Genomic DNA, 72,089 nt, shown 5'->3' with positions numbered 1-72,089 from the left:
CAAAATCATTCTTAAAAAAATTCAGTATGTGATCATTATTTAGCCAAATTCACGCTATATATTTTGCTCTGTCATTTTTCCTTGTGAGTGTAAACTGTTTTGCATGTCTATGCTTCTTCCATGAATATGTATATCATCATGGATTGATGCTCAAATTTTATACAAGTGTATGGCTTCAGTGGATAACTGACATTGTGATTGTTATATGTGACTGCAATGACAGGGTGTAGGTGATGACATTGTACACTTCAGAGTGTAATGGATGCATGGTTATGAATGGAGATGTTTTATGTAATGAGATATATTCCAAAGTCTTCATCTTCTTTCTGCATTTGTTTTTTCTTCTTCAGATTACCTTGAAGTGAATGATGACATGTTGAGGAGCATCATGGACAGGCATCGGACTCTGAGTTTCACCAACCAGTCACTGGTGGACAGGGTCCAGTCCATGTACGATGAGGTGGAGGACAGAAACTTGCAACTGGACGAGCTCAAGTATGGTCACAACCAGAGCAAACTGGTGAGTTGGTCATTTCAGTCAGCGTCTCAATATTGTTTAACCAGTCGTTCCATCAATACAATATTTTCTGCACACACATAAACACACAGGGTCACACAGGTACAAATGCCTATTTTCTGAATGTCCCATTAATAGAGACACTCTTCAGAAAGATGTATACATATATACACAAAATGTAATATAATAATATATGATTGAAAATGACTTGATTAGGGATATTCATATCACAAATTATACTAAGTGAATGTGTGACTTCCACATTGATTGCATTTATAGATATATTCAAATAAAAAAAAAACGGTTTTTATTTCGAAAAAAAGAAAGAGAAATGTGCAACCAGTGTATAGAATTGGATACCTATGAATGTGAAATGTTTAAAGATTCATTAGAACGCTGTGACACCTTCCATAACACGACCAGAAATTGTGATATATTTTGATTGATTGTGCAGCTAAATTTAGTGCATCAACAATTTGATTACATTCATTACAAAGCAATGTTTTATCAAAATGCTAACCTTTAAAATGAAATCCATGAATTACTAACCCAGTGTACAGTGTCATATTTTTCTTTTTTTTCTCTCTTTTTTTTTTTTGTTAGTCGCTACTGTAAGAAAAAAAAAAAACTCACTCGTGGCAAAGTTTCCTGCCTTTTGACACTCTTTAGTCAACCTAGACACACTGACTGTCACATTGCCATTTCTAGTGGCAATTCAGGCACCAAATCAATAAAATGGCACCCTGAAATCAATTTTCTGATGGCTCTCAGCTCCTTCCAAAATCACTGGCACATTGAATGCAAAAACACCTGTCATATTTCCTGTCAATCATCACTCTGCAGTCAGTGGAATGCAATCAATAAATTATCACCTGTTCACAGCCACTGATGCACCTGTTCGTGGCTTTCAATGAATTACACAGGAATTTCATGAAAGGGAGCATGGGTAGCTACAGTGTATTTCACCAGACATTTAGTTTGTGTGAATTTGCCATTTGACATTTGCCTTGATTTATGGCATAATGTCAAAACAGTATGTCCTACAATGTGGAGGTACGGCAAGTCACTACAGTGTTCATGATCGATGACGAGGAAAGGAATGTATATTTACATTTCTTTTGTATGATGGTGGAAGTAGCAGATATGACCTGAGCCTCAAGGGACAGTAGTGGTGCTTCAGACAAAAAACAAAACAAAACCAAAAAAAGCAAAAAAACAACAACAACACAACAACAACAACAAATGAAATCAAAGGGATAAACATGAAACAACCGAACAAATAACCTATTTTAGAAGTCTTAGAGGTTTTCTAGTGAGGTGTGACCTGTCTTTGACCAAGTAAGATGCTTATGCCACACATTTCATTGTTGAAAAAGTGCACAAGCACATGCACATGCACACACACACAAACACATGGTACCAAGTGCTAGTCTATTATTTCAGTCCTCAAAGACACCACTTTGACACCTAAACATTTAAAGCACCATCCTGCTAATCTTTGACTATCCCCAGGTGATCAACAAAGACCTTGCCGAACTGCAACATCTTCAGGAGGAGAGGGTGGACATGAACGCACAGCTGGAGGAGATGCTCTTTAATGATATCTTCTCTTACCGAGAACAGGTGAGAAACATGAGGCTGCAAAAGCTGATAAATTCATTGGTTGAGAAAGATAAGGGTGTTAAGGTTACACTAACCCTCTGGTGTTTATGCCCTTCTCTTTCTGAACCAACGAATTGACATAAGTGGTTGCAAAAGAGACTATCTGTATAGTATGTATTAACAGCATTTTAGAGCATTGAGGATATCATTCTCGTAGACACATTTCTTTCTTCCTTTTGCAAATCTATACACATCAACATGGATGATTTCCATGGCAACATGGAAGTGTGCATGATTTTTTGGTGAGGCTTGTCTTGTGTATATAAGAGCAACAAGTTTTGAACACTTGTACTCTGAATCCTGTCTATGTAAATTGTTTAGTACGTGATATATGTTTGCAATATGTTTGTGCATTATATGCAGGGCCTACAGCTGTAGTGTTTCATGCAAGTTTCATGCAAGTGCAAATTGAATCCTAAAAAAACTTAGAACTTGTAAGCAGATCAAATATCTAGCAGAGGCAAATGTCCCCAGTCTGACAAATTTCATCTCAATGCAGTATACTCTATGTGCAGATTATAAATGTCAGGTATCAAAATCACCACTTTGTAGATCTTAGTAGTTTCTCTTGTATGACTGATGTCTTTCCATCATTTTTCAGAGTGAAGTACTGGGAAGGATAAAGATGGCCATCGACAACCTGGTGGAGAAATGTCACAAAAAGCATGATGAGCCACTGGAGATGCTATCCTACACCGACAAACTCACTCTCATCATGGTGAGTACTGGAAACATGAAATATATATTGCCTTGTGCATATACCTTGAGAATTTCATGTTCTGTAGAACTACCATGACAGAACATCACCTTGCAAATATTTTTCAGTCAATGACTTATGTACGCAGGCACTTTCATTCATGAAATCATAAACAAGCAAAATTCACCACAATCAGCCTAAAGTGGATCCTCAATGTGGAGACAGTTTCCATTTTTACAATACATTCCTAAGCAGGCAGAGTTTCTGGTCTGAATCCTCAAAGAGTGAATGCATGGAATTTAAAAGAACGTTTCACTGAGTTGTTTAATTTACAAAATGTCAAATGAAGGGAGAGGGAATGCAAAATGTGCTTCTGTCACTACTTTTCTCACTACCTATCTCTTTTCTTATTTTTTTTTTTATTTGAAGGCAGGAGACCTGAGTTTTTATCAAACAAAGTTCTTGTTCTTAGTTCTCAGTTCCTGCTAGACAAAGATTGTTGGAAATAAGGGTCGACAAACCATTCTTCATTGTGAAACTCTCAGAGATCTAAGCAGAGGATTGTTGTAGTTATAAGAGTATCATTCTGTGTGTATTGCAGTTGTGATTTCCTCTGCAACCATATTTCACATTTTCAAATGCAGAACTGCGTGGTCGACACCGTTCACATCGAGAGGATGGCGAGACAGGGCCACGACATTTCGTCAGCTACGTCGTCAGCCGGGAAACGGGAGAGATCGAGAGCAAAACAGTCCAGCGTTGCCAAGTGAGAGGTCAATGTGCTGATGCAGACGTGATTAATATCATGCACCGTAGATGCACACGAGTAAGCTACCCGCGTTTTAAGGATGTGCTTGTTCGTGCCTCTGCCAGTTACACGTAGAGGCAAGTACGTAATCGTGATAAACGTGGTGACACTGGCCAAAAGCGAGGAGATCGTCTGCTCTCATCATTCACAGGAGAGGAGAAGACTTCTTCATGTAGTCACATGTGTGGATTTCATCATGATGGCCCAGCAAGGCAGCATCTGCCCACAAAAAAGGGATGCAGATTATCTGCATAATGTCCTGGAAGAAACTGTTCCAAGATATTTCCTCTTGTGAAGGTATTAGATCTCAAACTCTCCCTTCCGTCAGTCTCCACTCTCTTTCTGAGCAACCTTCTCTTGACTAAAATGATTATTCTGTGCCTTAACTTTCAATTCTGTGCTGTCTGCAACAGTTTCTACTCCCTCATTGTAACATTGTGTTTTTTTTTTTTCAACCATACCTTTATGATACACATCTCTGCCTTATTATAGCATTATATTCAGTGTATGTATTTCATAAGCTGTTTTGTGACTGGCACAAGGGCAGAAGCTCAGCTACAAAATTGGATGCACAAACAGTTCACTAGGTCACACATCGTCCAACCAACAGGAAACATCTCAATTCTTTGTCTTGCTGGATGGACTGATGGATTGTACCCAATCTGAGTGACCCCCTGATGTATTCCTGCAGTATATTTTGTTGTTATCTGCTGCAATGTGACACTATGCTTTAAATATCATCATTGGTGTCATTGTTCTGGATGTACTCTCTGCTACATGAACAAAAGAGATGACATATATGTGATATTTCAAGCAGCTAAGACAGCGACTAATCAATCATGTATCATAAAAGTTTTCATATCACCCTATGAATGTGTATGCCTAATCACAAAGATGCCTCTCAGATTGTAACTCCAAACAATCACATTCTGCTAATGTGTGTTTGTGTTCTTTGAAATCTGCTAGCACCATGAAGATTTGGACAATTTGTAATGTATTACTGTATCATGTTGGACAATGATTTTTATCATTATCATGCCCTAACCCTGAGACAAAAGTTGTGAATCATGGTAGAACTAAGATTTGAGTATTATGAGACATTGGACTCCAAGGAAAAAATATATGTTTCTTGGCTGATTTATATAGCAACATATTTAGGGCATATGTCAAAAGCATAGGAACCTACCACAAATTAATAATTCAGTCAAGTACAACAGGTATAGCGATGATACATGTACCTCTCAAATCACCTTTAAGTCTCTGTAATGTAAATTTGAATGTGAATGTGTACTGGACTAAGTGCCAAGCAGGAAAAACTTTCATTGTCAGTCAAATGTTTGATGCGTTTGATAGTGTTTCCTTGATGTTAGGATTATGAGTTTCCTCAAGCTCGGACTACTACAGTGTTGGATCCGTCAATATTTTGCAAATGTGATCTCGATGATGGGGATAGCTTAGTGAACATTTTCTGGCAAAGTTCTCTTGTTTGACTGCTACCTTATATGCCAGATGCATAGAGGAATAGACATTCTACGCATTGCCATCTTTAGATGCATTATCAAATACAAAGAAATCAAGAGAACAAATATAAAGTGTACCACGATCAAGAGGGAGAATGTAACCCATTAATGATGAAATGTCCAAAGTAGAGGAATATGGATGTAGATGGCTATCATATTCCTCTGTGAAGTATGAATCAAATTTCTGCCACTATGGCTTTGTGATCAGAAAAAATATAAAGACCATGTAGCACACACGCACAAAGAGGTGATGAAGTTCTTCTAAAATGGCAGGGATTTGCATTTATGCAAAACTTCACTTCACCTACCTACAATGGTTGTGAAACTACGTGCTCACTTTCAACTACCTGTTTACCAAACTGCCACCATCACTGGCGATGTTGCGATAAATAGATTTGAAAACAGTTCAGCTTAACAGAACATCAGTGCCCATGAAACCTTGATATGTGGAAAAGGATGTAACATTATGTAACCCATCCACCCAAGCACCCAAGGCGATCATAATCAACTATGCATTACAGATGTTTGATGAGGCAAGGGACACTGCAGGGAGTTAGTGATAAAGGATTTGTGTGTGCCAAGGTGCAAGTTTATGCCAAAACTGGCATCTGCACACATGCCATATGGCCTGCCTTAAAAAGAGAAGAAAAATGGCCATTAATGCTCCTTTAAAAAACAGACTAAAGATCTATCAGACAGAAGTATGTCTTAAATATGCCATGAATTTGGTGTGTATTATAGCTTGTGGATAACAAGAATGGTGCCATTAATGCATTTTTTTTTGTCTTTGCATGTATCACATTGCATGCTGTAGCAAAAGGCAATTATGCAGTCATCAATGTATAAGTGATTTGGCAATTTAGAGTGGGCACAAGTCTTCTAGACTACTTTTACAGCTGTGAGTAGCAAACTTTTCAGAGAATGAGAAAGGGAGAGAGAGAGAGAGAAAGTGAGAGAAAGTGAGAGAGAGGGAGAGTTGGAGAGAGAGAGAGTAGATACTCTGTAAAAATGATTTGATGATTTGTGATCAGTGAGTAACGAGTGTCATTTTTTTGTTGCTTGACGTGGAATAATGTACCACAGACAGTGAAAGCTTAGCCTCATGGTGCAGGCTGTAATGATCTCAAGGTTTAAGATGTGCTGTACACAAGCTTTGCCCCTGAATTTGGGGGTTTTTGTGTGTGGGTGTGTAGATGTTGTTTTAGTGCATATATAGAACTGGATTAGGCTGTTGAGGACATATTTGTTGCTTACACGGACTACTTTCTCTATGTCAATGTGTATACTTTCTCAGACAAGCATTGAATTGAGGAAAAAAAATTCTGCACTCGTCTTGGACATTTTGGTATGTTGTACTATAAAAATATCACTGTATCTACTCATGTGTGAAATACGGGCAAAGTAGGCCATTCTATGCAAAATATAAAATTATTTTAAAGGTGTTTGAAATTCTTGCCAGATATGCACTGCTCACGATGATGTCATGCAAATAAAATGCTTCATTATGATATGTGTGTATGTTTGTGTAATGTGCCAGTGTGAAAGCCTTTGATACAATGTGGAAACAATTTTCATGTTTTTGTCTTATTTTGGTTTATAAATATTGTACAATGTATGCATGTATTTGCACAATAGAGAAAGTGTGAAAATATCAGGAACAGTTTATTATCATTATTATTATTCTTATTATTGTTATTTTTTGTTTGGGGGGGGGGGGTTGTTTTGTTTTACTATTTGTGCCTTCTTAAACCCGAGCTGTAAATATTGTTACATTTATGAGGCAGAGATACACAAACTGGACAGTGATATTAGTGGCCAATGTCCACAAACTTGATCCCCGAAATTTGGTCATAGCCGAACAGTAAAGTGTACTTAGATGTATAGATGATAATTTTAGGGCATTTTTGCTTCATTTTTAAAGAGAATTTCAATATAACCCCATTAGTTATAACACAGGTGCAATGTATCAAATGGCTTTTCTGAATCTAATTTTGCATTGTAATAGGTTTGCATTCTATTTAAAAAATATGTCATGAGTGAACCCTCCACCCAAATGAAGGACAGTATATGAAAGACCTTTCAGTCCGTCCAGAATGTCTATAAAGGAACAAAACTTTGCAAGGTCCATTTCTTGAATGATATCGTAATCACCATTTTGCAGTTTGGATATCATAATGACATGTACTTGTCGTGTATTTGTTGTGGACATTACCTATTTGTATATCAGAAATATTTAACGAGTGGAATGTCTATGCACAATAAAGACTATGATGAATATGACTATGATATATTTGATGCTCAGTATGTTTCAATGAATTGTTATTGAATGCTTTTCATGCGTGATTGATTACACTTTCGATTTTGCTTGACTTCACTTGGAATGAATGTCTTATACCACGTTGATCTTGACAGAACTGAAGAAAACCTGATGACTTGGCTGAAATTTGACTTCTGTGTAATTCTTATACAGAGGAATAACACAAATGTCTATGTCTGTAAATCTGGACATTTCATATTCATTAACTTAGCTGATTACCATATGAACTGTCAACTTGCACAGAATAGACTGTACACTGTACTGAATGTCATAAAGTAAATTTCAGATTTTCAACCTTTTTTTTTGTGAGATAATGAGAAACCTCTTATGAAATGTGAAACAACATGTAATTCTAAGAGCCAATTTAAGTTTCTTTGATGAACATTGGTTTTGAAATGGCCGAGATATCCAAAACAAAGGGATCCTAATAAAACGTGGAATCCACCTTTTACATGTATTAGGATCGCTTTGTTTTTAATACTTTGTTTACAGATCTCTCAGCCATTTCAGAACTGATTTTCATCAAATAAACTTTTAATTCCTCTTAGTATGCTCTTTAGCATTTCATACATGGTTTCTTAGTACATGTATCTTGCAGAAAGTTAAAAGTTTAATCCTCATCTCAATCAATACTATATTATACTATACTATCCCTCTAAAGGGGATGGCTAGTAACTGATCAGTGGGAATCAGTGGGAATGCTGGAGGATGATTGTTCCAATCCTTGTGGGATTCATTTAAGAGTACATTATATATCTATTGTTGTGTGAAAATTATTTGCTTCAGAACCGTCTCATGCTAACCTGGAAACAGTCATAGTTACTAGCCATCCTCTTTAAGCATTAGTATGTATCACACACATTTAGGTCTGTACAGTGTAGAAGACAAATGACTGATGGCAACAATTTACTGAAGGTTAAAGGTAGGGGATACCTTTTACACACCTCCCAAAATGCAGCAAAACATTAAATATGAACCTCAGGGGACTTGTTTAGGCCACTGCTGAGAAATTTGGAAGTCAACAGTTATCTACAATTTGAATAATGCACAAAACTCAACTACTCAGTAGTTCTGTGTGTCAGCCATCGCACTTAAGCCTTTTTGTTGCAGTCTTCTGTATCTTTTATCTATAAACACAAATCTAAAAGTATAAGAGCTGATCTAATAACATATAGAGTGTGTGGCAAGAATGTATATAGAAATGTAAGTTTTGATGAACTTTCTTCACAAAATATACATGATGGACACACATGCAGTGCATGGGTCTGCAAAGGTAGCCTAGTAATGTACTGGAATTTACGGTGAGCCCCGAAAAAAATTCGATTCAAAATCTAACGGTCAATAAAAAATGTACTAAATGTTACCTTCCACTTTCAATACTTTATGGGAGTTTCTAAAATGATACTCTCTTCAACATACCACTGTATTTATACAACTCTTCATTTAAGGCATGCAAATGGGATTCCCTACCTTTAAGGCACACAGAACAATATATACATATGTGTATATATATATATATATATATATATATATATATATATATATATATATATATATATATATACATATATGTATATATATTTTTGTTTGTTTGTTTGTTTGTTTGTTTTTTGCATTGAGGAAATGATGACATCTACAATGTACATCAAACACTAATGCGAGACACACATCATCAAAAAACATAATCAAGAAACCCAACGAATGTGCATGAACCTTTTTTGGTTTTATTCAGTTGGCATGTATATGGAAAGATATATCTTTATGTATTTATAATATATATGTATCAGTACTAGTATTTACAGTTAATAATGAGGTTTATTGCCTCACAGTCACCTTCCAACACAGGTGCAATGAATAAGGTGACAAACATCTTACCCTACGTTCCAGCATGAATCTTGAATGAGAGTCGCACATCATGACTGCTCATGTTGATCCATCAGGCACAAACAAATGCTCAGCAAGGCAGTAATAACACAAGCTGCTTCAATTTTCATACTTCTAAAAAAATCCTTGAAAAAAACAACAACATTTAACACGGAGATATTGGAAAGCCTCACACTCAACTCTGTTGTCATGGGTGAATAACATTGAAGCAGCATCAAAATCCATCTTTAAAACACCACGGTTCTCTGCGATAGCTACTAACAAATTTGATACCATGTGCAGCATTCCACATGCAAATATTTCTCTGTTTAAAGAGTGGAATTCGCTCTGAGACATTTATAACATTTCTTCAAGTCATGCTGTGTGAATTTTCTGTCTTTTTTCCTACAGATTCTTTTCATCTTATTCGCTCAACAATACACATTGTATTTTGTTACAAGGTAATCTATAAATTTGTTACCTACAGTAGCTCCATGCTTGTGCAATCCAAATGTGGAACCTATTATTCTAGTTGACGGAGATACTGTTATCCTTCACAGTAATGTTTGTCTCATACATAAATTGATAAATCTTGCATTGCAACAGCTAAAAATCTGAACTTCAAACTTTCTGATAATATCACATATATGCCTAAGAAGAAATCTCTTGTCAGGGATGGTGGGGGTGGGGGGCAGTAAAACAGGACAGTTTCCTCAAAACATTGACAACATAAATACATGATGATGATTTGTGAAATTCACATGAATGTTGCAGATTTGTTTGAATTGATTTAAAAAATAGATTCAAAAGCACTTCAAGATTGCAATCTCAATGACTTCCAAGGACATATGAATTCTTCCTTCTCCAAGTCATTAGAAATGCTAACAATCGCTTTTGAAGGATAAGCCACTTTCATCTCAGAGGCAGGGCTGCGATATTTGTACAAAGCTATGCTTTGGGTTGACATGAATACGGTTGAAAATGCAATACAAACAACAGCTACTTGAATGCGTTTGGAGGAAAGCCCTTTTCAATGAAAGCCCACATGAATTGGTAGACAACTGCAAATACAGAAACATACGAATTGCAAAAGGAAAGGTTAGGCAAGTGTAACCATATGTTCACATGGCACTTTAAAGCTATACAAGATATTAATAAGCTTGATTTTGCTCCACAATTCTTTGATGAAGCTAATTGCAAATGTGCACTACACAGTCTAAAAGCAAGGTGTATATTTCTCAGGCATTACTGTTGGTTGTTGGCATTGGTTTGGTTGATGCAAGAGTTATTATTTCACTGAGGAAAGCTGTTCTGTTTTTGTTTTTCAAGCAGACGGGTTTAGGATACAAGATATACAGAATATAAATCCTACTGAAAAGTTGCTTTTTTTTTGCTTTCATTCTGAGCAGCTGCACAAACAATCTGTTCATAAAACAAAAGGTATTAAAATTTCTTCCTTGTTTCACGTAACATTACTCTGAGTGGCTGTTATTCCTCTAAGTTTTGTTTGTTTGTTTTTTTAAAATTAATGTCTGGTGGGTGAAAACAACATGTGTTTTAAATATGGAAAGGGGCTTGGATCAAAAGAAAGAGAGAGAGAGAGAGAGATGGGGCTTATCACTGCATGTTAGCTTTCCTTTCTCTCTCTCTCTCTCTTTAAATTTAAACCAAAACAATACAACTATATAGCTGTCAACATGTCTCTTTACAATTTACTAATCATTCTTACAAAAATTACAAATAGTGGGCTGTTTTGCATAGAAGCACACAATACATTAATTATCTAAAAAAAATCACTTATTTGCAGAATTTTACAAGGTCAAAAACAGTATAGTCACATGCTGAAATTCCTTATGATTACTAAATTTCACTAATAGTTGGCAGGTAGGCAACAAAGCTGCCTTTTAAATCTGACATCTGCCATGCATGTATACAGCATAATGTAATTTAATTAGATAACCAAAGTAATATTTTTGCAGAACCATTAACAAAAAAAAAACCAAAAAAAATGGATTATGCAGTCCCACAGCACCATATTTTGGGGGGTCATTCTTTGATAAATATGGTCTTCAGTAAGCTTTTTCATTCCTTTTTTTTTTTTCCAACCGGCCCAATTTGACTATCAAAATGATCTTGAATATCATAAAAGAATGTATCTACAAAATGTACACGCTGAATAAACATTGCTAATTATGAGCTAAAATGAATTGAAACAGATCTGACACAATATCTTTTATTTCTCAAAAGACCACCCCCCCCCCCAAAAAAAAAAAAAAAAAAAAAATGATGAAACAGAATTGGACAGTTTGTACATGAAAGACTAATTTCATCATCAAACTGCATACTTAGGGCTTCAGGTGAAGTGCTATGAAGGTCGAGATAAATGAAAAATCAGAAATGTTGTCAACTCCATCATCCTGGAATACGTGTGACTATCAATACATACCAACTATGGTGTTGATAGAAATTTTGATGCCCATCACCTCATCTGAACCTTGTGAAATCGGTCAAAAAAGTGCAAAAAAGCTCTCCTCATTGCATGCATAAATTGCAGTGTAAGGCAACCCCATGTAAACCTTACCAGAGTTGATTTTCAATACAGAAAAAAGAGAGTACAGAAGCATTGTGTCAATACAAATATAAATATGGAAGAAGTATATACATCTTTGGCACTGAACATTGTATGACGTGTCGAGCTATTTACATATTGAAGGGCACATAAATATGATAAGCTAGAACCGAATTAAGAGGCTGCCTGTACATAATCACTGAAAGTCGATCCCTCAGTGAAACCATTTGGAGGTGGTACGACGAAAAACACAAACCACAAACATTACATCAGATATTTCTGCTTTCTAACAACCAACGCCATTGCATCATATTCCTACTTAAATGGTTCTACCCAGTAACTGAAGTCATACTGAAGCAATTATCCCCAAGTTGAATTATCCTTCGGGTTTAAGCCAGGTTTAAGTGTGTGCGTGTGTGTCACACACAAACACACTCCTATAGCTTCTGACCACCCGAGCATTGAGAATTAAGGGTTTCTGGGACGAACACTGCACTAGGGCTTTCTATAGCTCAGTCGGTAGAGCACTGGTCTAGCAATCCGGAGGTCTCGGGTTCGACTCCCGATGGAATCCCATTTTCTTTGCTCATCTATCCAGTTTTAGGACGAAACAAGGAAACATTCCAATTTGTTGAAGTACTGTTGTGACAGGTCAGAGGCACTATTAGATACACATCTACCATGAAAAAAGAGAGTTTTAAAGCACTAGAAAGAGCAGAATTCCCACAATAAAGATGGCTTCGAAAAGGTCTATACAAAAAGTAGCACCTTTGCATTACGTTTTTAAAACTTACATATAATCTAGACTTTAAATGCTCATGTCCTATCCTTAAATGAGTCATATTCATTCAAAACAATAGTTAAACAAATATATCAAGACAAAAATAATTTAATGAAAAATAACAAAATAAACATATAAATAATGACGATGAACAAATTTGATGAATGAATGAAAAGGTTGATCTACAAGAACCAGAAGATGGTCACTGATTAAGACAGAACAAAAGCGGGGTGCAAATGCAAGGACTGTATTTTAATATGTCTAACTCAAGAAATGTACTGTAAGGGCTACGGCTGACAACTCAAGTTCTAAACTTATAAATACAAGCACCAATTCCTTTGTTACCAGCCCAGAATAAAGTGGAGCTTTTCTTGCATTTTTCACATGGATAGCCTGGGTTTTGGCCATTACAAATATTACTGGGAAATTTACAAACATAGAAACTGTCCTCACCCCCCCCCAAAAAAAAAAAGAGAGAGAAAGAAAGCATACACAAAGAAAAATCAAAGCCTTTGCATTCAAACATTGTATGTGCATGCATGACCTAAGTCTGCATTCATTTGAGACACCTCACTTGCCTCTGTAATAAACAATAGCTGATTCAATTCTCTCTTCTCAAGAGACATGTTGGCACCGCAAAATATCATTAGTAGGAATACACTCCATATTCCCTGATATTCTGTTGGAATACTTTACGTAGCGTGACTGAATGACACTTTCACTTACTGTTATCCTTTCAAGAATGATATATTCGTCACCATGCATTATACTTGGCTTGCTTCACGCAAAGGGCATCAACGTCTTCAAGCCCTGCAAGACCAAGCTTTGAACTGTACTGCAAGGAGCGCAGCTCTTACAAGACCTTTGTATCAACGTCACAAGTAAATGTGTCCCCTTTCTTCATCGCAAGTTCACAGGCGTTACTGTTTTTTGGCCAATTCCGAGGGAGCAAATATGCTCATTTGTTTTGCTCACTGGAGGAGGGTATGAGTTCAGCAAGCGAACACAACGATCATCTCGCTACCACTCAAGTCATCATATCCTTGTCTCTCTCCCGTCCTTGGTGACAACACCCTGCTTCTGCTTGTGATGGAGTTGTTGCTGTTGCTGTTGTTGTTGTTGCTGTTGTAGATATTGCTGGTAGATGTGTTGCTGCAGGGCGAGTTGTTGTTGCTGCTGCTGCTGTTGCTGGTATTGCAGTGCTTGTGTCTGGTGAGACAGTGGCTGCTGCTGTTGCTGCGACGGATGTTGTTGCTGCAGCACACCATGTTGCGGCAACTGGCCCATCTGGCTCAGTGGCCTGGCTGGCTGCTGTGGTAGCTGCTGTTGGGGACGCTGGCCAACTGAGTGGCTCCTCACAGCGGGGGCATGGGTGTAGCCGTGTGGCTGATAACCCATATGCTGTTGCTGATTGGTGCAGACAAGTAAAAGAAATCACATTAACATATCAGCATGACCCAAGAAATGAAAATTGACAAATCGAGATACTCACCGTCCAATTTTGGCAAAGCAAGATATTGTATATGCCATATATGCCATATATTTAGTGAGTCTAAATTTTTGGGAATCGATTTTCCCAACGATTTTGTAAGTGGTTAAATTTGTAATCATGGAGTACTGTACTGCACTGAACAGAGAAATGTATATGTGTGCGTCACATTAATTTCCGGATCAGAGTGATTATTTTCAAGTGTCTTTAATTTCGTGAATAGCACTGGACACTCGAAATTGGCGAAAATAAAGACCTTGCAAAATATTTGGCATGTACAGTAGTCACTGTGTAATTTCGATTACTCAGTACAGCCCTGACTAATTTCAAAAGTCATCCACATTGTGCATGAGACACGAGACTTTTGCCAATAAGAGATTCAGATACACATGGAACTGCACCTTTCTAAAAAGACTGAAGAATATCTGGCTCTTGCCTTTCCGACACCATGGACAAATGTCCTCCGACCTATGCAAGGGCTGGCTGTAACCTATTCTCATCAATGAACACATAGATTCCTGCCAGAGTGGAGAATTGGCTACAGAGGGGCTCTCAGAAATCGTACCTGGTATTGCCGAACTAGCTTCCTCTCAATTTCCCGTATCAGCGACTGTCGATACGCCTCATAGTCCATGACCACTGACCGCAGGTCCTCCTTGTACAGTCTGGTCAGCATGGCCTGGAACGCGTCCAGCTCGGGCAGGCGGAACAGGTCCCACTTCAGCTTGTGATCGTGTTCGGACGACGCCTTGTAATAGACATCAAGCCACTTGGGTATTTCTACCCACAGCGAGATAGAGAAAAAGGTGGAGAGAAAATAAATACTTAATAATCCAAATGTCAGCTCCAATTTCTGTTCAGGACTCCTACAACATTTTGAAGATGAGGGGCTACATCCTCATAAACATGAAATTCTAATACTAATGTTGAGACCTGAAAGAAATTCCAGAACACTTTTTTGCAGTGTTCTGAATTATCAAGTATAAGCACCTGCATCATATTTTCTTAATTCCCGGTTTACCATTAATAGTGAGTGTATCGAAATTTTAAAACACACGTACAAGAAACACATCCCTATGATCACACAATCTTTAACAAACAAAAGCACAACAATGTCTAACATGTAGTTCAGTGACATGCGTCACGAAAAATCTCATTGTCCAACTCACCAGTATTGAGGTAAGGATTCGGTGGCACCCAGACGTTGTTGGCATGCCCATGCTGTCCGGGTGGACGGGGCGCTGAGTGCGTGTGGGTGGGGATCGGCAGGTTCTTGGGCAAGGGTGGAGTTGGGTCATAGCGCGGGATCTTGGGGGCATTCGGATGCCTGTACTGGGCCGTCTTGGTTCTGTGACTGTGTTTTCAGAGGGAAACAGCAAATTCAATTATTGTATTGATAGACCTAACACATCTTTCATATGAATAGAATGTACGTTCTTGACTGGGGTTCACATACTTTATATTAACTCACAATATACTTATACAGTTATATCTTGGGTTTGCTAACTTCATGGTGCAAAGGACAGCAAGGAATGCTTTTTGAGCTTCACACAGAAATATTGAAATAAGAGATGTATTTGAACACAATACTGACAGCCATTGTTGCACTATCTAACACACACAGACAGATATCGATATATGAAATTCTTTAAATTTTACAAAGTTTTAGTTGTGTTGTTATTCAAATCCTCATTCTAAACAGAATCTCCTTAAAAAAGGGAAAACAAATACAATGAAAAAGAAAACAGAAAAGCTAATGATAACCAACAGAGGATAATTCATTTTAAAATCTGGGACAATTTCTCGCTAGACATTTGTACACAAACAAAAGAAAAAAATTGGACTGTCAATGCCCTCCAGCACAGAACAAGCGTCCTCCAAATCTAGGACAATATCTCACTTGACATAGTAGATGCCATGTTCTCTTGATTCCACTTTCTCCCAACCAGGAGGAAGACCCTCCTTCTCCAGTGGATGGCTCCAGTGGGTGGTTTCTGTATTGTGACTGTGTTTTAAACACAACAGACAATCTTGTTACCTAACAATACAATGTGCCATTTATGTGTTCATCAAAGACTCTGAATAACAAGTGAACCTACAAATAGGATCTTCACATGCTATTATTGTCATGAAGTCATGACATAACAAAAATTATGAGAATTTCACACATATCAGTATATACTTATTAATTTCTGTGATCTTCTTAATTTGGTGCATCAAACAATATAAATACATATTGGAAAAAAAAAAAATCATTGTAAAGAAGTTTCTAGAATAACAGAGTTGAAATGGCATATCCCAATCATGACTGAAAGAATAACAAGTCCATTTAAAAGAAGATCTGATTACTCTTTTAAAGGCCAATTGCACTGTAAGCATAAGTAAATGTCTGTTGGTATGAGTTGATAAGTATATCAAATCAATCAATTAATATTAAATTGTATGATTCAAAATGCATCCTTTCTACTGCACCATATAATAATAACAACATGTGATAAACAATGACACTGATCTTTTTAGGGATTGAATGAAGTACCAGCAGGTGAAATCAAGAGCTGTCAGCATGCCCCTGAAGACGGGTAGTGAAAAGCTATGTTTATTGTTCTTCATGTAATCATTATTCTTGGCATGACAAAGGTGGTGATCCTTTGTGCCCTTGTGCCATGTAGAGTCCACACGGAACTTACATTTTCTTTCTTCCTTGTATTGGACTGTACCCTCTGAATACCATTCCTTCAATTCAAGTACCGTAGTACCATGACTGCCATAACTGCTGCCACATGGCTAAATATCAACAACAGCCATTACCTTTGATCCCACAGCACAAGTTACAGGACTTAATAAAGCGATCTGAAACATTTTTACACTTTTGCTTTTGTTGTACCATGCTGTCCATGAGAAGAGACTTTGTCCTTCCAGAGTTTTTCTTCACACATTGTCACATACCTGCTCTGCTTGCAAACACACAAACAAACAAACAAAGGTTAGAGCACAACCTACACCCTCTGATACCCTGTTACAGCCAATAACGTCAAAACTATGTGAGGATTTCTCAGGAGGTTGTTAACTCACTCGATATAATACTTGCGACCTCTCATCGTCCGGTCTACTGTCCAGCCAGGGGGAAGTGGCAGCTCCGGCATGTTACCTGAAAGTGGCAGATTAAAATCACGGTTGGTTGGCCAAGGTGAGGTAAAGAGTGCACAAAGATTAAGCTATTGTTGTTAACATTCGGTCAGCATAATGAATCCAGTCTACCAAACAAACAAAAAAATGTGAGACTTTTGGTCGCCAAAGTGATGTCTTCTTTCTTTGACTTGAGATGACCTTTACATGGAGAAGACCCAAGAGGAAAAAGAATGTGATTGCTTTTCAGAAATAACATTGGCAGCTCTCCATGCAGCAAGTTACACAAACACAGCCAAATCATTTTAATTCCCTATATGAAATGTGCAGAAAATGACTTTCCTTACAAGGTGTTAACCAAAATTTAAGGCATTTTTAAAACTCTGTTGATTGTATACAGAGCTATTCATGGTACAGCACCAGTGTACATACAGGAACTTGTAGAGTTAAAAACATCATTTCAAACATCTTATCACCTCCGGAGTTCATGGGATCACACATTATTGAAATATCCATCAGGGAAATCAAAAGTTACTCTCGGTGACAGGGCATTTTTGCATACTGCACCAAAACTATGGAATAATCTCCCTGTGTTTATAAGACAAGCAATTACAATTAATGAGTTTAAGGTCAGGTTAAAAAGTCATCTCTTGAAGTAATGTATTTTATGTTTGAATTCCTTGTATGTATGTTATTTTGTAATGCGCAGTAGAGTATTATTATTATAGTACCTGCGCAATATAAATGTCCTTTATTATTATTATTATCATTACCATTATTATCATTATTATTATTATTATTATTATTATTATTATTATTGTATTATTATTATTATTATTATTGTTATTACTATTATTATAATTATTATTATTACTATTACTATTATTATTATTATTACTACTATTATTATTATCATTATTATTATCATTATTATTATCATTATTATTATTATTATTATTATTATTATTATTATTATTATTATTATTATTATTATTATTATTATTATTATTATCATTATTATAATTATTATGGTATATATGTCATATGTAGTATTTGAAGGTGTAACGTGCATTGAAGGAGAATGCTAGGTACTTGGCACTGTTGTGTTACTGACCCGATACAAATTCTACTATGCATCATCAAAATTGAAATGCAAATTTTTGCAGCACAGACCTCAGAACTTCAAACATGCTTCAATCCCTGTTCTCCCGTATCCCATCCCTGCATCCAGTGGTCAACACTCTGATGGTACAAGTGTATGTCTTGACCATGACAGCTACCCTGACTCACCTATATGAGGATGTTTTTCTGCTTGCTGGTAGGCACTGACCGGCAGGACGGGAGACCCACTGTGTGGGTTTGTATGGCCACGTTCACTATAGCCACCGTGGTGGTCTACAGGGTAAAAGTGTCAAAATAGGCATTCATATAATAATGATGAGGATGATTATGATAGTGACCATACAAAACTTGCTGAGAAATAATGTCAATGATTTACTGGTAGCTTACATACCTTAAACTAAAAATTTATGTGCATGTGAAACTTATGTGAATTTATTCATGTGGAGCTAAAATTTGCAAAAGTAGATGCACATGAAAGTTTTTGTCTACACAATGCATTGATGCCAGTCGCAAATGCATGAAAGTTTCATGCTAAAAAAAAAAAAAAAAAAAAAAAAAAAAAAGGCTACTGGCTCCAACTGGCAAAAGTTTGATGGCAAGAATGTTTTGGGGATTACAGAATTCTGAAGACTGATGAAGCTGAAATACCAAAGTCAAATACACAGAACTGGACCTGAGGCTTTAATGTTGAATGTGAGTGAGAGCAAAATTCATCATCAAACCACAGCTTTATTAAAAAGGGTCCACACATCTTGGGGGAATTATTAAAAGCTATAATCAAATTTTGCAGCATTAAGTGAACACAGGGCATAATGTGATTAAATGGTGTAAAGAAGACCACATAGAGATTACAGGTTTTGTAATTTTACAGATCACAACATCTACAACGAATGCATTACTAGCATATCTATGCTAATTTTTTCTTCTTATCTTAACCTTTCCTTCCTAAACATTTGACACATTCATGTCTGTTTGCATGAAATTACACAGTATTTTTGTATAATACCTATAAGGGTTACCAGAAATTGATTTGTTTAACATCCTCAGAGTCATCAACATTACAATCTCACCTGTGGGAGCTTGCCCATTGTCCTTGTTAAAGTCTGGGAGGCCCAGCTGAGATAGGCCAGGCCTACGGCCTGGGGGCTGGCTGGGCATGGAAGGGTTGCCAATCCCTCCTTGACCACTCCCCGGCCCTCCTGGCCGCTTGGAAGACTGGGCACCACGGACCACTGGGTTCATATAACCTAAGAGCAAGTTGGCAAAGAATCTTCAAGCTTTACCTCGCGGTTTGGACGCTTAAATATTTTATTAACGTCTGTGATGATGAAACAGCAATGTTAATACTAATCCTGTGAATATCAACAATTCACCAGTTGCTACATTGATTTGTAAAAAGTCTGATGGTCATTCTCTGAAATAAATATACAACAAAACAAATACAAAAACATAAAATGTACAAACTATGATGATGGACAATTTTTTCACGAAGGTTAAATTACAGATTATGACTGTTCTTGGGAAATGTGTCATTTTTTTTAATACTGGATAATAATACAGATGATAACAATAATGAGATTAAGAGGATGATAATGTCACTAATAATGATGATAAAAGTAATAATAACAATGATGATAATAATATTGTAATTCATGGTAGTTTCCATATCATACTAAACTGTACATACACAAATGAAGGAAAACTTCTGTCCAAAATAGAAGTCCTTTTATTCCACCAAAGAATCTAACAACATACAATGTATCACATGAGAAGAGTAAATTCCTATTCTACAATATCAGAAGTATACTCATAAATGTGATTGAACAATGCAAATTTATACACACTTATAAAATGGAAAATCTCCAATGGCATAAGACATGCTTTCACATAATTACATAAAGTTGTGACATCATACCCACGACGAACACTGTCCTTTTATTCAACTCACAACACGTCTACAGAGCTGATGCCCTTCTGCCTCTCTAAATTGGCAACACAACATTCCAATACGTTCATGTCAGAGTCAAGCTCAACATCTGTTAGTATGAGTCAGAGACGAGCTCACTTGTGGGGTCTGGCCTCCCAAAGGTGCTTCAACAGTCTACCAACAGCTGCATGTATTGTATCTTGGAGACATGCGGTTATCTCTCATAAAATGTACTTGAGGCACATGTACACACAGTCTGCTTGAACTCATACAAGATAATGCTACCTTTGACTAAATGATAACCATTTGTTATGAAGACTATATTTTTACTCATTTTTTTGGGTGGGAGACAAAATATGTCATAACTAGCCATTCGGCCAGAAAGTGTTTTTCTGGTAAAGAACTTTGATTTTTGAGCCACCAGCCTCCCAAATTTTCTGGCTAGGTAAAATATTCAATTGCCATCAATTTATTGCTTTCTACAGTTACATGCATTTTGTTAAAATTGAAGAAACTTTTATAATATTGCATAAAATGTACAGGTATATAAAACTGCATATAAAGGCAGAACCAGAGTGTTACGAGCATAATTCCGAGCAACAAATGTTAGCAATATCACAATAAAGACAAGATAGTTACCCTGTATTCGTGGTGATGTATCCTTTTTGGTATACTTCCCAGCAATCCCCTCCGGTGGGAGAGGCTTGGAAGAGTCTTTCTTTCTGAGAAGCATTGTCTACATCGGTGACAGACTGTCATTAGAAAAGAGAAAAATATTTGACACATGATGAAAATCCATGACAGTACTGAATACACCAAATATTTAGTGAGGTTTTTATTTTAGCAAATTTTACAAGTCAGATGCTATTTGCCAATTTCAGAACACACAAAAATATTAAAGGGATAGTACAGTATTGGTGGAGATGAGAATTGGGCTTTTAACTTTTTGCGAGATACCAAGAAAACACTAATGATATAGTACAGAGCATACCATTTTAAGAGGAATTCAAAGTTTACTTGATGAAAATCAGGTTTGGAATGACTGAAACATCCAAAAACAAAGTAAAACAAAGCGATAGTAATAAAGTGTGGGTACTACACTTCACTAGAATCGCTCTTTTGGGGATATCTCAGCCATTTCAAAACCAATTTTCATCAAATAAATGTTGAATTCCTCATAGAATTACATGCTCTTTCATATTTTCTGAAGAGGTTTCTCATTATTTCACCAAAAAATGTTAGAAACCTAAAATTAGGTCTCAACCAAAACTGTACGATCCCTTTAACTCTGATCTCGACATGAATGTGACATGTATGACAATTCTCTGTTCAGTACTGTACTTCACAATCTTGAATTTAACCACTCTTCAAGTTGTTGGAAAGCCCCAATTCACACAAAAATTTAATACCGGTACTCGCTAAATATGTAGGCGTACGTTATACAGTAATTGGACCAGCTGAAACAAAGCATCAAAGGATCAATATGAATAGAGGCATTAGAAATCATCAGAATGACTTGAAAAAGTATCAACATTGATCAGTATAAACTTTTTTGACATTTGTTGCACTTTATGTAAAAAAACAAACAAAAACAACAAAAAACACCAAAAACAGAATATAACATTACAGATACAATGTGACAAAATTGTATACTGCATGTTCTTTTGTTGTTGTTGTTGTTTTTTTTTTCCTTCCTCTGTTGGTTGCCTGAACTCAAGCCTGAGAATGGCATATCTACAGCTGTAAGGAATTCCTTGAACTTTGAAAACTCTAGATACTTTGAAATTCTAACTGTCTTGCTATAGTGAGTTTTCTACTCCTTGAAAAGACAAGGCAGGTTTGCTGTCCTCTTGTTCAGGAATTGAAAATAATAATCATCATCAGTCATTACCAACATTATTCCCAGAAAATAGAAAAGAATCTGTGAAAACACCACCATTTTTCTTTTTTACAAGTGTTTAATACATGGCCATATTTTTTTTTTTTTTCAATTAAAAACTTGTTACTCTATTCGACACAAGTGCTGGTCCTTGGTTTAAGTGTTACATAACAATGAACACAAACCCCTGCTACACAAGTGAACTCCAAATGACATTGTCAGCCACTGGGCCATATAACCACAGACCATCAGTGTACCATGTCAGCACATACACAAGTTCGGGACGTCAACAACTGCGGAATGGCTGGAATGCCAATTACCCATTCGTGAGAGGTACAGAGGTTCATTGCTTTCTGCATGAGAAGCTCCAGAATTTCCAGTCTTTGCAATGTGTGCTCATGGCAATCCTCTGTCTGTCCATTCAAGCCACAGAGTACAGCCAATTCACGGCACAGTACACTCACACCTAAGCATATGACAGTGAAGAAGCCTTACATGCTTTCATATTACAGACAAGTGTACAATTGAAACATATTTCAGCTGTACATGTACATATGCCTAATGATGTAAACATTCATGTGCTGCAAGGTTCCTACGCTACCAGGACTCTGATATCCTTGTCTCCTACATTGTATATGCTGAATAGTGAAATCCAAAGAGAAGAGCAAAACCACTCAAGATACAATTTTACTCCAAACATGAGGGAAACAATGACATCATCCTTAAAAAAAATTCTAAACTACTCCCTCATTTTCATATCAGAGTTCACTTTTTTCCCAGTTTCTTGTGATCTAGAATCAGTGTTGTCAATCTACAAAAGATTGCTTGTCAATACTGTGCAAACACAGATTTCCCTGCCTGCAGTCAGCCAGCCATGCATCTAAATCAGAAATGGTCCACACAGGCCATTATAGACAGGCCTACTCTGTCACTGATGGACGAGTGTACAGACAATATGTGACCGAAGAGCTCGTCTAGGGCGTTGAGAGAATGTCTGAAAAGATTCTAGCTGTTGCACGGACTCACTCAGGTGGAACAGACCTCAACAGAACTGCTATTGTCAAAATTTAAGGCAGTCTTTGCCATGTTGACATGACTGAAGGGGTGTAGTTGCAGTTGTTTTAAACCCCTGTGTTTCCTTGAACCAGTCACATTTTGCAAAGATTTTTACATTGTTATGTTCATAGACACTCACGACAGTCTCACAAAATTGAACATGTGATAATATCATTGTCTACCTTGTATTCATGTCATATGACAAACAAAAAATGATGTCGCATGCAGTACAACTCAGAGCAAAAACCGCAATATGACAAACTGGAAGAGTCAATCCACTGTGATTTGCACAGGAATCTCATAAAACTGTACACTGTCGTACTGAGTTTTTGGATGTGGTTCCAGTACATCTTTGGAAGTGTCATCAGCCATAGAAACAAATATTTGCAGGGGCACATATGTATAACCAAAGGAATGTTATAAAAACTTTGCTTTGATATTCAGCAGGATATCACGTTAGAGAATGTACCATGTTGAAAAATATGGCACCATTGGTGTGATAAACTGATCTTATGTAAGTCTGAGGTTGAGACTACTGTACTATCATTTCTGCTCTTGCTCTCACCCTCTCTACTTCCAGCCCTGTTTTCTCTCCTCTCTGATAACAGTAACTCTCTGTTCTTCCGATGCCACCCTATCTATCATCTTTCTCTTATCTGCTGTAAGACGCCAGTGGTTAGACTGGATGCATTCCTTACTGACCACTGCTGACCACAACCCCTTCCGTTCCCATGGAACTCACTGTATAAAAGATGTACATAGACTGAAATAAAGTCAGTCCGGTAATTGCAGCCACTGAGTCAATGTCTACTTTCTTTTGCGTGCATATAACCTAGCTATATACATCACACATATACTAAGGTTATAATACTGGCGACGAGGATTAAACTTCTGTAAAATGGCTGGTCTGGTAGGAAATATCGAAGAATTCCGAGAGGGAATCGACTGGTGCCAATACATAGAGAGATTGGACCTGTATTTCAAAGCAAATGGGATTGAAGCAGAGGAGAAGAGGAAAGCTACATTGCTGACTGTCATCGGGCCGGCAGCTTACAGCCTTCTCCGCAGTCTCGTTTCTCCAGCCAAGCCAGCGGACAAGAAGTATGCTGAACTTGTCCAGGTAATGACGGAGCATTACACCCCAGCACCAAGTGAAATTGTTGAACGGTGCAAATTCAACAGCCGTTTCCGAAAAGACTCAGAAACAATCAGTGAATTCATAGCTGCACTAAAGTCAATGGCAGAGCACTGCAATTATGGTTCTACTCTAGGGGAGATGATTCGCGATCGATTAGTCTGCGGCATCAGACATGATCGGATCCAACGTATTCTTCTAGCTGAGAAGAAGCTTGATCTCGCCAAGGCCGTTGACATTGCGACAAGTGTGGAGATGGCAGAAAGAAATGTGTGTGATCTTCAATCAACACAGGCTCCACGCGGAAATGGTGCGACTAACAAAGTGTTCAAGCAGCAGGCAGGACACAAAAAGAACAAAACCGGAGCTCAACATCGCAACTCGTGCTATCGCTGTGGACAGGGGCACGAGAAGGGCAAGTGCAAAGCAGTCGACGCCACTTGCCATAATTGCGGAAAGCGTGGACACTTTGCAAAAGTCTGCCGGAGCAAGACTAATTCCGGGCAGAGGACGGAGGTCCAAATGCAGTTCCTAGCTGAGATTAGCGCGGAACAGTCGACACCACCCAGGGACAACATGGAGGAGCTAAAGTACTTCATGCACAAGGCGCAGGCATCGCCAAAAAAGGAGGCTCCGATGTTGCTCGAGTTGGGGATTTCCCATAATAACACTGTGATGGAGATCGATACAGGAGCTACCCTATCGATAGTGAGCGAGGCAACTTATCGGGCATGGAAACATCAACCCCAGCTGTCACAGTCTGATGTGGTGTTAAGAACTTACACAGGGGACAAAATACCGGTAGTGGGCGCATGCAAAGTGAATGTGGGGCATGATGCCCAGGTCCTGGAACTTCCCTTGCTAGTTGTTGAAGGTGATGGGCCGAATTTACTGGGGAGGAACTGGCTAGCACGGCTAAAGCTGGACCCTAGTATGCGCATCCCCAAACCAGCAGACTACGTGCTAGTTATGCAACACCTGGAGTCGACACCCGTCACACCGACATCGATCAGGCAGTGGACCGCGAAGGATCCAACTTTGTCGCGAGTGCGCGAATATGTTCTTCGTGGATGGCCGTTAAAGTGTGATGAGGAAATTTCGCCTTATTTCAGGAGGCGGGATGAGTTGTGTGTGTATGATGGCTGCATCATGTGGGGAGCACGTGTTGTGATACCTCCACAAGGGAGAAATCAGCTCACCGAGGAGCTGCATGAAGCTCACCCCGGGATCTCGCGAATGAAATCGCTCGCTCGCAGTTATTTCTGGTGGCCTGGGATGGATGGTGACTTGGAGAGCAAAGTGAAAAATTGCAAGGAGTGTCAGCAATCTCGTAAGTTGCCGCCAGCAGCACCACTTCATCCATGGGAGTGGCCACGAAAGCCATGGTCACGAATCCACTTGGATTATGCAGGGCCATTCATGGGCCGTATGTTTCTTGTGTTGGTAGATTCGCATTCGAAATGGATGGATATCTTTCCAGTCTACAAGGCAACCAGCTCAATCACAATTGAGAAGCTACGCGAAACCTTCGCGATACATGGCCTGCCAGAGCTCATTGTCACCGACAATGGAAGCGTGTTCACAAGCGACGAATTTCAGCAATTTCTACAGCTGAATGGAATCCGTCATGTTCGCACTGCACCTTTTCATCCATCATCAAATGGGCTGGCAGAGAGGGCAGTGCAGTCCTTCAAAGCTGCAATGAAACGCATGACCAACGGCACAATCGAAACGAAGTTGTCGCGATTTCTGATGGCATACCGCATCACACCTCACCCAACAACCGGGACCCCTCCTGCGCAACTTCTCTTCAATCGCATTCCCCGTTCGCGATTTGATTGTGTGAAACCCAACATGGAGGAGCGCGTTCAGCGAAAGCAGCATGATCAGAAACAGAAGCACGATCAGCGTGCTAAAGCTCGCGATTTTGGCATCGGAGATCGCGTGTACGTGAAAAACTTCGCCAGCGGTCCACAGTGGATGCCAGGCGAAGTCATTTCCATCGACGGCGTCCAATATACGCTGAGGCTGGCAGATGATCGCATCTGCAGGCGACACATCGAGCATGTCCGACGTCGCTATGACAACGACGATATGACCGCGGATGTGTTCCTTCCTCATCCACGTGGGGAGGGGAACAACAACGCACAACAAGACCATGATGACGAAGCACCAGCACTTCGCAGGTCTAACCGCCAGCGAAAATACCCCGAACGCTTTGGGGAGCCAATACCACATTGAGGAGGCAGTTGTAAATAACACTTGTAAAAATGCCGGACACTTTGGACAATTCAAGGTTGAAATTAAGTTCAAAGTTAAGAAAGCATGATTTTGTAACTCCTTGTTTCACAGCTGAACTCAAATGGACAGTTCATTTGGACATTATAATTTTGGTTTTCGTGTGTTGATACATTTGACGTGGTACACACACACAGTTATACCTCCCTGAATATAAGAAAGGTGACTTCAGAATATAACAAACTGCAAAATAAGTCGAACAGACCAATTGATTAGATAATGTATTATATATGGATATGTTGACATTTGGAAGCTTTGGGGATAATATTCAAATAAGATACTGATATTCAAAAGATTTTAAGATTTCATTTTTTGGGTTAAATAATGTTGTGTTGATTGATGAGAACCATTTTTGGAAAAACCAAAAACAATTCTAAGGGGGAGGAGTGTGATAAACTGATCTTATGTAAGTCTGAGGTTGAGACTACTGTACTATCATTTCTGCTCTTGCTCTCACCCTCTCTACTTCCAGCCCTGTTTTCTCTCCTCTCTGATAACAGTAACTCTCTGTTCTTCCGATGCCACCCTATCTATCATCTTTCTCTTATCTGCTGTAAGACGCCAGTGGTTAGACTGGATGCATTCCTTACTGACCACTGCTGACCACAACCCCTTCCGTTCCCATGGAACTCACTGTATAAAAGATGTACATAGACTGAAATAAAGTCAGTCCGGTAATTGCAGCCACTGAGTCAATGTCTACTTTCTTTTGCGTGCATATAACCTAGCTATATACATCACACATATACTAAGGTTATAATAATTGGTGATTTCAACAATGTTTGGAGAGTATTTGAAAGTCTCAATTTTCACACCAATAAATTATCAAGAGGAGAATCCTCAAAATCACAAATATATAGTGAACAGTATCACATATCTGTATGTGGAATAAGCATTACAACTGTGGATGGGAACTGTCAACAGCTAGTCATAATATGTCAATCTTTGAATAGCTGTAATTGCCCCGGGGGGGGGGGGGGGGGGGGGGGGGCTACTCACTGGTTAACCATTCATACTAACCCAATTTAAGATCAACTGCACGACTCTTCAGTTCTCCAGTGTGGTGATTTGAAGTGAAAGCCCCATTATACATATAAACAGAGGATAGAGCTCGAGAGTACCTCTCTAATACCCCTTTCAGGTAATCGTGGATGCGGATAATAGGAGCACTAAGTCGTAAAATTTCGATTACATGAACGGGAGAGGAGTAGAAAAGTGCGCATTATTTTGATGCTGCTATTATGCGCATAATTGCAGCATGAGGAGTAGATCGAGAATACATGAACGCGTTTTACGACTTATCCGCACTAACATTCCACAGTTCGGTCAAAGGTCACTCGATTTCCCGCACAACCGCTGATTGCTGAGCTTGAGCGCGCGAGAGGTGTGCATACACGTGAGGATATTCACCGGAAACATTACGTCATTATAGAGGCGTGCGCCGTAACCATGACAAATAACTCCGTCCTTCGCACCATTATATGAACGGGTGCTCGTAAAAGTAGTGCGCACTTCATGGGATATATGAACGCGATTTTGACTACTTCATCCGCATTATTTGGATGCGGATAATTGAACCGCGATTACCTGAAAGGGGTATTACACTTACTAAACAAAAAGAGAGAGAATTTCTTCTTTATCCTCTGTGTCATTGCCTGACTAATCTCTCACTCGTGTGATTATGCTTCAATAACTGCCTCTACTTGAAGTTTTCATGATTTTCAGCGAGAATTAAACTGACAGGAAAGGGCTAATACTATTCATGTCTTGGATTTTCCATTGATTGCAATATCTAAAACATGCAACTTGCTACTTTTGAGATGGTCTTTGCTATGGAATATTCAGTTGTATGATAAATATCCCTGACACAGCTTTAGAGCTAATATTCTCAAAAAGTTGAACAGATCTGCACAGTATCGCATTCTCCCATTACAAAAATATCACACTTCCTTAAACTATCAATTACCGATATATGAGAATGACACCTTTAATTCAAGAGTGTAATAGAAAACAGACATTACTGGTCAACACACCACGGTTACGAATGTTTACAGAGCATCATCTGTGCTTTATTTGGTGTTTCCTTTTTCCCCTTCTTTGTAGTTGGTTTTTTTTTCTGTATGTATTTTGGTGGCAAGGCATTTTTCACTGTGCCACGAACATCAGTCATTTAAATTGATGATTGAATTACAATTGTAAATGTGTTGTCAAGTGTAACAGCTGCTTTTCATTTTTTTTTAAATGCTCCTGTGTAGTTTAGATAGCAAACTTTGCTTCACACAAACTGGCTTGTTTGTTTTTAATGGTTACACAGACAAATTATGTCTTCCTGATCATTCAGACTAGCATCACTAAAACTGTCTTTATAGAAATGTTCTGAGGACTATAAACCCTTATACAGCTATCCGCATCATTAAAAGTGGGGAACAACAGTGAATTTGCCTTGGTTATTGCAATTGGTCTTTGGACTGTACATAAATCGCACACAAGCCTGTATATGAGCAGTCACAATTAGAGTAATTTGAATGTCATGCACAGTAGACTGGGATGCCCCAACCTCCACGCAATCACCATGTGCAGCAAGTACAACATGTACCAGGGCTATACAGTATATATATTTTCCATTTTATCCCTTTCCAACAAACAACTGGATTATTTCTAGACTTACATTACCTAGTGGAATTCATGCCCAGAAAGCAAACATTTCAACTGCATTTCTTTTCCTGACTAATTACATACCTCCGCCAAGGAAGGAGGAGGTTAAGTGATCATTGGCATTGGTTTGTCTGTTTGCAAAATAACTCAAAAATTTGTGTACGGATTTGAATAAAACTTGCAGGAGAAATTGATAATGACACAAGGAACAGATGATTAAATTTTGGTAATGACCCTGGAATTTTAATGGATTTTTGAAGGATTTTTAAAATCTTCTGGCATATAAGGTCAATGAACTTAGGAGTTCTCATTGTGTGTATTTGAAGTAAACATATACAGTTAAACTCGCCTAAGTCGACATCGCATATGTCGAATAATCGCGCAAGTCGATGATTTCAAAAAGTCCCGATTTTTCCCCATTGACTTACGTGTAATAATTCACTCACAAGTCAAATTTTGTAAGTCGAATACTCGCCTAAGTCGATGAAATTCCAAGAACACTTTCACGGAAAAACCATTAAATTCACTGTGCCTAAGTCGAATAAGATTTTATTGTGCAATAAATCACTGTCAAAATCATGAGACGCCAGTTTTTGTTTACATAAGAACTAGCCCGACCAGACAGGTGACAGAAAAAATGATCTAAAGTATCAAAATTCAAAGCGATCGCATGCGATTGTTGAACTCTCTTCGTGTTTGGAGGTCCGCTGGTACAGCACTGTCGCGCTATCATAGCGCTACGTACGTACGCACAGCGCGACTGGGCTGTGTATGATGGATGAAGCTGCTGAGTTTTCAAAGCGGAAAGTAGGGGGAAAGTAGCGGGCACAGGTAAATCAGAAGTACACCTCTACACGCATTTCAAGCCACGGTATGGTAAACTGGAATCAATCACTGCTCAAATATCGTTCATATTCACTTCCCCAAGGTTTAACGAGGGTGTAAAGTAATCCGACCTGTGCCAATGCTAATGTACTGTCCATGCAAAGTTAGCCGCGGCCCTGCCGGGCGACCCGTGCTGCGGCACACCTCTCCAGCTCTCGGCTCCAGAGTAGACAACATACAATGTACATGTACATTAGACATAATGTACGTATGGTGTGACTGTTGTTAAGTCGATTTTTTTTTTACTTACGCACAAGTCGAAACTCGCCTAAGTCGATGTGTTTTGCTCAGTCCCGAGAAGATCGACTTATGCGAGTTTAACTGTACATTATATGCGCACTAAAGTGAGTGCTCTGCTCGGGCAAGGCGCTGCGCAGCTGGAAGCTAATGATGTAAACAAAAGGCTTCTACATTTGGGAGATTGTGTGCCTGTATGGGTGGAAATGAGTTGCTGGCTTGGCGGAGGTCTGAGCTCTCCGAGTGCTTTTCTAGTTAAACAAACATATCACTGGATTTCCCTCATGGAATAGATGGCAACATTTCGACTAAATTTTGCTGACCTTCAACTTTGAACGTGTCACCGAATTCTATTAAATCACAATAACAAGACGAAAGAAAACAACTCATAATATATCACATTGGTAACTTGCTTCTTCAAGAAACATCTCCCTCCTTGAACAGCTACACTGTACAATTGTATACCAGAGGACAGAAAGTAATTTGATGGGATCATTTGAATACCCAAACGGTCTATCCAAAAATACAGATACCCACTCTACAATGTACTCTTATTTGTGCAATGGCCTTGGGAGGAAAAAATTACTATCTTGCAGCACTGACTCAAACAGTCAGTTGTTGTTTTCATCCTAACAGCAGCTACAAGTTATAAATTGAGCACGTCAACTACATCTGTACAAGTACAAGTGTGTGTAACAAGTTTCATCACAATTTCCAACAAATATATGTAATGCAATGTTTGTAGTTGCTGATTCAACAAAATTCCACAACTTGCAGAGAAATATTGTTGATATGTTCTAGTTTGCTTCACTTGTGTCGAAGGCAATTTTATTTAAATATGAATTTGTCTAATGACTGTATGACTCATTAAACACCACATGCTGCTAACGCCATAGTGTTATTAAAGAAATTTGCAATATACAAGTACAAATTGTAGATCACTTTGTAAAGTGACTTTCATGTACATAGTAATATTAGTGGACATTTAGCAAAGTCTTCAAGTCCATGGGAAGAGTATCAACCACTGTGACAGATACAGCAATTGCTAACTTTAGTGCAGCCAACAAAGTTTGATAACAATGATAATGTTACAAACTACGGTTTGTACATCTAAAGTCAGCTCACTGCAGAATCTAATGATCTTGGCTTTGTCCAATGGAAAATAATGAAAACAATACTACCCATATCATTTTTCATGTTGCACGGTACTGGGTGAAACACAGGCATACAACACAACCAATTGGATCAAATCCTAATCATATTCCTACACCCTAAGACTGGGGATTACCATGGATCAATCTCAGCAGGGATAGATGGAACTACTGCTTTAATCAATGCTTTTCACAATTGCATAGAGAGAAGATAAACATTCTGTAACACCAGCTTTCACTCTCCTGTTTATAAATGTCAATCTCATAGCAAGTATTTCAGCAAAGAAGCTCTGATACATTCATACAGTGTGTCAAAGCACAATAAAAAGACAGACTATAAACATCTCGCAAGATTTACTTAGAATCTCATCCAGACATCGCTGTACAGCATCATTGTCCAGGGATACAACATTTGTAGTGCTCCTACTGTGCAATCCGGATCTCGAAAATAACAATGCATTAAATGCCATTTGAAAGGTTCAAATACATATCTGTTTTTTCACCTTTCTAATCAATGGGTAGATTGTTCCAACTGACTTTGTATAAGGCAGATAGCTAGAAGGGTGTACTGGTACACTTGAGCTCTGCATCAAAGTGTAATAAATCTTGTTGTCATCTCCTTAATATCAGCATCACTTACAATCTGGTTTACATGGTTTCCTCCATGACATGTTGCTTGAGTTGGACTCCAAGGCAACAACAATGGTCAACATTACGGTTAAACTCCCAGTAGAAGATAGACTGTGAACAATTTGAGTTTCCTACTCCTTGTGGTGTATTTGACTTCACACTTCTCTGGATTGAAGTTCATTTCCCAGGGCAAAAATACTGCAAATTTGGAAAAGTATCTCATATACCGTAACTCTAAAGGCATTACAGGTAGTGGTTGTAAGTGTGTAGTTGAAATGTGCATGTATGTCAAAACCTATCCGGTGACAATTTGAAATGTTATGTACATCATGTTGATTAAAGGTGAGAGGTCAAATAAAGTCAGTCACATGTGTGACCTCACATGGAATGAGATTTTTCATGATCAAGACTGAACTTCAAATACAAACTCTGTGAATTCTTAAAAGCTAGAATGTTTTATGCTAGCAAGCATGCATTAGAGTTTTGTGAATAGGAAATGATCCACGAATAGTATGAATCTCTTACAGTGTACAGCTGTTTTTTAATGTACTGTATTACTTGATGTGTTGATACGTGTGTGACACTTGGGTGGTCACATGTCTGACATGATATTGACCACTTGCCCTTATGCACCTTTCTGTAGTATAAGCTGCATAAGCATGCACTTTTATATGTAAGTACAATTTATGGTGGAACATATACATTTTTATTAGCTTTGTAGATGTGTTGTGGTTTGGCAATGATGGTGAGGCCCCATTGGTCTGACGCTGTGCTTCCCACAGCGTCTGGTCAGGCTAGTTGGATAACACATACAATGCAATGTGAATGGCCATACATCTGTACAACTGTATACTCCATGCCCATGGCCATCACCACTGGCATTGGGCATGCCAAAACACACACACACACACACACACACACACACACAAATTCAATCATGTAGAGAGACACATTTATGAATTAGTTAATATATTAGATAAAAACAGACAGAGCTGACTGCACATCAACATATGACATCAATTTAGAACCTAAACAAAAAGGAAAAGGAGATATTATTTGCTCTAATTTCTAAATGCAAATAATGAAAAAGAAAAACAGATAGATATGGAGGTCGACAGATTACCAAGGTACATCTCTCTCACTCTCACTGGGCTTACAACGACAGGTCTAGGGCCTAGGGGTGTATCATCAATTTAGTCAGCGCTGACAATTTGTCAGTCTCTGACTCTGACAATTTCAATCAGCAAAATCCTTGGTTTTGATTGGCTGAGATGCTCTGGTCACTGACTGTTAGTGTTACTAGCTATGGTTATTGTCAGAGACTGACAACTTGTCAGCGCTGACTAACTTGATGAAACACCCCCCACATCAGCGATATCAAAACCTCCACCTTGACCCTAAATTTGTACCACCAGCAGCATGCAGCATCAGCAGTCGGTACGTACTACTGGGCCGGTGGTTTGCGAGCGCGAGCGAGCACGAGCCACCTCCCCTCCACCAATCAAGGCCTCATCGTTCCCGTTGCGCTGCGGCACCTTCACTGACACATGCCGATATACAGTATGCATGCGACAGCAGGCGCAGGCTAGGCACACACGCGAGACAGCTGGACTGTCACTGTTGAGTGCAGTCGCGAGAAGCAACTTCATATGCCATAAACTTGCGTTTTGGGACTGTATATTGAGGAATCAAATATCCATGCAATATTACGTCAAATCGACCGCTATGTATATGTTTACTTACGTTAGATCAATAACAGAATTCGATGTGATGGCCTCAATTTAGACGTCTCTTCGTACCCCAGCTTGTAAATAAATATCGTAAATGCACTCAACCGTGAAGTCAGTGGTTGAATTAAAACTAACAGAAAATATACTTTCAGTGGAATTTTTCACCTTTATTTTTCAAAATAAAAACATTTAGTTAATGTTTTTATTAATTTGCCAAAATCTAATGTATTTTTTATCATATTATTGATGATTATTTTTTACCTCTAAATAGTATTACTAAAAGCCTAAAATCGTCCCGTTCGCTCGACAGCAAAGTGACGTCGATACGAGATATTTACCACGAGCATCCCTTAGCAACGACACCGACGAGAACAGACATACTGTGCACGGAGTTACCCAAGCTCAGGTACAGTACAGGTACAAAAATATGTTTTTATTATGTTTTAGTCGTCACTTTCCAGCAAGTAAGTTTCTACGTAGGTACTACGTAGACATAAACAGTTCACTTTATAACTTACTTCCGTAAATTCCCTGCCTTTGATTGTTTTTCCTTGCAGCATAACCCTCATCAGCAAGTGTTGCAGAGATCGAGACTGCACAGCCAGAAAGTTCTGCTGCTCCATCCAAGAACTCGTCTCTGACGATGAAGTCTCATTGAAAAAAGGAGCAACGTGCAAGAAGAACTGTCTCTACTCCCCAAGAGAACATTCGGAAGAATATCAGCAAAACTTACCCTACTACTTGTCAGCACCTCGTCTTTAATTCAGCATGGACGAGCCCCAGAATAATGAGGCAACTCCAAAGGAAGGCACACCAAAGCCACAGACTCCAACAGGAACCCCACAAGCAGCAGTTGCAACTCCTCCAAATATGGCCATGAATCTGACTCCCAAAGAAGAAGCACTCGTGAATGCAAAGTCATACTTGCTGAAGGCTAGCGCCAAATCAAATCTGAACTTGTAAGTTTGTATAAACTTGGCAGTAGAAAATAGGCAATCTAACAATTGTTGAATTAGAATGGTGTTTGCATATCTCAGTGAGTAAATGCTGTGAATAAACACAAACAATCAATTTGAATTCAGGCATCTCCCCATACAACAAAACAAAAAGTCCTTGGGACCAGCAGTTTTTTGTTCATTGACATTATATCTAAATTTTGTTGTCGCTGAACAGTAAGGTAACGTTTAGATGGTATATAAAGATATGTAGGTCCAGATATCTTCTATACTATAGGCCTGGGCCTAGATGATAATTTTTGGATCTGCATTTTCACTTTGTTGTAACAAGAATTTAATCATGACTTTTGATAGACCCCTACGGCCTTTACAGAAAACCCACACGCTCGTTTGTATAAAGCTGACGAAATGCATGAGTCAACTCATTTAAAAAGTGCATAGAAAATGGTGAAGACATTCAGCTAAAAGTAATCCATGAAAAGTGATGTCCCACAAATATTTCTGCATTACAGTACGACTCTAAGAGTAGTTCATGCTGTCATCGATCTTGATCTTGTGTTAACCATGTTTTCATATACAGGTACACAATGACCTCTTGGACAATTTGTTTTGCATTTTAATTCCCTCTGTCAGTTTATAAAGAAAAACAAATCCTACAAATAAACCAACAAAATCAGTCAGCATACAGTATTACAGTGTTAAAGACTAGACATGTGATACTTCCATGATGTTATAAATACAATGTACCTTGATTAGGACTGGTCCAATGATATTATAACTTAGACTTATGCTGCTCTTTGAATGCATCTAGTCTCCTGGAATTGAAATATGCTGAAGCTGTCATATGTTTTATTGTTCCTCAGTTTTGTTCAAACTACAAAAGCACCCTGCCAATTTGCAACAAAGAAGACATGGGATTAGAGAATAAAATCGAGCTCTAGTCTAATTTCTTGTACAATTTGTGCTTAAATGTACAGTTGCATGACATACCTTTAGGTAACTTTCAAAAAATACTGTTTGAATGATTTAAAACTTTTGAGAACTAGGCTGTCCTGCAGGAATGTCAATTGGGCTTTGCTTTTCTGCATCAAATATGTTTTTCACTATTTTCACTTTCCACAGATATGACCATTTGAGCAGAATTCTCACAAAAGTTCTTGATGAGAGACCAGAAAATGTTGTCGGTGAGTACAATGCACACATTCATATCTGATCCATTTTTCCCCCTTCAAATTGTGTATTAATATACAAATGATGCACAGGATAGAGTGCGTTAGTGTAGGCGTATAGTGCACTCGAGGGTATACAATTGTGAAACATGCACGAGGCGAAGCCGAGTGCACGTTGCACTACATTGTAAAAACCCGAGAGTGAGCTACGCCTCCACTAACGCCACGAAATAATCCTGTGCATCATTTGTTTTATAAAATGGGTCGAAAATTCGAAAACTAACAGCATTTTTCAGCGTTTTTCACGTACCTTTGTGGGTCAAGACGTCCGAAGATGTTCGTCCGAAACATTTATGTACGTCGCACTCGGAAATCCCGCACATACAGTATAGACGTCTAATTGTATAATGGGGGTTGGGTTTCCGGACACTTAAGTTCCCGCATGAAAACTTACTTATTTTACATAGAATATGCACCCTTTACCTTAAAGACTTGATATAGACTCCTCATATAGGCCTACTAGACAACATACTCTGAAAACGGCGTGAGAATTAACCTGCTAAATCGTTGGATTTGCCCTTCAAAGTGACTCCATGTAGGCGTCCGGTCCCACAACGCTTGGTCTACTGTACTGTACAAAGTGTAAGAGTCGAGTATACGTACGCCACACATGTTATGCACAAGGGAAGAAAGGCCGGCCGCGGCGCCGGCCGGCAGCAGCCCGAACTAGAAGTTGTTTACAGGATTGACAGCGCGTATGCATGCAATTCATCAAAGGAGCCGCCGCGCGCACAGACGAACGGCAATAGGATTTAACACGCAGTGCAATGGGACTAGAATAAAGGAAGCACATGTGACTCATTTCAGCGCTTCCTATTGGCTACATTCTTGAACCCATTTTATAAAAGGGAACATAGCGTGTTTGTGATGACTCCATTGATTCTGAATACAATATAAACTGTTGTGGGTTTCATACAGCGGGGGGGGGGGGGGGGGGGATGGTACTGTGATGTTAGGTTATGATGGTTCCTTATTGCAAAGCCGAATAAAGGTTTTGAGAAGGCAAACCCTGCTTTTGCAGTTTTTGCAATTTTCCACCCTTCCAGTTGGAATGTAAAAGCCACTTATTACATAAATTGAAGGGATTACATTTGTGCCTTTTCCATGTCTTCGTATCAATAAAAATTTTGTACATCTTTCCACTGTACAGATATCTTCGAGGACATTAGCAAGGACGTGAAGAAGTCCAAGTTCACCTCAAGCACAGACACAATCCTCGACAAAGTGGACAGGTCAACTGAGGTGCAGCTTGCAGAAACACAGAGGGCGCTTTTTGAGGTAAACAGACTCCCGTCAAGATTTTCTTGTCTTAATAACTTACCACTGAATGATTTTTCAAATGATGAGAAATTATTCCTTTCTGTGCTTGATTTCATTCAAACAACACCTTTTGTAGATGCCATATGAAGATAGCTAATGTTTTGTTGTTTTTTTTTTTCATTTGCAGAGGAACCAGGAAGAGGCAGAACATGAGGGCGGAGAAGAGGAAGTGGAGACTCCCCTGCCAAACCTTCCAGAACTCATGTACTACTTCGACCAGGCAGGAGTACGTAGTCCTTTTGTCCAAAATATGTTTGAAGCAATTAAAGGTCCTGTCTACCTTTGGGGGCAAAGATTTAAAAATGTTCAAGATATCACTTTTGATGCATATGTGAAGGTCAGTTGTATCACAAAACATTCTATCATATAAGATTTTTGCAATAAAGCCTAAAATATAAGGAGATGTCACTATTTTTCTCATTAAACCGTAACTGTAGACGGTTTAGTCTGAAAACATTCTTATTATAACTATTGTTCACATTTTGTATATTTAACAATACTTAACATGGATTATACTGGTTCAAATTTTTGCATTGGCTGTTTCTATCCCTAACTCACATTTTAGGACTATTTCGAAGCACTAATGCTGGGTTTTTGTTTCATCTGCAAATGGTAAACTATGCCTTTAATGAGTCAGAAATTTTATGATAGTGATTATGGTAGAGAAATCATTAAACAACATAACTTAATTTAACATCCATTTACTATAGTAGTATGGCAGAGGAACTCTACAGTGTAGTAGATATAGATGTTTTTAGCAAAGTGATTTTACTGTAAGATACTGGACCATAAAAATGGTATTTTTTTAATAGATTTCAAATATGAGTCGTAGGCATTACAGATGCTCTCCATATCCAGTAGTATCATAAGAAAGTTATGATACTTCAAAAAAGTGGTATACTTTGGTATAGCACAGTCTGTTATAACACTCCTTAAAATTTAGCGAAAGTTAAATGGCTAATGTTCCAAATGCAAACAAATGCAGCATAGATGGTCATAGAGACATTGATGTGATTAGCATTACTGTTTGTCAGTCATTCTTTATCAGAATTTATTACTTCCGCTTTGCATTGCAGGTTGGTGTGAGCAGAGAAGAAATGATGAGAATCTACCTGGCACTCAAGCAACTTGTGGATAACTACCCTCTTCAGTCATGTCGGTACTGGGGAAAGATCTTTGGTACAGAAAAGAACTACATCGTGGCAGAGGTGGAGTACAGGGAAGGAGAAGAAGAGGAGGAGGAAGAAGAAGAGGTAGGCAAGCCTTGTTATGGTCATTGGAATAAGCAGTTTTATATTTCTTACATTTTCAAATATTGTCATTTGTTTGTTGTTGTTTTTTGTTTCAAGTCATCTTTTCTTATCTTTGATATTAAACTTTCAGCATTGTTTGCTCTCTTTACAGGAGCATGAGGCAGAGGAGCCAGAGGTAGAAAAAGATGAAGAAGAGGGAGAAGGCGGTAAGATCTCAGATACTTTTCTTATGAAGCTATAATTTTGTGCCATTATATTGCTGAAACACCATTACAGTCTATGACCTCTGTTGTTTTCACTAGCATTTCATGTACTGGTAACTATATCAACACACCAAATTAACAACATGTCAGTGTATCTTGGGTATATGATAAGTTGATGAATACATTGGTGAGTGATGTCAACTTACTGTACAAAATAGTTTCCATTTGTTTGATGTGAAGCAATGAACAGTTTGTGAAGAGTAGATTCTTGTCTAAAAGACCATTTCGTTACCATTTCAAGTCGTGAGCATCGTTCTGATGAGATGAATCTAAGAGTGTCTAATGAAACTAGTGTCTGTTTCATCTGATGAATTGCAGTGGTCTCAGCCGGTAAAAGTTTCATTTTGTTTTCTCATTACTTAGACAATGCATTACAGTTCCGTTAGTTTGGAGAATTTCATGCCACCCTAGTGATTGACAACAGGTTATTATCATAATGTGTTATGTTCAATTGAAATTTCAGAGGAGGCAGAGGAGGATGTTCTTCCCAAGCCAGACTACAAGCCTCCTCCTGTCATCCCAAGGGAGGAGAACCGTACCGGAACCAACAAGAAAACATTCTTCGTCTGCAATGAACGTGAGTCTTTGAATAGAGAGCATGATTTGATTGTCCTCTTGCATAGTGTAGTTGTGTGAGTGGTCTGCAATATGCTGTGAAGTATTCTTGACATTGTCTCCGATGCTGTGAGTTTGGTGTAATCATAATGTGCAAAGTCAATGGTAGTTGAACTCAGTGCATGCAAAGATGAGAAAAATTTGTGTTACTGCCTGTATGGAAGTGTAAAGCCTATTAACCTGTTGAAGCCATGTCCCGAGTATACTCGGGCAGGTGTCTATGAGAAATGCGTGTTGTAGCCCGTCCTCAACAGGTTAAAGATGAGCCTAAGTCTTTGCCTTCTACTAAACCCTGCTTGGGTATCATAAATTCAAGCCTCATGAATGATACACATGTATTGACTGCATGATGAATCATGTTGAAAAAACACTGAAGACATTTTCTCTTGAAGTACAACTGATTATCAAGTCTACTTGAATTACTATTGTAATCCTTAATCCATCACTAACTGCCATTTGTTCTTTACTAAAAAAAAACAAAAATATCTCCAATTTAACATGCAATGGAATAATGTGAATGTTATCATACTCTGCTTTATATCTCTGTCTCTCATAGCTGGCCAACCCTGGGTCAAGCTTCCTCCAGTCACACCTCTGCAGGTTGTCACAGCACGACAGATCAAGAAGTTCTTCACTGGGAGGTTGGATCAACCGGTAAGAAATGATTTCTTGTGCAAAGCCATCAAGATTGTGGAAGCCATGCAGATTAATCATGATGAAATACACAAAGGTGCAATTAGCAAACTCAGCTGAAGTCTAATTCAAAGCAAACTGCTAGTATCTGTTGCACTGTTGATTGGAATCTCTTGTCATTTTATTGACACATAGGTGCATGCACACTGTCAGTGGCTGCAATATTGATTGTGTATATGCAGTCATAGTTTCCATTTCTGTGATTCTGTTGTAGGTGTGTTATGGTTTATCATTGTTTATCCATAATTTATCATTGTCATGTAACGCGTAAATGACACTCATAAATTTAACAGCTCAACCCCATTGGAACTTTTGCTGTTTCATCTCCTAGCCTCATGTAATCAATCTGTTGATAACCAACTTAATTTATACATTTTTCTGCAGATTGTGAGCTACCCACCCTTCAATGGAACCGAGGCCAACTACCTCAGGGCACAGATTTCCAGGATCTCTGCAGGAACCCAGATCAGCCCATTGGGATTCTACCAGTTTGATGAGGAGGAGGAAGAAGAGGAAGAGGATGGAAGTGAGTAATTTATCATGGTATCTCATCTTTTCATGCTCATTTGAGATGATGTACAAAAATTTGTATACATTGTGAAATTATGCTTATCTGAATAACTCAGAAATTTCTTGAATGTAACTCATTCATTTCAAGCAAACTTCTCAATTTCTACTCTTGGAATAGATGAAAGGTGAATAGAATAACATCGTACTCAGCAATCTGAAGTAAAATGCACATTTCTCAAGCTCTTGGTGTTGTAATACTTTTGTTTGTTTGTTTTTTGTACTATGATGTTATGACATCAAGCGTCCAGTCAATAGTGTACAATACCACCCTCTATACATTCAGGCTTAAAATGCGCATTCCTTCCTTGCATTCAATATAAATTAATCAAAAGCTTGTCTCCTTTGAGGAACAAAAGGACATTTTCCATAAAAATTTCACTCAGATGTTTCTCATTTGGCTTTTCAGCCAACAATGAGTTGGATTCAATACTAATCTGCAATAGATATGGGAGAATGAGGGATTTTGTTGAAGAGGTACGCAGCGTAAGAATAATTCATTAACCATACTGTCATGAATCTCATTGTCTCCAGACCGTGATAGCTTCATCGAGAGTCCAGACTTTGAAGGCATCCCTGTCAAGGATCTGGTGGATCCCTCTCTGGCCAACTGGGTCCACCACGTGCAGCACATACTCCCTCAGGTATTATATCTCTCAACTCTTTTTCTTTTCATCCTCACTTGTATATCCTCTGTTTAAAAAGTACCATATATATCAGTGCAGTAGCATCCTTCTTGCTCTCTACTTCATTATTTTGACTCCTGTGATGTACAAATATGCAAATGTGTACAATATTTACATCTTGAAAGTTAGGTTAAGACTGTTAGCAGCTAGCCCCCTTGTCATTTAATCATCAACTTTCGGTACAAAACTGAGAAAGTAATTTGATATTAAGGTCATGTTGAGTAGGACAAGCTCTTCACGGTGTTACTCATAACAAGTGCCATTTTGATTTTGACATTTTCTGAAAGATAGGTGGTTAAAGATGTAACAAATCATTGTCACTTTTGGTTTTGGATGCTTGATTATCCAAAACTGATCTGTGGTAACATAGTAAGAGGTGCATAAGAGTGCTGGAGAGTTAATCGATGAATCGTTTATCTCACACCCAGGGTCGCTGCTCCTGGTTCAACCCAGTCCAGCAGCAGGAAGACGACTTTGAGGACGAAGAGGATGAGGAGGAGAGGGAGGAGCCCGATGAGCCTGAGCCAGAGGTTGGACCCCCTCTCCTCACCCCCATCTCAGAGGATGTTGGTGAGTACTCAATAAACTGGAACCAATAGATTCTTCTGTGCAAAGATTTGTAAATCTTTTTCATATTGCTGTAAAACATGTTGAATATGTGTTTTGAATGTTTGGGGGTGGTTTATTCCAAAGGATGCAAATATGTGAACTTCTTATGCTGCAGACATATTATGGTGTTTGAATTTATGCTTGCTTAAAGGGACGGTATAGTATTGGTGGAGATGAGGATTGGGCATTTTGCGAGATGCCAAGAAACCCCTTATGAAATACAGTAGTACAGAGCATACCATTCTAAGAGGAATTCAATGTTTATTTAATAAAAATTGAATGGCTGAAACATACAAAAACAAAGTTAAAAAAGCCATCGTAATAAAAGGTGGGTCCCACCTTTTATTTGGATCGCTCTGTTTTGGATATCTCGGCCATTTCAAAACCAATTTTCATCAAATGAACATTGAATTCCTAGTGGAATTACATGCTCTTTCATATTTTATAAGATGTTTCTCATTATCTCAACAAAAATGTTAGAAACCTGAAGTTAGGTTCAATAAAAACTTTATGGTCCTTTTAAAGTTTCCTTGTTAATAACCATTCTGTAGAGCTCCAGTGGTTGTGTGTAAGCATTAAATACTGCCTGTAAAGAAACAACTCAAGATGTCAAATCATTGCAAATATAGTATCCGAATATAGTGATGTGTATACTTTTTCATCATGTGTGTGTTTGCAGAGATTGAGAACATCTCGCCCTGGAGTGCCCGTCTCTCTTCCACCTTGGTGCCTCAGTATGCCATTGCTGTTATCCAGTCCAACCTGTGGCCTGGTGCCTTTGCCTTTGGAACAGAGAAGTAAGTATTCAGTATTGGTTTCAGAGCAGTGGGTTCCCTATTCATTGTATTTAGTGGTTCCTCTTTTTGTTGGAGTGTCAAACTTTGTCATCAGGATGATCACTAATCTTCTGTATTGCATGGCATAATTGCATGGCATAAATTTCTTATAAAGTTACAGCCAAAAGCATAAACTGACTACACACTGAACAGTACCCTCTCTCTTACCATTGGTTTGATAATGAGTGCATAATGGTGAGAATGTGGTATACTCTCCCCGATAAGGTTTTGTTTTAAAAAGATGTACATGACTTGCATCAGAAATAAACCTTGTATTCAAATAGGTCATTCTAGAATATCAACTTTTGTTGTTGAAATGGGTATACCCAACTTATATTCAACCTGCCGGTTTGGGTCAGTCACATGCAAATAACTAGGGCCTACTTGATTATCACTGTACTGTTACACGGCACAAATGAATGAAGAAAATGTCCACATATCATGATATACCTTCTCACAATGCATAATCTAATCTTTGAATAATTTTGTTTCTCACTTTCCATCAGGAAATTTGAGAACGTCTACATTGGCTGGGGCCACAAGTACTCGCCTGACAACTACAGCCCCCCACCCCCACCCCCAGTCCAGGAGGAGTTCCCCAGCGGTCCCGAGATCACTGAAGCTGAGGACCCCACCCCTGAGGAGGAGGCTGCACTCAGGGCAGCCCAGCAGGAGGCCATGGAGGCAGCAGAGGAGATGGAGGACGAGGAGGAGGAGGACGGGGAGGACGATTAGATGATGAAAAAGGATGGAAACGCTGTTGTTAATCCACGGGGGGCTTCTGAATAAGATCCTGCTCTTTTCTCACTCTTGGAAGAAACTGAATGTCAGTGAATCTGTTTTATAGCTGAACAAGGGCCTTCAATCGAAACCAAATGTGGACAGAAGGTGAAATGACTTCCAACCTTATCATTCCATGCAGGAAATTGATTTGATTTTGTTACACGCACTGCCCAAGATGACAGAAACTCCATGATATGAAGCTGTGTATAGCAAGTGAGATGTCAATATACCCCTCAGCACTTAGATGTAATAGCCTCTACTTCAGACACATTTAGAGAAACTTTATGTTGGCACTTGTTTTTGTTCATGACAATGTTTCAGTGGAAAAAAAAAAAAATTAATTATGCCTTCCATAAGTAATTTCTACAATGAAAAGAACCTACAAATCTTCCAGGTATGGAGTGATGATGCGAATGCATATTTTGTGTTTAGCACAAATTGTACTGGCCCTCTTCCTTGACTAGATTTTTTGCAAGGTGAGAGACTACTTATTTGCACAATAGTTATTATATTCAAGGCATGAACATGGCTTGCCAGGAGTTGAATATCCCCCACCCCCCAAAAAAAAAGAAAAGAAAAAAGAAAGATGAAAATACCCAAAATGTTTTACTTTTGTGATAAAACGTACCCATGTGTACTTCTGCAGTGCAGAGAATTTCAGTGAAGACATTTTGCTATACATGTACCTTAGTATTGTTTCAATGACTCTTGCACTCTTCAGTAGAACCTAACCCGATTTCTCATTTTACATCATTTTCACAAACTTGGAGATGTTGTCATCTTGTTATTATGCCCGTCCCTAGCGAACCACAGCTATTCTTGTATTCCATCATGTAAATAGTTCTATGAAAAGACTCTCGATATATAAAACTTACTTCAGTCTTGTACATATGTAACTTATTTTGTTGCAGAAAAGAAGGCCCAAAACATAGGTTACAGACATGAACTTCCGTACATGCCATGCAGGGCACATCCAAACATTGATTATCGTGTGTGGTATTGCTTTCAAAAGGTAAAGTAACATACCTTGAGACTCGTGGCCTTTGGATTATATTTTAACAGCTTGGATTGCTTCAAACATATAAAGCCTTCAAATTGTTATCTGTTCGTATTGTGCAGTTTTAAACAATAAAACACACTACTTTCATGTATTGATTTGTCTGTAGTAGTTTGCATGTATTCTCTGTTCAAGATTTGATGTGAATGATTGGAGATTAACACCCAGTGTATGTGACATACTGTACGATAAACCCTGTCAAACCACTTTAATGTTCTCTACAATCATACCCCAGAACTTTTGATGCATTTTGCTTTTTTTTCTTTTTTTTTTTTTTTTAATCACACGTGTGTGTAATGAAGAAGTGGTATGTAGGGATGCATCAAGAGAACTGAATACATATGTATTTATATTCATCAGCCATCTTTATGAACTTATTTTTCAAGTCATCATGAGCCCTGATGTGTTCAACGTCAAAGAGTAAGGTATTTCTATAAATCAGTTTCATCTTCGATTCAAGAGATGAATTCGACTACCCGTTACTTTCATTGTGTAATTTTGATCCAAAAAATATCCCAACTTTAGTATTAGGTCTAAAAATTTTCCCTCTTAAAAGCATACTCACTATGACAACGTAATTCAATGTAGGCAGTCATGTCTGCTTTAAATACACTTGGGTCTAACAATCTGATATTACGGGGCATATCACTGTGTGTCATATAAAATTTGCAATGTGGCAAGTGTGTGTGTGTGTGTGTGTGTGTGTGTGTGTGTGTGTGTGTGTGTAGTGTGTACAACAAAGAGTAAGGTATTTCTATAAATCAGTTTCATCTTCGATTCAAGAGATGAATTCGACTACCTGTTACTTTCATTGTGTAATTTTCATCCCCAAAATATTATCCCAACTTCAGTAACATATTTAGCTCTAAAAATTTTCCCTCTTAAAAGCATCCTCACTATGACAACATCTCGATATAGGGAGTCATGTCTGCTTTAAAGGTGCATGGTCCCGGTGTTTTAGTCAAATGCGTACGCGGGCGCACGGCGCAAGTTTCCTATAGAGACCTATGCTATCGACTCCTCTTTGGCGCTTACGCTGTGGCCCACTTCCCCCGAGTCCGAAGAAGTCCGATCCACTGTAGTCAGTGGTCTGATCACAGTTCAGCTCATGATTCGGCTGAGGGGGATGACAGCTTTAGCAAACTTCTTTTGTGTCATAATAAGAAGCACATGTGCACGCACCCTAGCATTACTACAGACTGCGAGATGCGCAGAGAAGACAACGAAGGCAACATTACTTAGCAACACCTACGCGCTTTACTCTTGATGACAGCTCAACTTCGGCAATCTTCGTATCAATGCTAACGGTGATCGGCAGTATCATCAACAGCATCCTCTATACTACCGGGACTATGCACCTTTAAGTACACTTGGGTCTAACAATCTGATATTATGGGGCATATCACTGTGTATCATATAAAATTTGCAATGTGGTAAGTGTGTGTGTGTGTGTACAACAGAGTATACAAGCAACAAACAAGAAACCCTGAACACAGATGTTATTATTTTCTGCAAAAATTTGAATTCTGCTTTATTTCTTACATGGCAAAAAACAAAAAAGAAATTAAAAAAGGGAGAAAATCAACATCTACATTTCTTCTCAAATATAACCCATCAAACACACTCTGGAATAACAAAAATGTGTCAAAATGGAGCTGACAGTTCCTCATACAACTTGTATTCTCTGAAATATGGACTGAAAGAATGGAAAGAATGTGCATAAACATGAATAATGCAAGACCACCGATAACTATTTCATGTTTCAAAACTTAACCAGACCATTTACCCCTTGTCTTGAAATTTGCACCACTTCCAATCCTTTCATTATCAGGTTGTTTTGACTTATTGACACATTAATAACTCACTACTGAAGTCTGTAGACTGTAAACCTTTCCTTATCAACGTATAAATCCATGTCCATTTCTTTAAGCAAAAGACAGTTGGTATGGATTTGTTTTTTGTTTTTCATCAGTATCACTTATTTGAAAATGCTTATACAGCAGCACTTGAGCAGCCATATTGTTTATGGTCTTGAGTGAATATATTCCTGGTACTGATTCAATGTTCAGATGTCCACACAGTATGATAAATACCATGTATCACATTGACGTTTACCATGTGTCTTCCAAGACAGAATGAGAATCAACAAAAATTAAATTCATCTGCTATGAATCATCAGCAAAGATGCTTAAATGGGAAAAGTAAGAAACTTTTTAGCTACTTTCCTAAGTTCAATACATTTCCCACAGATCAAATGGTAAAAGTTGAGTTTTGAACCATCCAGTTTTGGGATTCTGTGTATGAACTACTGATTATCAGCATATATTGGAAAATATACCATATTGAAGTTTTACCCCCCCCCCCATAAAAGTCCTACACATAAATGAGTACAACAATACATCTAAAAACTGAAGGAAACATTACAAGTATTTACATGAATATACAAGTATATTGGATTACCCCAATATAACACATTTCACCAATAAATACAATTAACCTCAGATGAATCAAGACTAAGTACAAATATAAGAAAATTGTTCTATAATAAGAAATATTACTACATATATTTATCCTCCTTGAAAAACCCAGAAAAGAAGAAGAAGAAGAAAAAAAAAAAAGATAAACAAGGGTCTTGGTGCATCAGTGACTTCACAAACTTTGAAATGAGCACAAGTTGATCATGCGAGGTTAACTGTATTTACTGTGACAGAGAAGCATCTACAACTTTTGATTATCAGCTATAAAGTGTTCATGAACACCAATATGAAGAAATTTCCATAATCTGCTACTTTAATTTGATAATATTGCCACGTGATCAATGACAATTTATCAACTGGTCTCAAAATAGAGAGAACTACATCAGTATAGCTCAAGTCTCCATCTACATCATGTACATCAACTCGGATGACTTTTGAATAGGTTGACTCTCATTTATCTTCTGCACAAACAGGAGAATCAAAACTTAAGTGGAGGGTCAACTGCAGCAGATTTTTCAATATGCAGTAAGGTTGTACAGCACATCGAGTAGGAGGCCCTCTGTTGGTCAAATACATTCAGTGTACCTCGCCCTTTATGACTGAAGTATGGGACAGTAATCTACTCACTACTACTGATGTTGCAGTGCGTAAGCACTGGAATGTATTACAATTTCCTTAAAAACCTCACTTTATACGATCAAGAAAATCATACACACAGTTACATTCTACCAAGCATGAAGAAACTTCAAGAAACATATGTTGTTGCTGAAAATGATTTAGTTGAAAGATGCATATGATATGAAATGGTTGACATTGATACATCACAACTGTTCCTATCATTGGTGGAGTTAAAACAGGGTCATAGTGGCAATCCAGTAGTAGACTCATAGACAACTGCCCTTTTGAAGCGATGGTTGTGGACGCGGGAGAACAAGCAAAACCAGTCTGAGAGTTTGAAAGTCATTTCCGCAATTCTGGGTCCCACTTCACGAAAAGTTGATATGATAGCAACTCTTGCTGAAATTGTCATGGTAATGACAAGAATCCAACTTCCTGATTAGCTGTTGCTACATGAAGTTGCCATTCCAGCAAGAGTTGCTATCCTACCATCTTTTATGAAGGGGCCCTCATCTCCAACAAATAGTGTCGATGAAGCCTATGACCACCACCAGACTGGCTTGCAAGAATCACTCTTCAGGTTCCAAACAAACCACGGGGGCGGCCAGGCCAGATTTCAGAGCTTAGATCAAGTCAGCAACTGAAACAACAAAGAATACATATAAACTTCATTGATAAGCAGTAAAACAAAGTGTGCTGCGATTCCTCAAGAAAAATGCACTCTGTGATTAATACTTACTAAGTTTCATGGTGCATTAAGGGGATAGGAGTTCCGTTTTAAGTACAGGGAGACCCAGCTGCAAGCTAACTTACTACACACCACTTTTTATGAGGTGATTTTGGTGGTCCCCATTTTCCATCACAGCATTTAGTTGGGTCTCATTTTTCAGTATGTTTACGAGGTACCAGATACAACGAGGTAAAAGCAATAGTCCCACTGACTTCTTATATCTGGATTGCCCTATATTCAAATAACCATAATGTTTAATGATTCTCCCAGTTTGAAAATTGAGCTGCATGGTCAAGCATTCAACCAGAGTCTCTTATATGGTGTATACAGTGAAACCCTGTTATAACGAGGTCCGTGGGACCGGCGATATTACCTCGTTATAACCGGTACCTCGTTATAACCGTACGCATCAAAAACAAAGAAACACATAAGCACGACGTCATAATATACCCAACAATGAAAGTTAAGAACATCCTTTGCGTTGTTATTACAATTATGGATCATTATTATCGAGAGAATAAAGGGAAATTATTTGTGAATTAGGCGAAAAAGTCGGGGTTGAAATAGGTGAATTTTTTATTTTTCTTCCGAAAATCTCTTCGCATAATAGTGCACGTCATGTTCTTGAGAAGTATAGGCCTATATTATATTAAAATCACATCGTATAAAATGCGTTGTTTACCGTAACTTGCGAGGTATTTTTACGCTGTTGGTGTCAAGCGGGAATGCGATAATTTCATAAATCATTTCGGCTGTATTCTTATACAATGTATGATCGTTGCGCCCGACAGGATTAAAATGCGTTGTTTATTTTCTTCCGAAAATGTCTTCGCGTTTTGTACATCCGTTCTTGAAAAATAAGCGACAGGATTGAATTTAGAAGGTTGTGATCTTTTTTATGCATATCTGTTCCACATAGACCATTCTGAAAGAAAGAAAATCTTCATTGTGAAATGCGTTGTTAAAACTGTGATAATGAACAAACCCAGATCTATCTAAATTGATAAATGCGTTTGTTTCTTTTTCTGAACCACGACTAAGTAGCTTAACATGCGTTATTCAACTATTTTTACGCTACTGTCAACCGGCGAGATCGCGATGATTTCAGAGTAACATTCGTGCATCGTTTAGCGTAACTTGCGGGGTATTTTTACGCTGTTGGTGCCCAGCGGGAATGCGATGATTTCATGAATCATTTCGGCTGTAATCTTATATAATGTATGTTCGTTGCACCCGAAGGGATTAAAGATGCGTTGTTCATTTTCTTCCGAAAATCTCTTTGCGTTTTGTACATCCGTGCTTGAAAAATAAGCGACAGGATTGAATTTAGAAGGTTGTGATCCTTTTTACGCAAATCTGTTACTCGTAGACCATTTTGAAAGAAAGATTGTTTAATCTTAATTGGGAAATGCGTTGTTAAAATTGTGATATTGAACAAACCCAGATCTATTCAAATTGTTAAATACGTTTGTTTCTTCTTCTGAGCACCGATTAAGTAGCTAAACATGCGTTATTCAACTATATTTTTACGCTACTGTCATCCGGCGAGATCGCGATGATTTCAGAGCAACATTCGTGCGTCGTTTAGCGTAACTTGCGAGGTTATTTTACGCTGTTGGTGCCCAGTGGGAATGCGATGATTTCATGAATCATTTCGGCTGTAATCTCATACAATGTATTATCGTTGCGCCCGAAAGGATTAAAGATGCGTTTGATCTTTATCATCTGCCGAAAATCCCTTCGTATTGTATACATCCGTTCTTAAAAAAATTGCGACAGGATTGCGTTATTCAACTATTTTTACGCTACTGTCACCAGGCGAGATCGCGATTTCATTAATTATTTCGGCTATAATCATACACTCGTATTTGCTAACCAGCAAAAGAACCGAAGTCGGGACTACAAATGGAAAGGATATAATGTTGAGTTGAACACGCATTCCAATTTCCATATTTGCCACGAGTGTCGCTACATGAAAAGTTTTTGAGTGCGTTATCTTTTTTCCCTTGTTGCGCTGTGGTCTGACCTATAACATTACGCACGCGTGTGATCTCGCGAAAAAGAAAATCGACTGATTATGTTTAATAATTTAGTAGGAACATCGAATGGTATTAATGTGTTGTTTTTTTTTGCGTGGTTTAGAAGAAAACATGGAAGGAACCGTTCTCTGCAAAACGTGAAAAAGACATGGATAGCGTGAATTCGATTTTCAATGTTTCATTTGTCTCGTGTTTGAAAAGCGGCAAGTCAAGAAATGGTACCTCGTTATATCCGATCAAATTTCTTATGTTTTTCTTTATCATGATGCGCCGAAAAAGTCCTCGTTATAACCGGAATCTCGTTATAACCGAACTCGTTATAACCGATTCGTTCTGCCATAGGTTTACACGCAAAGGAAAACGGGACCGACGCGATCACCTCGTTATAAGCGGTTCCTCGTTATAACCGAACTCGTTATAACGGGGTTTCACTGTATATGAAGTTATGAAAAAAGTCTCAATGGCAAATGTAATTTGCATTCATATTTGCTTTCATATTCTCTTGTTATAATTTGTCATGATACAGTATTCAACTTCTAGATCTTGTGAAGGGAGTAAAGTGGGTATGATGGACACATGAACTCACCATTCATGGGCATCTCGTCAATTTGTGTGCTGTAATACTGCTCTATGTCCCTCAAGATGCGGATGTCGTCACTCTTCACAAAGTTGATGGCGACACCCTTGCGGCCGTATCTTCCCGAACGACCAATCCTGGAAGCGCAAAACAGAGTAAGAAATGTCACAAATGGACAACAGCACTTGCACCAAATAAAAACTGGCATCATATTCATCCATACACTTGTAAACAGAATGGCAAACAGTGCATCAGAAAGATGCTATGTATCTCCAAAACACAGACACAGAAAATGAAATCACTGCATTTCATTTCATTTCCTTTCATTTATTTATTGTTCATAAATCTATTTATTAATATCCTCTTCATACTGTCCATTATCTGTTTCATACAATTTGTAGGCTACCTTTATTTGAGATAAGCCACAAAAAAAAAAAGAACAAGCAAAATCAATTTACAAGGGGGAATGCAACAGTACACATCCTTTCAGCAAAAAAGCCGATTTCTGCATACAAATTCAGAAAAATAGAGCCATATTTGTCTAACAGAGAAGAATTCTTAAAAGACAATGTCTCCTTGCTACAGCTGGTACAAACATTCCTGTGAAACACTTTCAATCACACAACAAAGAGTGAGAGGTAGATACCTGTGAATGTAGAGCTCACGGTTGTTTGGTAAGTCGTAGTTGATGACCAGAGAGACTTGCTGTACGTCCAGGCCACGGGCCCACACATCGGTGGTGATGAGGACACGGCTGGAGTGAAACGGTAATCATGGTAACATTCATGACATTCAAGGCTGACAAACATTTACAAAAACCATCAAATTTCCATAGGCTCCTCCAGAAGTCAGATTAAGTCTGTTCAAAAATATTATTTCATGATATCTTCTCATGAAATGAAGATGCCCTAAGACTGCCACTGATTTTAAAATGTGCCTATTTGTATCTACTTAAAGGTATTTTTTTTTCTAAACACCATGTTAGATGATCACATCAAATGGCCATAACTACAATACATATTAATCCAATATCATTTCACTTGCTTCACTGATAAATTACTATTCACACAGTCCACATGTCACCATGGGTGAATTCTTCCATAAAGTCTGTGTCCATATAAAAATATAAAATATCTTTAAAAAGAAGACAGGGAAACTCTTTAAAATGAGGACCCAAAAACCACGACAATTACCTTGTTGTTCCGACTGTATCAAGGTACCAAAAACAAAGAAAAATAAAGAGTTAGGACCTGCAAGATCACCTTGTTATAAAAAGGTTTTGTTACATTCATCCTCTTTATAACTTGGTTCCACTGTACTGCCTAACAACTGCAAGTAATGTACTCAATACAGTAGAACCTCATTATAACAAGATCTGATATAGGGAGATAACTGATACAGTGCACTCCCGTTACAACGAACATGGTTATAACGAAATTTCGTTATAACCAAGTAAATCTTCTGGTCCCAAAATTATCACCATTAAAGTCTATGGTACAAAATTCGCTTATAACGAACACGGTTATAGCGAAATTTCCGTTATAACGAAGTCTTTTCCAAGCGCCACAGACAAAGAAAAACAAAAGAAATGTGCTCCGTTATAACGAAATGCGAATTGCTTTCGAAAATACGTAGCGGAACAAGCATTTATAGCGTCTCTGCATGGGTGAACGCTTCACACCACTGTGTGTTCGCTCCTTGTGTCACACACATGCAGTTTCTGAGGGGAATTTGCGTTTATTTTTGTAATACAGTTATCCCATCACATTTCACATAGCTTTGCAGTGTATGATGAGTATTCAGCAAACATAATATACGTGGTTCCTTGTTTTCGTTATGTATTGCATTTGTACGGTTATAACGAAATTTCGTTATAACGAAAGAAAACTGCCGGTCCCGAGCATTTCGTTATAACGGGAGTGCACTGTATAACAAAGTAATTTTGTACGTCCTATTCCTTTTAGATTCTTTTGTTTTTATACCAGGACCCCGTTTTATCAAAAGATAAAACTGATTTTAAATTTCCTTACCACACAGTCTGCCATAGACTTACAGTTGAAATCAACAGTTGAAATCAACTTTATTATCAATTTTAACTCTTCATAACACAGGGCCCATATATAACAAGATACCCTTACAACTGGGAAATTTCAGTGGTCCCCAGGAGCTTGTTATAATGAGGCTGCCCTGTAATAGCATGTATTCCTGACAGGTATCTCACCTCGCACCGGACCTAAACTCCTTCATGATGGCCTCTCTCTCCTTCTGGGGCATGTCTCCATGCATGGAGGACACTGTGAAGTTTGCCTCCCGCATCTTCTCTGTCAGCCAGTCCACCTGTTTGCAGGGATGGATTTCATGAAGATTCGAGATTCAAGAATATATGCCGGTATTGTCTGTTCAAAAATACTGAAATTCCCCTTCCACTGGCATTCAAAATACAAATACAGTGAAACCCCGTTATAACGAGTTCGGTTATAACGAGGAACCGTTTATAACGAGGTGATCGCGTCGGTCCCGTTTTCCTTTGCGTGTAAACCTATGGCAGAACGAATCGGTTATAACGAGTTCGGTTATAACGAGATTCCGGTTATAACGAGGACATTTTCGGCGCATCATGATAAAGAAAAACATAAGAAATTTGATCGGATATAACGAGGTACCATTTCTTGACTTGCCGCTTTTCAAACACGAGACAAATGAAACACTGAAAATCGAATTCACGCTATCCATGTCTTTTTCCCGTTTTGCAGAGAACGGTTCCTTCCATGTTTTCTTCTAAACCACGCAAAAAAAAAAACCAAACACACATTAATACCATTCGATGTTCCTACTAAATTATTAAACATAATCACTCGATTTTCTTTTACGCGAGATCACACGCGTGCGTAATGTTTTGCAGACCACAGCGCAACAAGGGAAAAAAGATAACGCACTCAAAAACTTTTCATGTAGCGACACTCGTGGCAAATATGGAAATTGGAATGCGTGTGCAACTCAACATTATATCCTTTCCATTTGTAGTCCCGACTTCCAGTCCTTTTGCTGGTTAGCAAATGCGAGTGTATGATTATAGCCGAAATAATTAATGAAATCGCGATCTCGCCTGGTGACAGTAGCGTAAAAAATAGTTGAATAACGCAATCCTGTCGCATTTTTTTAAAGAACGGATGTATACAATGCGAAGGGATTTTCGGCAGATGATAAAGAACGCATCTTTAATCCTTTCGGGCGAAACGATAATACATTGTATGAGATTACAGCCGAATTGATTCACGAAATCATCGCATTCCCGCTGGGCACCAACAGCGTAAAATAACCTCGCAAGTTACGGTAAACGACGCACGAATGTTACTCTGAAATCATCGCGATCTCGCCGGATGACAGTAGCGTAAAAATAGTTGAATAACGCATGTTTAGCTACTTAATCGGTGAATTTGAATAGATCTGGATTTGTTCATTATCACAATTTTAACAACGCATTTCACAATGAAGATTTTTCTTTCTTTCAGAATGGTCTACGAGTAACAGATTTGGGTAAAAAGGATCACAACCTTCTAAATTCAATCCTGTCGCTTATTTTTCAAGCACGGATGTAAAAAACGCGAAGAGATTTTCGGAAGAAAATGAACATGCAACGAACATACATTATATAAGATTACAGCCGAAATGATTCATGAAATCATCGTATTCCCGCTTGGCACCAACAACGTAAAAATACCCCGCAAGTTACGGTAAACGACATACGAATGTTACTCTGAAATCATCGCGATCTCGCCGGATGACAGTAGCGTAAAAATAGTTGAATAACGCATGTTAAGCTACTTAGTCGGTGTTCAGAAAAAGAAACAAACGCATTTAACAATTTGAATAGATCTGGGTGTGTTCATTATCACAATTTTAATGAAGATTTTCTTTACTCTGAAATCGTCGCGATCTCGCCGGATGACAGTAGCGTAAAAATAGTTGAATAACGCATGTTTAGCTACTTGATCGGTGTTCAGAAGAAGAAACAAACGTATTTAACAATTTGAATAGATCTGGATTTGTTCATTATCACAATTTTAACAACGCATTTCACAATGAAGATTTTCTTTCTTTCAGAATGGTCTATGTATGAGGAACAGATCTGTGTAAAAAGGATCGCAACCTTCTAAATTCAATCCTGTCGCTTATTTTTCAAGAACGGATGTACAAAACGCGAAGAGATTTTCGGAAGAAAATAAACAACGCATTTTAATCCTTTCGGGCGCAACGATCATACATTGTATAAGAATACAGCCGAAATGATTCATGAAATTATCGCATTCCCGCTTGACACCAACAGCGTAAAAATACCTCGCAAGTTACACCAATGTACGGTAAACAACGCATTTTATACAATGTGATTTTAATATAATATAGGCCTATACTTCTCAAGGTGCATAACGTGCACTTTTATGCGAAGAGATTTTCAGAAGAAAAATAAAGAATTAACCTATTTCAACCCCGACATTTTCGCTTAATTCACAAATAATTTTCCTTTATTCTCTCGATAATAATGATCCATAATTGTGTAATAACAACGCAAAGGATGTTCTTAACTTTCATTGTTGGGTATATTATGACGTCGTGCTTATGTTTTTCTTTGTTTTTGATGCGTACGGTTATAACGAGGTACCGGTTATAACGAGGTAATATCGCCGGTCCCACGGACCTCGTTATAACGGGGTTTCACTGTACTCAAACTTGGCACAAAGATCCGACTCAGGGTCTGACCTGTATCAGCCAACATCAGCATACATCTACTCATATCCTGCCAGTCCTAGGGAGCCTATTCAGCCAGCCCTAGGGAGCCTATTCAATTTTCAGAAATGTTCTTCTTTCAAGTTGTACCTGTCAATAAATGAACTCATTCATATTATCACTGACATTGTAATTTGAACATTTGGCCACATACAACCTTTCACTGTAGCATGGATGACTAGCCTCATCTCATTTAGATTGATAGAATTGCCATTTGCTCAAAATGCAATTCTTATGCTGGAGTGAAAAAAAAAAAATTCAACTTTAGATATATGATGAGCCCAAGAATCGACCACGCATGCTCTGTGAGTTAATGCCATTCTTTGATATTATCCCTATTTCAAATTTGACATCCCCAATCAGCACATGCAGGCTGCTATCATGAACCAGATGACCCATACCACCAAATAATACAGAGATTTTTCATATGCCAGTGGATGCACTTTTAATTATGCACATCAGCGCTAAAAAATAGCTCATTTAATACCTCAATCATGACCAAGGAATGATGCTCTTGGGTTCTCCACCCATCCTAGGTCTCGCAATGTCCTCTCACAGATAACAAATCCGTATGTTATCTTCATCTCAAGTCATCTTGTTTGTTTACCATCTTAATCAACATAGAAAATAATCATGAAATATGTCCATTACTACAAAGTAGCCGCATTACCATTATTTGACATTTTGGTGGTATGTAGTGTAGTATTGACTACTACTTGGCTATGTTGGACCTTTTGTGATTGATTGCTTAAAACAGAGCAGTTTCTCACCTTCCTCTTTGTGTTACAGAAGATGACAGCCTGTGTGATGGTGAGTGTGTCGTAGAGGTCACATAACGTGTCAAACTTCCACTCCTCCCTCTCGACTGCCACGAAGAATTGCTTGATTCCCTCCAGCGTCAACTCATCACTGTGGAGATTGTACACAGAGAAATATATATGTATAATATATTTTTTTTTTTTTTCAGACACAAATCAACCACACATATTATGTCCCCAAAATATGTGCAAAAGTTATGTAACTGTCTTTAAAAAAAAATAAATAAATAAATAAAAAAATTCCCTTGTCCCCTTTTTTGTCATAAGCAAAATGTGAAAAAAAGTTTGAAAAAAAAAATCATTATTGAAATGTACATGCAACTGTAAAATACTAACAATGTTATCAACTTAGCTATTGACATGACACAAAAGAATAACGCATTGTACAGAAAACAGCAAATATCTGCTGATGGAGGACTTCCTTCACTAAACAAAGATATGACAAGTGGTCGATGATATAAAAAATGTATGGGCTAGCTCTTCTATTACACCAAATTTTTGTCTTATCTCATAAGTGCACATTATCATATATTCAAGATCTGTGAAATCTTGAGAGAGCGGTAATTGATGTTGTGGCGACTGATGCTATGAGAGATGAACACGCGCTGCCAACTGACCGTTTGACGAGGATTCGGATCGGTTCCGTCATGAACTTATTGGTCATCTCGAGGATCTCGTGTGGCAGGGTGGCACTGAAGAGAACAACCTGAGTGGCCGGTGGGAGGTAGCGATAGACATCATAGATCTGCTCCTTGAATCCTGGGAGAAAAAAAGGGAGATGATTAATGCCTGTCAATATTTGAATTTTGAAATCTCAAAGTTTTAGAATCTCAGGGTTTAACAATAAATGACATTTTATGTCTTTGATTCCATATAAAAACGAATCATTACTGTTCAGTTCGTTGTGTGCTCGACAGAACGGCATGGACACATGCGAAGCTCATGTTATTCTTACATGCATCGAGTAGTTTGTGTGCTCAGCATTAACAATTATTATGAGAAAACAATGGAGAGGATTAAAATTTAAGTACAGGCAACTACTATTACAACAAAGTCCTCAGGACCGGCAGTTTTCTGTTGATATATCAAAATTTCACTATTAGCTGATGACATAAAGATATAGAGATGATAATTTTGGACCGTGAACTTTTACATTGTTGTAACAACATTTTCGTTATAACCCTGTTCGCTGTAACAGAAGTGCACTGTATATCAGGAAGTATGTTGCGCTAACTTTCAATAGCTGATCATTGCCTTCCTACCTTTGTTCAGCATCTCATCTGCCTCATCAAGAACAAGCATCTTGATGGAGCGTGTCCTCAGGTTCCTTCTCCTGATCATGTCTGCCGGGAACCAACAAAAATTGTGCTTAGTAGTGACATATCAATCATTATTACACATCTTCACATTTCTTTTCATACTATGTCTTCAGTAAAGAAACCAAGTCTTTGTTTTGTGGTAGCACTCTCTAATTGTTTAGGAACACCTGAAGAGATTCTTGTCATTTGATTGGTTGTTTGACATTGATCATTCTGCCCATTTCACTATGACGTCATCATCCGTGCAATTGTGTTTTACCTTGCAATTTTGGATCCATACGATTTGGTCCATTGCACGCTCGTTGAGAGCCTGTCACACTACGCACTTGCATTTGCAGCAAAGAGTATCGTTGCAGTGTGTGTATGCGACACACAGGGCGCTAGCGTAAAGCTCTCAGTGAGCGCTCTCGCGATCTCAGATATTTTCTTGTTTTCTAAATTAATAAACATCAAATGACAAGGATCTATTTTAGACGTTATATAAAACAAATAATGAATGTTTTTCATTCGTGCAATGGACAGAATATTTTATGAGGTGAAAGATGAAATGTTTGATCCATTCAACGAGGCTGCACCTCGTTGAATGGATCATTTCATCTTTCACCTCATGAAATATTGTGTCCATTGCACTCATAAACATTCATTATTTGTATACTATGCACCCTAGGATTTCTTCTGCTCATCACATTGACAAGAAAACACACATAACTGTCACTCAGCAGTAAACTCAGATTACAGAATTGTACATCAGTGATATATGTTCCCAGATTTCTTTTCCTTGTCATGCATGCAGTATGGAAAATCGTTGTTTAGCCATAACACTTGTTGATTATTTATACATACATTCAGATTTCTTTTTTTAATGTCTGCAGAAAGGAAACACAATTTTTTTTTTAGAGCAACATGGATTCTAAGAGTTCTTCCCCCAATCTTGTCATATGAGGAAAAAAGAGAGAACAAAACACAAATACGGTTTGGCAGTACAATTTTGACATGTCACTGCACACAAATGAATTGTTTTAGTGGTATTGTTGCCTTAATAAGAAAAAAAAAGTAACAATAATTGGTCAAGGTAAATCAGTTAATATGAGCCTGAAATCTGCAGACTTATCAAACATTAATTTAAAAATACCTTCAGGATCTGAGCAGAATGCAACGAGGACAGTGTTGAGCTCACTTACCAAAAACCCTTCCAGGAGTTCCAGAGACGACGTGTTGCCCAAAGTCCAGCTTCCTGATGTCCTCTCCGACATTGGTGCCACCGATGCACGAATGGCACTGGACACTCATGTAATCACCAAGGGCTAGGATTACCTGCATTTATTGATGGCATATTACATGTACATGAATGAGTAGAGTACCTCAATGTATCGACAATAAAACTCATTGTATTACCACATTTTTCTTTCTGCTTGTTTGCATCTTCAGAACAACCCCAAAACATTTACTTGTCACTTATGAGAAATCTTCTGTCCTATGAAAGAGGCGATGAAAGCTCTTTTTTTTTTCTTTACTTAACCATTTTAGATACACATAGTGACATTCAACTTTCCCCGATGAAGGAGAATATCTCTCATTCTATCTGTAGTCAATGTAATTACTAACAAAGAGATGAACACTGCTTATGAACATCAGCACAAGGATAGGTAAATTGTAGGGTCGAGGGAGATCTGGAGGTACTAAGTGAAATCTGCACTTAATATTTAATAAACAGGCTTAACTCTGTATCAAACAGAAATAGTCTCACCTTTGAAATACTCATGACAAATCACTTTATTCATGCTCTCAGCTGAGAATTCAGAACTGATCACAAGTCCAACATTTCTATCACTAGTGCAGTCAGGTTGTCAAACACTTATCCACACTTCTTGCAGCAATGAAGGCATCTCTGGGTTCAATTATTTAATTTCAAAGCAGCCTATAGAAAGTCAATTCTCAATTCTTGTGACATCACATGAGAAGCAGCAACACACGCTTCTTACCTTCTGTATTTGACCAGCCAATTCTCTCGTAGGTGACAGGATCAGTGCTTGGGTTTCTCGAACCTACAATGTGAACATCAAGAAGGCTTCATGAAGACGGCTATATCTAAAGTCTGCAAATACCACACAAGTGCATCATCAAACACTACACACAATACAAAGCATTCAAGTTTCATGAAAAGCTACTCAAGACAAGAATTTAAGTTCATCCCATTCAAATTTCTACGGTGATCACAAAAGATGTAAGGTAAGGTAAAGAGATTACATAAGTGAGATATTATCAGTGAATGAAATGTGACAGGATCTGCCAACACTACAGAACTCTCTTCTAACGCATAGCATATCCAACCTCTCTTACATATATTCCCTCCGACACATTTCTTTCATAAGGGTTACCACCATTACTGATCTACTCTCAATTTGGCTTGGACATGTAAAGTTGAAGTTGCATTCACTAAATGCCCCAAAACAGCAACATCAAATCACACTCATTAATTCATTACAGTAGAAAGCCTAGTCAAAATATAATTGTGATTAATGTGTATTGCTGTTCACTGTTCATGCATCAATTATTGTACCCATCAATTCTGACAGAACTCGGGGACAACTCATAAACAAACCTGGATGTCGAGGCATTGGAGAATTGAGATGGAAAATGTGGCTGTCTTTCCTGTACCAGACTGAGCTCTGTTGAAGATCGAACAGGAAATAAAGCATGAAATGTTTTTACCAAGAGTCAGATTGACATTGGTGCAGAATTCAGTTACATGGCAGATGAATACGAAGGACACATCACAGAATGGGATGACTAACTGCTACATGATCATTTGGTTTGTTGTCCATGTAATGTCATAAATGCTCCCAGGCAGGAAGATGGTCATTTTTTTTTTTTAGTTCCATGTACAGATGAGGCTTGCACTAGCACTAAATTTTCATTTAAGAGCACTTTATATTTGAACAAACTGACAAAAACGCATCATTTGGAAGATCTGTGTTCAGAACATTTAGTTTTATATCTTACGGTTTTGAAATCACCTATTTCAGCAAATTTTATGATGAGAAAATGGGTACAGACTTAGTATCAACACATCCACTTAAATGTCAACCCATTGTAGAGTTCTCAGGCATGAAAACACAAAGCAAAATGATCTTATCATAATGACCTCTTTCAACCCCTCTCAACAATCTCTATTCCATAAAGAATGATCACTCATTTAATGTGTACCGTGGTGCACTTTAAACGAAAGCAGGGTTGAAGATCAAGTCTGGGAGAGAGTACAGTGTATATAGGGAAGGTGGAAAACTTACTGTGCAATGACATCTCTACCCTTGACAACTGGTTTGATGGCTCTCTGCTGAATGGCTGAGGGCTTCTCAAATCCTGGAATATGGAAGAGGAAAATGGAATAGAAACTATGACAATGATGCATGTTTTATCTCAGGAATGAAAACATGTACCTTGGCTATGGGTAAACTCGGCCACTTGTAATGCGCGTGCTGGGGGCTGAGTTTACCCACTAGGCCGAGTTTACTCATAACTACGGTATACATACTTTTAAAAAAAAAGTGGTTGTTTTTTTCTCTTTAAAGGATATGTTGGGGAAATTTATAGTGCATCTTTTTTTTTTTTGCTGCCTCCAATTGAGATCAAGTTATCAATACACACAAACAACTAGAGATCCCAACAAAGTTAGCGCTCGTCATTCAGCACTAGATGGCGCTCTCGCCTGCACACATCATTTTCTACGCACACAGTGCTCAACTTCTGAGCCCATTCGCGATGATTGCTAGCTGTATCAGTTACTGTAAAACGAGGAAATTTCGCGTGTATTTTAATTTCGCAAATTTCGCGAGCGGCAACATTCGCGAAATTAAAATGCACGCAAAAGTTCTCGTCTACACAATATGCATTGGATGCCAGTGCCAAGTTGCAAAAATTTCATGCTGCGAGAAAGGCCGTTGGCTCCAATTCGCGAAATTTTCATGCCGTGAATATATTGTGTTTTACAGTATGACAGGGGTGCAATATCATTCTTTTCAAAAGTAATATGGCTGTATGGCAAACAACGTATTCAAATCATAAACCTGAACTACTTTGTGGGTTTGTGTCTGCTACCTAACAGTTACCGCTAGTAGCCCGACGAGGATGATCTCTTCAGCACGGCAAGTCGAAATTTCGCACTTATTTGTTGTGACCTTTGGTGTATTTTGTACTTTTCTAATCCACATTGCGCAAAACATGGCAGTAGGCCCTATCGAAACAACACTTTTTTCAAAATTGAAATGTTTTCTGAATTTTTGAAAGAAAGATTTATCGACCTCACGTATGCGCATGTGTTGTTAACAACAGTACAGATGTTGTGTGATTTATGAATCATACGACTGCCATTCCTCGTAAGCATATGCTGCGCACTGGCTCAGCATTAGCTTGACCAACAAGCATGTCTAATTCCACGAAAAACTTCTCATTTATAGTAATGACATTTGCTGGGTCAGTTTTCACTTCTTAGACACCATTGATACATACGCTATTGCGACGGTTTCAATCGTTTTGGTTAAATGCAACTTCGACCCAGTTCCCCCCCCCCCCCCCCCCCCCCGCATAAAAATGGTTATTATTTTTTCCAGCACGGTTTTCAAACCAATCTGGAAAAAATATATACAGGATTAATCAGTAAACATTTTGACTCACCTCTTCCACTGTTTCCTCCTGTTTTCTGGTTGTTTCCTCCACTTCTTAGCAGCGCTCCCCAATTCATCGCCGCCTTCGTTTGAAAAATGACCGCACGAACGTCTATGGCAAGCCAAATGCTCATTCACAATAAGTTAGATTTAGCGCTCGAACAACTTACTAATACTTTAGTCAATAAATGTAAGTGTACCGATATAGTGATTGTATGGAGCATTTGGCTTGCCATAAGACGTTTGTGCGGTCATTTTTCAAACGAAGGCGGCGATGAATTGGGGAGCGCTGCAAAGAAGTGGAGGAAACAACCAGAAAACAGGAGGAAACAGTGGAAGAGGCGAATCAAAATGTTGACTGATTAATCCTGTATATATTTTTTCCAGATTGGTTTGAAAACCAAGCTGGAAAAAATAATAATAACCATTTTTATGCGGGGGGGAACTGGGTCGAAGTTGCGTTCAACCAAAACGAATGAAACCGTCGCAATAGCGCAGTATCAATGGTGTCTAAGAAGCGAAAACTGACCCAGCAAATGTCAGTACTATAAATGAGAAGTTTTTCGCGGAATTAGACATACTTGTCAGTCAAAGCGCTAGTGAGCTCTCTACATATCTTACGAAGATGGGCAAATCGAAGCCGCCACTACACAATGGGGAAAATCATGAATGCCAAAAGTTAGTAAAATGCTAGATTTTTTCGAGAAAACAGACAATTTGGCTGATTTAAACACTATGTCCATATTATTACTAGACCCCTACACATACTTGATCTCATTTCATGACTTGGTGTAGTTATGTAGAGCATCTCCTTATGATTTTCATAATGATAAACGCCAACTAACCTGCTAACGTTAGACCCATAATTAGACCAATAAATATGACATTTTTTGCACTCTAAATTTACGGAGTATTATTCATAGATGATTACATAATGTAGCAATGGAGCCCCTAGACCAAGTCTGTAAAGACACGAGCGATTTTAAGGGCAAACGGAACTGTATTAATGGACTTAAGTGGTTTGGAATTTAACTGACAACTGTCAATTGGCATTCACAATCAATGTGCACACGTAACGTTACGTAGGACGTACAGAAGCTGACCGGTAATATCATACCAATTCTTCTTCATATGTTTTAATGCGATATTCTCACGCCTAACATTTCATACACATGTGCACGATATGCAAAGCTTTAAAATTGAGAAAATCTTACCATATGCATAGATGCCTCGAAGAAGATCTTCTTTCAGATTCAGAGAATCAAAAGTCGGCGTTACATCGACTTCCTCACTTGTCTCAAAAGTGAGATTCTGGTCGTCCTGTGACAGTACGCGTCTCGTCGTCATTTTTATTTTTTACCACGGTAGACGAATAAAATTATGATTAGCGCCCTCACATCACCAACAACGTACATTGTTGGGCGCAGCGAAGAAACCTGTACCAGTCAGTGGTCAGATCACAGACCGCAAAGAGATTTTTCTCCTCACTGGGGAAAATCTCTTTGTCAGACCGCAACACCCTGAAAAGCCTTCTCATTTATCGTACGCGTATGCATGGACCTTGCGGACATGAATACGTAATGAGCTGGAAGACCATATTTTTAGAGTCCCTGTAAATCTAAACGACATTACCAATCTTCCTGATTAATACATCGATAAAAAGCTGAAAAGTTGTACTTTGATGACATCCGACTACTTGAAAGGTTGTGACATATAAAATATACTGAACAAGGAAATTATAAAACATAAAATTTGCATATTTTTCATTTTTCTTAGCGGGTACATTAGAACAATGAAATAAACGTGGACCAAAATCGAAGAGGTATGAAATGAAAGAGGAAATATCATACTATGGAAATATGATGACTTCATGTGGACTGATTATTGGAACGGGTCAGGTGATCGAATAAATCATTGCGTTGTACAGTTAATTTTTGACGAGATTTCAGTTTGCCGCGAATACGCGTTTCTGATTGGTTAATTCCCTCTGAGTGGAGAGTTGAAACAGTTGGTCAGCGCGGAAGGACAGTAAACGTGTGCTGTACATACAGTAATACTCGGTGTGTAGATAAAAGTGTAGGACCCTATGAGTGTGTGTGTGCGCGCGCGCACGATGTATGTATACGCGCTCGGGCTAAGATCTCCACGTCAACAACAAGAACAACACTCCACTCTGATCGACAGCTCAACTTTGGCTTGGACTTTGTTTACTCAGCTAGCAGTAACTGTTGCATTAATGAATGGCTCATTATTAATCAATAATAAAAGATCTAAAACTTATTGTGCACACATAGTTCTTTGGGGATCTCTATTGTGAATTACAATAATTATTCCATCTTATTCCACTGTATACATCGCTGAGTAATTTAACTTATGATACCCTGAGAGCACACGTCGAGTGATGCATGCATGTATCTCAAATTGCCACTCCACGATTTTCACTCGACGAGACTTTCAATTTTTATAGTTTTCTAAGCGAGGGACCAATTCAGTTCTTACTGTGCTATTATAACAAGAATCTCTAGAACGTTGGATATCAGTAATGAGTTGATTCAACTTTGGAACGGGTCGGGTGATCAATAAATAGACAGCCTTGTCATGATATGTTCTAGGATCGTTTTAAAAAATGTCAGTAGGATGCGGTGATAAGAATAACGGTATCATAAGTTCATTTCACATGATATAAGCATTAAAAGGTCTGATAAATATCAAATATTCACAAATCATGTCAATTAGTCACGGAGAGTAGATCTTCATGTCGTCAATAAATGAATCTCGTAGACCATGCACTTTGTCTCTGAATTATCTCGCAAGATCTCGGGTGTTGAGAAGGACATGCGCAAAAACCTGCGAGTACGATAAATTTTTGATTTGAGCTCATTAACAGCAGCGTTGCGGTCTGACTGTTGTACTACTAACATGTTCCGTCGATTATGTACGATGTACTTGTATCAGGTGTATGTACCACCGAGCTCTCTTTGTACGTAAAGGTACCGAGTTTGAAATAACCCCTCAAAATAAGTTCTGCAATTAAAGTTTGATATATCATATTTTTCTCATCCGGGCATCACCTTCATTAAGTATGATATTATAAGAAAGCCTGATTAATTATCTTTAAAATGACACCTCACTTGCTACACTTGCTATGATTGGGTGTTCTTGGAATGTGCAAAACAGCCGAGTATGGAGACAGATCAAAAGTGAAAAGTAGCAACAATTCTGCTATTGATAATGTACAGTTTTGATAAAGAAAGGCCACTGGAATTAGCAATGCTGAAATGAGATGAAATTCCCATTTCCTAAACATTAGATGACTGTTTGGTCAACCTTTAGGCCTATGTTTAATTTTAATCTGCACATACTAGTGCAGTTTTTAATTAATGGATGAAGCTTTTATAGCTGGAATCTAATGATAATCTCACAATGCACTTACTTTTCAAGCACATTTCATCCCTGAAACGACAAAGCAAATGGAAACAATACCGTTTGACATAACATGTTTGCTCTATTTTGCAACATTCCACTTTTGACTTTTCCTCATACTCAGTCGTACTGTGCATTCCAGGAATGCATAATGTGAACAAGTGAGTTGTCGTTGTAAAGAAAATTAATCAGGTTGTCTTATGATGTCACACTGTGAATGAAATGATGTAGTTTTAAGAGAAATATGATACATCAAATTGGAATTGCAGGACTTTTTTTGAGTTTGTTTACACTGTAGGCTCTACATAATAGACTTAAGGCCTACTTAGCAATTTCTCCGTAAATTAGCTTTGAGGATTTCAACGACTTTCTTTTTTTGTGTGCAATATCCCGCTACAAATCTTTAATATCAAGGTTAGATATGATGGAGAATCTGAAACTCTCCATTTCCACCATATTCAGCTCTTTTAGATTTATTTTGGCACAGTATTGTTCTAGCATCAAAAGATGTGCGTGTCTATAACTAGTTTCAAATCATATCGAACTTTTTGTCAGTGTCAAAGAATGAAAGCATTATACTCGAGTTGCCTACATGATTTTCCGAGGAAACCTTAACCTTCATGTTGATTTACTTTCCACTTAATCGCAAGAGAAAAGTAAAAACAAGCAAACAAACAACTCAGTGTAAAACAAAGAAAGATCCGGAGAAGGACGAAGCGAATCAGGAGGTAGTGCATGATAGAACAAATCAGTCGATGAATACTGGCGTCACAACTTTTTGAAATAAAGCAATCACTATCACTATGAAGGATAGACTATTTATTTTCAAACTGTCACTACAGTGAAATTTGGGACAAGATTTGGACATCTTTCCATAAGTTTTGTTTATAAGATTTGTTTTTGGTCCCCCATCCCATCCCCCCACATCCGCACCAAATTTTCTTGTGATTTAGACATCAAATTTGGTATACAGTTTGCAGATTTACATCCATTTGTCATCAAAAGTTGGACAATGGAAATCGGTCGATCAAATTACAATAGAAATGGAGAGTTGCCAAAAGCGTGTTTCAAATGTACTAATCGCGCTTTAAATGATCGTTATTTCATTTAAAATTATGAAAATTCACTTTTCAGTTTCATAATTCATTCAACCTTTTTATTTTTACCATTAAATATAATCAAGTGAAAGCGTTTTAGTCCCCTTTAAGTGCTTCAGAAAACTTTCTCAACGTCAAGACCAACAACCATTATTTTTATGCTATAGCAGTGGCAGATCCAGGGGGAGGGAGGTGCACCGAGTGGGCCCCCTACAATTTTGTTTTGTTTTTGTTTTTGAATAAAAGAAATTAAAAAAATGAAAAAAAAATGCATGAAATCGCACGATGATCATTTTCAGCCGATTGTAGTGGCACCAGAAAATTGCGTTTAAGCTTGTTTTTTTCTTCTTTTTGTTTGTCAGCTGATTAAACCCTGAAAAGATTACAGAAATATAAACTGTTTAGCCCCCCCCCCCCCCCCCCCCCCCGTACGGAACTCCTGGATCCGCCCCTGTCCAGTCATGGTGTTTCACTCTGCAGACCAATGGTGTTACCGATGTATGGTATATCTGCCGAGTGGTTGATCCACGTGTAAACGTACGTACAATGCATATTAAAGGGATCGTATAGCTTTGGTTGAGACCTAATTTCAGGTTTCTAACATTTTTTTTTTGTTGAGATAATGAGAACCCTCTTATGAAATTTGAAAGAGCATGTAATTCTATGAGGAATTCAACGTTTATTTGATGAAAATTGGTTTTAAAATTGCTGAGATATCCAAAAACGAGCAATTCTTGGTGTGGGACCCACACTTTATTAGATATAATCAAAACAATGGATGGCCTCGAAGTTAAAGGGATGATACGATCGCTTTGTTTTACTTTGTTTTTGGATGTTTCAGTCATTCCAAACCCGATTTTCATCAAATAAACTTTGAATTCCTTTTAAAATGGTATGCTCTGTACTATAAAAATATCATAAGTGTTTTCTTTGTATCTCGCAAAAAGTTAAAAGCCCAATTCTCATCTCTACCAATACTGTACCATCCCCTTAACTTCCATCCATTGTTATGATTATATCAAACTTTGAATACCTGCACCTACCTCTCTCTCTCTTTAATGTTTGAAATACTGCTAACCATGATGGAGTACAAACTAGGAAACGGAATTTCATGAACCTCTGTTGCATTTAATATTCATTGTTACCTGCAAACAGTCAATACGACATTCTGCTTTGGGAACCAGATGATAACAACATCACGAAAAAACGTGGAAGAAGAATCCATTACTGAGCTATATGGCTGTTGCATAAAAAAAGTGTCATGTGTTACGAAAAGTACAATTTATTTATAAGGGGGAAAGAAAAAACAAAGGTTTGCGAAAGAAGAAAAATTTCCTCTAAGCTTCATGCAGGTAAGAACAACCTACTGTCATAAAAAAAAAATGCATAATGAAAAGATGCTCTTTATACTTTCAGAGTATTCACAAGCTTGTTTTTACATCTTTCTCGCGTATTTCATTAAACGCAAATATATGCAAACTTAAACTGTATTAATCATCATAAGAGTTACATGATTATTGAAAATATAAATGGTTTAAGTATTAAGTCTGCATTATACGAGGAAATGAGTGTTGTAACAGCAACAAGTCATTCTTAATTGAATCACTTTGTAATTTCATTTTTTTTTTTAAATCCAAATTTAACTTAAACAAAAACTGCTTATAATAGGCTCCTGCATCCCGGGTCTTTTTCCACTAGTATACAATGACAAATCTATATTATTTGAATAAAAGTAAGCCCTTAGTAGCGGATATATATCGATTGGTTAAAACGGATTTTTTTTTTCTGTGAATGTAATACTCTTGCGTTTCATTGTTGATCAACAATTTATATGAAAGATGCAAAATCTCTCGCTGATTCCATTTCATTGTTTTTAAGCTCGAGTGCAGTTTCCGAAATTACATACGCATGCACACACAAACACACACACACACATTTTTATTGAATATATGTATATATATATATATATATACATATATATATATATATATATATATATATATATATATATATATATATGTATATATATAATATATATATATATATATATATATATATATATATATATATATATATATATATATATATATTTATAATACACACGCAAATATTGTAGTCGTTTTTCTTTTACACTCAAGGAATGTGCAAACATAGTTCAAAATAATGTCATTTCATCAATATTAAGCTTTGAAATGACTTATTTCCGTAAACAAATAAACAAAAATCGTACAAATCCCAACATGCATACACCCTTGTCGGTACTTAAATACAAAAAGTCTTCTACGAGTTTGGTGTACGAGTTCACGTCTATGTCGTTAGTCCAAAAGGCGAGAGTCAAGCTGGTCAATCCGTCTTGAACCGCACGAAACCTGATTTAACCCAATTCTTTTAAAAGTCATCATTGTAACAAAAACATACTTATGCAACTTTGCCTCTTACACTGCGTATTTGGGGCTTTAAGCCAAATTCACAGATGCAGATATTTTGCCGTTTGATCTATTCCACTGCCCCCATTTATTCATTATTTTTGCCCCCATCCTTTTATTTCCTCTCTTTATCGAAAGGGGAAAAAGGCATTATAAATCACAAAGGCATGTTACCCGTAACAACTATACAATGAATGTTTGCAATAATGTAATAAAATGTAGGTTGCAACATGGAGGTCTCTGTCCTATACCTCCCTTGTTGAGACGTATAGTAGATAGGCTTACATTGATTTGAATCACTTTATTACGTACAAAGGGGGTAACAAAAAGGGCAGCAATATTTATTGCAAAGTTTCACGTCGACATAACTGTCGAGCATAACGATAAACAAAGAAAAGGAACTCAAATTTAAGGAGGCGAGAAGCACATAGCGGAATAATGTCAGATAGAAATGGATGTTAAAAAAAATATAAGAGAGCAATTTGAGAAAGCAGAAAGGATGTTTTGAGTACAAACAGACTTGAACTGAACTGACAATTAAGGTTAATGTAGCAAAGATGAACTACTGTTGTTTTTATTGTTCTCTTTAAACAGTATGACATAATCTTCTGGCATACACTAGTATTTTAATTCAAGATTAATGATCACCCAAAAAAGTTTCCAGTACGAAAACTGACAAAAAAGAAATCAACTTAGTGAGCAATTTGTACAGTTTTCAAAGCTGTTTTTAGATAATGCTTCGTCAGCACATTCTTTATCTGACTTTGCTAAACTTCACTGATGTATAAAACTCCTGCATTCGCTGAATCTATGTTTTATATATATATATATATATATGTATATATGTGTGTGTGTAATTTTATACACACTCACTCATATATGATATATATTGGTAGATTCTCCTTTAATTACGAGAAATTCACTTTCATTATGTCACCAACTTCGGAATCAACATGGCTCCATGCAGTGTATCAATGCCAGACTTCATCTATTCCTACGGGTTTCCCGATTAAAAAAAAAAAATGAACACAAAATAACATTGCACTGATAAGAGCCACAGCGTCTTCAGCGGCCGGGTGCAGCTCAAGATTAAATACTGTTTTCAGCAATCGCGCCAACAATGCATTTCTGTCCCGGTTCATTTATGATGGTTCTATCAGGAACACAAAGTTGCAATGAATGCGGTCAATGCGGCAACCAATCGATAGTGAACAGCGAAAGTTGTTGCCATGGTACCTGCAAATACTACAAGTTACATAATTATTATTATTATTATTATTATTATTATTTAGGGAGTAATTCACGTATTTTGTTTTGTTTTGTTTTTTTTGCACGTCGTCCTAATTTATTATTATTTTTTTTTTATCTATGGTCGGGAATCAATCACTGTGGGCTTGAATTCATTCGTTTCTGCACATTGCCCGGCCGGACGAATGAAGTTCGATAGAAAAACACCTATAAAAAAGTGCATAAAATAGGTGTATGTGTTCGTTTGTTAGTTAGTTTATGTGCGTGTGTGTGTGTGTGTGTGTGTGTGAGGGTGTGTGTGTGTGTGTGTGTGTGTGTGCGTGTTTGTTTATATTTGAATGTCTGTGTACTTCATATAAAATATTTCATTCACATTTGTTTAGTGACAGGAGATATTGTGTTTTGTATATTTAGTTTTATTGTACATTTGAATATGTTTTGTAAATTTTGTATTTTGGAACATGCACGTAGAATCATTCAAGTGTATTCCCTGACAAGAGAGAGAGTATGTTTTGTGTATTCATTTTGTATATTCAAACATTGAACTTGAATGTATTGCAACGAATGAAATCGAAATAAATCAAAAAATGGAGAGAGAGAAAAAAAAAAAGCATTTGTTCCTGTGTTCGTTTCGCTGGTCCTAGAAAGCCACACTAAAGTGTCCGGTGCTAAAGATTCGTATCTCCTGTGTTGTAGACTTCGAATCCGATCTCGCATCCGCACTGCAGACTTCTAACTTGAACCTGGTGTGGACAACAAAAATGAAAAGCAAGTGTCAATTTTTCTCATAATGAACTCAAAGCAAGAATAAACTTTCACTCACGCATATTATCTACATGGCTATGTTGATTACTGCTAAATAAACCACAAGGAACTTGTATAAATAATGGCAATATCGATGTTTGTATTATAGTTTACGAATAAATTCACTTGGAAAAAGGGATACA

General features: G+C 37.9%; 5 protein-coding genes across 6 annotated transcripts in view; 3 read left to right on the top strand and 2 right to left on the bottom strand.

Moving 5' to 3' along the window:
- LOC140239465 (coiled-coil domain-containing protein 42 homolog) overlaps nucleotides 1-3,646 on the top strand; it is a 7,590-nt gene extending 3,944 nt beyond the window's left edge. Inside the window, exons 6-9 of the mRNA XM_072319333.1 lie at nucleotides 351-520; nucleotides 2,030-2,140; nucleotides 2,781-2,897; nucleotides 3,521-3,646. Of these exons, the coding sequence (XP_072175434.1) occupies nucleotides 351-520; nucleotides 2,030-2,140; nucleotides 2,781-2,897; nucleotides 3,521-3,646 (524 nt within the window). The remainder of the gene's footprint in view (nucleotides 1-350; nucleotides 521-2,029; nucleotides 2,141-2,780; nucleotides 2,898-3,520) is intronic.
- A 9,886-nt stretch (nucleotides 3,647-13,532) lies between these two features.
- On the bottom strand, nucleotides 13,533-34,141 carry LOC140239342 (uncharacterized). The gene is made up of 9 exons (XM_072319235.1): nucleotides 34,068-34,141; nucleotides 21,038-21,150; nucleotides 19,542-19,718; nucleotides 18,640-18,744; nucleotides 17,296-17,371; nucleotides 16,124-16,228; nucleotides 15,393-15,577; nucleotides 14,789-15,003; nucleotides 13,533-14,141 (listed from the first exon to the last, which is right to left on the bottom strand). The coding sequence occupies exons 2-9, from the start codon at nucleotides 21,129-21,131 to the stop codon at nucleotides 13,770-13,772; spliced, it is 1,329 nt and encodes a 442-aa protein (XP_072175336.1). The 5' UTR covers nucleotides 21,132-21,150; nucleotides 34,068-34,141; the 3' UTR covers nucleotides 13,533-13,769.
- LOC140239239 (uncharacterized) lies at nucleotides 24,232-26,709 on the top strand. The gene has a single exon (XM_072319148.1). It carries the CDS (start codon nucleotides 24,232-24,234, stop codon nucleotides 26,707-26,709), a length of 2,478 nt encoding a protein of 825 aa, XP_072175249.1.
- Nucleotides 34,142-34,356: 215 nt separating the features above from the next.
- Nucleotides 34,357-45,015, top strand: LOC140236426 (radial spoke head protein 4 homolog A-like). Of its 2 annotated transcripts, none has more exons than XM_072316355.1 (14): nucleotides 34,357-34,460; nucleotides 34,612-35,013; nucleotides 36,133-36,194; nucleotides 37,390-37,517; nucleotides 37,687-37,785; nucleotides 38,636-38,812; nucleotides 38,964-39,018; nucleotides 39,539-39,652; nucleotides 40,247-40,344; nucleotides 40,768-40,909; nucleotides 41,485-41,594; nucleotides 42,065-42,206; nucleotides 42,925-43,042; nucleotides 43,588-45,015. In XM_072316355.1, exons 2-14 carry the CDS (start codon nucleotides 34,823-34,825, stop codon nucleotides 43,814-43,816), a joined length of 1,665 nt encoding a protein of 554 aa, XP_072172456.1. In that variant the 5' UTR covers nucleotides 34,357-34,460; nucleotides 34,612-34,822; the 3' UTR covers nucleotides 43,817-45,015. The 2 variants fall into 2 exon arrangements, with proteins under 2 accessions (XP_072172456.1, XP_072172460.1); XM_072316359.1 differs by having other exon boundaries at nucleotides 34,410-34,471.
- Nucleotides 45,016-46,420: 1,405 nt separating this feature from the next.
- On the bottom strand, nucleotides 46,421-64,306 carry LOC140236416 (eukaryotic initiation factor 4A-III). Its single transcript, XM_072316345.1, has 12 exons — nucleotides 64,163-64,306; nucleotides 61,575-61,647; nucleotides 60,887-60,953; nucleotides 60,267-60,329; nucleotides 59,466-59,598; nucleotides 58,228-58,308; nucleotides 57,583-57,724; nucleotides 56,918-57,056; nucleotides 53,584-53,699; nucleotides 52,009-52,116; nucleotides 51,372-51,499; nucleotides 46,421-48,656 (listed from the first exon to the last, which is right to left on the bottom strand). Exons 1-12 carry the CDS (start codon nucleotides 64,293-64,295, stop codon nucleotides 48,640-48,642), a joined length of 1,200 nt encoding a protein of 399 aa, XP_072172446.1. The 5' UTR covers nucleotides 64,296-64,306; the 3' UTR covers nucleotides 46,421-48,639.
- Nucleotides 64,307-72,089: the final 7,783 nt, after the last annotated feature.

Source organism: Diadema setosum, chromosome 1, assembly GCF_964275005.1.
Source record: "Diadema setosum chromosome 1, eeDiaSeto1, whole genome shotgun sequence".
NCBI classification, from domain to species: domain Eukaryota; kingdom Metazoa; phylum Echinodermata; class Echinoidea; order Diadematoida; family Diadematidae; genus Diadema; species Diadema setosum.
This window is presented reverse-complemented; position numbering and strand designations above follow the sequence as displayed.

Bases quoted from the DNA above. Each gene is read 5' to 3' on its own strand.
- LOC140239239 (XM_072319148.1), top strand. From the start codon at position 24,232: ATGGCTGGTCTGGTAGGAAATATCGAAGAATTCCGAGAGGGAATCGAC.
- LOC140236416 (XM_072316345.1), bottom strand. From the start codon at position 64,295: ATGACGACGAGACGCGTACTGTCACAGGACGACCAGAATCTCACTTTT. The intron at 60,954-61,574 runs GTAAGTTTTCCA...GATCTTCAACAG, and splicing joins GGTAGAGATGTCATTGCACA to AGCTCAGTCTGGTACAGGAA. The intron at 57,057-57,582 runs GTCAGTTGGCAG...CAATCTCCACAG, and splicing joins ATCCGAATCCTCGTCAAACG to TGATGAGTTGACGCTGGAGG.
- LOC140239342 (XM_072319235.1), bottom strand. From the start codon at position 21,131: ATGCTTCTCAGAAAGAAAGACTCTTCCAAGCCTCTCCCACCGGAGGGG. The intron at 19,719-21,037 runs GTAACTATCTTG...ACTTGCTCTTAG, and splicing joins TACATCACCACGAATACAGG to GTTATATGAACCCAGTGGTC. The intron at 17,372-18,639 runs GTGAGTCAGGGT...TGCCACTTTCAG, and splicing joins AGAAAAACATCCTCATATAG to GTAACATGCCGGAGCTGCCA.
- LOC140236426 (XM_072316355.1), top strand. From the start codon at position 34,823: ATGGACGAGCCCCAGAATAATGAGGCAACTCCAAAGGAAGGCACACCA. The intron at 41,595-42,064 runs GTATTATATCTC...TCTCACACCCAG, and splicing joins TGCAGCACATACTCCCTCAG to GGTCGCTGCTCCTGGTTCAA. The intron at 42,207-42,924 runs GTGAGTACTCAA...GTGTGTTTGCAG, and splicing joins CCCCATCTCAGAGGATGTTG to AGATTGAGAACATCTCGCCC.